This window comes from Gadus chalcogrammus, chromosome 14 (genome assembly GCF_026213295.1).
Source record: "Gadus chalcogrammus isolate NIFS_2021 chromosome 14, NIFS_Gcha_1.0, whole genome shotgun sequence".
NCBI lineage: Eukaryota > Metazoa > Chordata > Actinopteri > Gadiformes > Gadidae > Gadus > Gadus chalcogrammus.
Genome location: NC_079425.1, coordinates 5,640,595 through 5,712,683, shown reverse-complemented (window position 1 = coordinate 5,712,683; position 72,089 = coordinate 5,640,595). Strand labels below are relative to the sequence as shown.

The 72,089-nt window shown below is 45.5% G+C and overlaps 3 protein-coding genes across 3 annotated transcripts; 2 read left to right on the top strand and 1 right to left on the bottom strand.

The window, feature by feature from the left end:
- The first annotated feature begins 15,815 nt into the window (after positions 1–15,815).
- On the top strand, positions 15,816–36,084 carry LOC130403802 (transmembrane channel-like protein 3). Its single transcript, XM_056608292.1, has 23 exons — positions 15,816–15,931; positions 17,062–17,208; positions 20,856–20,931; positions 22,258–22,339; positions 22,770–22,876; positions 24,074–24,172; positions 25,356–25,498; positions 25,955–26,102; positions 26,529–26,572; positions 27,113–27,260; positions 28,485–28,594; positions 28,869–28,947; positions 29,206–29,517; positions 30,190–30,318; positions 30,775–30,842; positions 31,437–31,565; positions 32,531–32,641; positions 32,805–32,930; positions 33,399–33,477; positions 33,570–33,612; positions 33,995–34,265; positions 34,779–35,373; positions 35,431–36,084. The coding sequence occupies exons 1-23, from the start codon at positions 15,816–15,818 to the stop codon at positions 35,845–35,847; spliced, it is 3,579 nt and encodes a 1,192-aa protein (XP_056464267.1). The 3' UTR covers positions 35,848–36,084.
- A 783-nt stretch (positions 36,085–36,867) lies between these two features.
- Positions 36,868–43,642, top strand: stard5 (StAR-related lipid transfer (START) domain containing 5). Its single transcript, XM_056608302.1, has 7 exons — positions 36,868–36,951; positions 37,280–37,375; positions 38,287–38,336; positions 38,574–38,706; positions 38,958–39,075; positions 40,352–40,445; positions 40,936–43,642. Exons 2-7 carry the CDS (start codon positions 37,286–37,288, stop codon positions 41,084–41,086), a joined length of 636 nt encoding a protein of 211 aa, XP_056464277.1. The 5' UTR covers positions 36,868–36,951; positions 37,280–37,285; the 3' UTR covers positions 41,087–43,642.
- A 78-nt stretch (positions 43,643–43,720) lies between these two features.
- il16 (interleukin 16) lies at positions 43,721–67,844 on the bottom strand. The gene is given in 27 exon segments (XM_056608304.1): positions 43,721–44,193; positions 44,451–44,570; positions 44,903–45,155; positions 45,270–45,371; positions 46,041–46,206; positions 46,828–46,997; positions 47,518–48,737; positions 49,056–49,170; positions 50,362–50,514; positions 51,006–51,158; positions 51,461–51,684; positions 51,996–52,083; positions 52,450–52,582; positions 52,848–52,965; positions 53,613–53,871; positions 54,460–54,533; positions 54,831–54,945; positions 55,483–55,596; positions 55,846–55,994; positions 56,593–56,701; positions 57,103–57,154; positions 57,157–57,251; positions 58,792–58,918; positions 59,400–59,539; positions 62,302–62,608; positions 62,925–63,186; positions 67,673–67,844. Coding segments are annotated over 27 exon segments (5,034 nt in total). The 5' UTR covers positions 67,725–67,844; the 3' UTR covers positions 43,721–44,029.
- Between the last annotated feature and the right edge of the window lie 4,245 nt (positions 67,845–72,089).

Below are 72,089 nucleotides of genomic sequence, written 5' to 3'. Positions count from 1 at the left end.
GCCGTCAAACGCGTGCAATACATAACGTACACGGTGAGCACAACCAAATCTTTGTGTGCTCCACTTCCTCCAGGCCTGACGGTATGTTTAAACACACACACGGGCGCACACACAATGTTTATGCACCCCAGCCCTCTGCATGTTGGCAAATAATCAGGAATGGCACCCGCATCCGCTGGCTTTGAACAGAGTGCCTGGCGCTTGCGGGGCCATCGAGCCTCACCATTTGAAAATCTGAAGCACCACTCCTGCTCCTCAACACGGGGAACCGGACACGAAGAGCTGAGGTCGGCCCCGAGCCAATCAGAGGCTGCCATATAGACTGAGTGTATGTTTTATTAGCACCAGGAGGGCAAATGAGTGCATTCAGTACCGTATGTACGTACAGTAATATTGAAAACAGCCCATCGTAACAACGGTAGAAGTGTACAAATCCGGCTGATGGATTCAACCAGCTATATCCAGTCCAGTTGGTTCAGTCCTCACATGTCCAGCGCTGTGTGTTTATTTGTTTTAAGAGCTACTGGTTTCTTGTCAACTTAAAATAATGGAATTTTAAATAGTGTGTTCCTAGCAAACCACCAGGCTTTCCTCCTGTGATAAATGACCAGTTTATCTGTGAACGGTGTAATCTTGTGCAACTTCTTTCCGATATCAATTCCAGACGTTTCAGGGGTCATTGTCTTCATCAGTAGCAGTAAGCAAGAAAACTGTGAGTAACTCACACTCAATAACTCACACACACACACACACACACACACACACACACACACACACACACACACACACACACACACACACACACACACGCGCACACATCCTCGCTCTCTCTGCTGGGTGGGTGGCCAATAGGGTGTGGTGTGTGTGTGTCCTCTTTCTCTGGTTGCCAAGGCTAATTCAAAAACATAAAAAAACATAAATAATGAGGTGAAACACATCAGAAAAAGAGCTGCAGTGCGATCCCTATGTAACCGACAGTGTGGAAGTCATTTACAGTACAATAATCCATGTATTGTTGTTTTTCTTTAATGCTCTCGCTGTCAACAACATCAACTGCATACTATCAAACCCCGTATCCAACCACCCACCAAACCTCCTATTTAAAGAGAAGACAAAAGCAATCAGTAAACTGGACAGAATGCTTTCCTACAGCATTTTCTTTGGCTTTTACCTTTTTTGGACTTGGTTCAATAATCGGAAACTCTTGCAGACTCCTAATTGCTTCAGTATTTGTTGTGGACCGTTTTAATTCTTGCTTGCGAGTTACTTTGGACCGCAGTGTCTGCTGAATGAAATCATCTGGATGTACCATAACCAGTCCTTGGCTCTCTGCATACTAGATCCTCTGTGTTCTCCATCGCAATACACAAAGCAATCCTAAAGCCACGTCGACTGCTAAATGAACAAACCTCGACAGCGCAAGCAGGACCTCTGCTGCGATGCATTAACACAATGTCTCGATGCTTTTGTACTTTGAAGATGTGAGGACGGGTAGAAAAAGGGTGTTTATTCCGGAAAGAGAAAAGCAATTCACCCTTTTGACATTATTCCTATAGTCAAACCGGCTCAATGATTTATATGTATATGAGAGACCTCTGTTTCCGTTGCATGCTGCACCTCTTCTTTGAATTCTCCTGCATGGAGCCGGCAAGAAGCAAATGCTAATACTGGTTGACGACATGGACGGATCTGCTGTTATGGAATCAGGGCTGCCTCAAAAGCCTGCACATGATTTGCTGGGCAAGTCTATTCCTGTGTGGGTGATGGGCATTCAGAATATCACAACCTTGACGGATTCTTAGCCAACCAGTGTGCAGTCATCATCTTTATGAATCGTGGATGATGTGTGTTCATGTACTTGACGCACACAAACAAATATGTAAACCCTATACACACACAAACAAATAAAAACACAACAAATGCATCCATGCATGGTATGTGGATGTGAGTCGTTTGTGCATGCTTGTTGTTTTTTGTTTTGGGGAGGATTTCACAGCGGGCAGGAATTTTTTTCAAATGTCCTTCATTGATAATGAATAGGAATGGCCTACTAGCCATAGTAGTCATTTTTCAACACTCGCTGCAGGCCCAGCAAGGCACCTGCAGCAGCCGTACAACAGATGACACATCAACAGAGTGCCACAGCCACAGCAGGGTGCCGCGGCGGCTATGGCCCCTAGCAATCAAGAAAGGGAGTGCTACGTCCACGTGACAGCCCGTGGTGCAGAAGTTCTGGAGCTTCACTTCGATTCATCCCTCAAGAACGTCAACAAACAGCGACAGAGCACCGTTATTACACTCAAAGTACAACCACTTTGGAGCGCAGAGGAATACATAGGCTTGTGATTTAAATCTGTCGTTAACAACTTCAAGGGCAACTCTTAACACTCGGGGACTTTGACGCATCGCTCTTTTTAAATTCATTCAGTCAGAAGGTAAAAAGTACTCTGGCTTGACAGTGCTTCTTTCCGATAGCAAAAGTGTGCGTGTAGATTACATAAAAAGCACAGTTAAAAAGTTAAGGCGCACACAAAATCTGTCCATTTTACACTGAAAGTTCAGCACATTAATCACACTCCCCTGTGGTTTAACCATTTCTGAATGAAGGAGGTTATTATAATTTTACTTTTTTTGCCCCATTTTTGTTTACACACTTTGAAAATATACTTAAAACCTGAGTCCCTAATTAGATGGTTTGTTGTTAGCTGCAGGGCTAAGATGGCTGCTCTGTGTCCACAGCCGTGTGGGAATTGCCAGCAAGCGCAAGTCGGCTCAACAGCTCAAAAAAATCATTTTACTGGAGCACACCCATCAACGGTCTGGTGGTGGCTCATTAATACATTAACAGTATGGTTCAACAGCAGCTAAAACTTGAGGGAACTAGCTGTTGCCATCAACGTCAAACCCTCAGTAGCTAATTCAAGTACAATAATTAGAAATTCTACTGCTTTGTTCTAGGCCGAGTAAAACAATGATAGATTGCCTCAAATATTCTAAACATTCCTATAAATAGAAAGGTCCAGATGTTTTTTCTTAAACAAAGTCACATAAAACTACCCCTTTGACATTGTTTAGCCTGTGTATGACGATTTGAACAAACAACATGACTGAGAACGTGCCAACTGTATACACTTCAGCTAGAATGTGCATTCCTGAAGATTTATTTTCTGTGTAGCCACTAAGCCTGGGTTAATCATCAAGAAGTGTGTATTTAAGGCTGAAAAATGATGGCAAATGAAGTGAAAAAGTAAAAGCAAAGAGTACAGGCCTCAAATTGCTTCAGGTCCCCGGTGAGCGTTCCAGGCACGATGGGGCATTAGATTGATTTTGTTGAAGAATTTCAGGTCATTCCTTTAACTCCCGGTCAGCATTACAGCTGTCACTAACAAGCAGCTGCTGTACATCATTGCACCACAGAGACCGATGACAGATTGTTTTTCCATAACTCCCGACTCCGAGGGTTTTAGCTAGCATCAGCGTAGCGTAGCGTTTTTGCAGGGGAGTGCAGCGGGCAGAAATAATGACGCCTAATGATGGAGGCTCCGTGGACCTCCAGATGTAAGTCCCAGAGAGCAAGGCGATGGAGTAGCTCTTTCCCTCTGTGGAGTATGCTGTATGCTAGTCTGGTGCCATGCAGCTGTTCTACCTTAATGGTCCCGAACCACTCATCACCACCACTACCACCAACACCTGCACCGCCCGGCACCTTCACCTCCCACCAGCTTCACCTCCACCTCCCCACCACCACCACCACCACCACCACCACCACCACCACCACCACCACCACCACCACCACCACCACCACCACCACCACCACAACAACCACCTCCACCTCCACCACCACCACCACCACAATCACAACCCCCTTCACCTCCACCCCCTTCACCTCCAACTCCACACCAACACCACCACCACAACAACCACCTCCACCTCCACCACCACCACCACCACCACAATCACAACCCCCTTCACCTCCACCCCCTTCACCTCCAACTCCACACCACCACCACCACCACCAGCACCACCTCCTTCATCTCCATCACCTCCACCCCCACCACCAGCTTCATCTCCGCCACCTCCACAACCTCCGCCACCGCCCCACAACCACCAACACCACCACAACCCCCTTCACCTTCACCACCACCATCACCACCATCACCACCACCTTCACTCATTTCACCTCCACCAACTTCTCCCCCACCAACTTCCCCACCACCACAATCCTTTCCACCAACACCACCACCATCATTATGTTCTTCATGCAAAGGAAAGGGCAGAAGTGGCAGAGGATGGGGAGTGTGGCTGTGTGGAAACCGGAAGGTTGCCGGTTCAATCCCTGACTCCCCTTTAATGTGTGGAGGGTTGCTGGTTCAATCCCTGACTCCCCTTTAATGTGTGGAGGGTTGCCGGTTCAATCTCTGACTCCCCTTTAATGTGTGGAGGGTTGCTGGTTCAAATCCCTGACTCCCCTTTAATGTGTGGAGGGTTGCCGGTTCAATCCCTGACTCCCCCTTAATGTGTGGAGGTTTGCTGGTTCAATCCCTGACTCCCCCTTAATGTGTGGAGGTTTGCTGGTTCAATCCCTGACACGGACGTAGGAGTATCAATGTGCACATGAATGGGTGAATGTGAAGCAATATTTGTAAGTGCTTTGAGTGGCCACTTGGCTGAATAATGCAATATAAATGCATTGCATTTACTGATAACTATGCTGTGATAAAAAGAAAATGGCGCCTTCCTTTTGAAATATGATGCTTATTTCAAAAGGAGGCAACAATGGTACACTTATCCATGAAGTTTTGTTATTCACTTCTACATTGAAATGCATTTTATTTTATACAGTGCATAACATTCTCCAAAATGACCCTCCCACACTAGGATTTTAACTGATTTCATTAGAACTCAAGGTGAGCAAACAATTTAAGTTTTATCTATTTTCAGCACCTCTGTGTTTTTGTGTGTGCGTGTGTGTGTTTGTGTCTGTGCGCGAACATGCACTGAAGCAGCCCCCAGAACCCCCCCCCCCCCCCCTCCCCATCTAAATCATATCCAGATGGAACATTAAAAAAAAAACAGAAATAGAAAAAGAGGGAGGGATCTGGGCATTAGCCTGAGGTAGCAGCCTTGTAAATGGATGTTTCCTGTTTGGGTTAAATTGGCTGAGGAAGGTCCTGTTTAGAGAGAGAGAGAGAGAGAGAGAGAGAGAGAGAGAGAGAGAGAGAGAGAGAGAGAGAGAGAGAGAGAGAGAGAGAGAGAGAGAGAGAGAGGAGAGAGAGAGAGAGAGAGAGAGAGAGAGAGGAGAGAGAGAGAGAGAGAGAGAGAGAGAGAGAGAGAGAGGAGAGAGAGAGAGAGAGAGAGAGAGGAGAGAGAGAGAGAGAGAGAGAGAGAGAGAGAGAGAGAGAGAGAGAGAGAGAGAGAGAGAGAGAGAGAGAGAACTTTATTATGGCAACTGTCGACAGTGCGTAACCACTCCAAAACACCACAGCCTGGCCACTGCCTCCCATAGCGGTAGCAGCGTTGTGTGTGTGTGCTCTCATCAGTGCCATAGGATGAGCTGTATCCACGTCAAACACACTTGCATGTTTATTAAGGCCCCTGGCTCCGTGAATGATTAGAGGAGCGCAGAGTGCGTTTTTGTGGGCAAGTGGGCACTGCAACAAAGGCACAGGGAATATTATTAGCTTCAGTAGGCAACTCCAAACGATACCCCTGACAAGGAGCGTAACTAGCAGCAATCCGACTCCAGTTCGTTTCACATAAGAGGGGGGTTGCGCTCGGTCGACTACCTACAAAGTTCTGCGTTATGTAATCTTTTGGTTGGTGGTGTCTCTATGACTCACTGTCTGCTATCATTAGATCCAGGCCGGTGTGCTATTGACTTGGCAAAATGCCCTATCCTGAAAGCGCTTTCTGATGATGAATGTCTTTCATCACATGACGTAAGCCATGAATTAAATTACGATGTTTTTTCAAATACCAACATTATTCCTCGAACGTGTAGCTCTACAATTCAACTGTGTCTCATCATTGTTCTGTGTATCATTTGTTATCAACAATTTTTAAGGGTCGAATCATCTGCCCAACCACAACAAACAAACATTATGATTTCCATTATTCAGCCCTAAGAGCTGGCAGCCATTGTTGACCTATCATTTGATTCATGTAGAAAGGAGATTGTAGTCTTGCAGACACAAAGAAATGTCATTCATTACGAAGCCATTTGAAAGATTCCATTAAACCACTGTCCATTCTTAAATCTATTCTCCGTTCAAATCTGTGGTCTCTGGCAAGACACCGTCTGCACAAAGTGTGCTTTTCTTGAAGGAAACGATATTACGTGTGCATAGTGAATTTAAATCGGTACAATGTGTTTCCAAAAGGGAGAAATCATTTTAAATGTGAAGCCCTCCAGGATAACGGCGGCAGCTTGTTCCAAAGCAATCCATTCCACGCATCCACTTCAGATATACAGAGACCTTTCGGACGAAACTTAAATATAAAATGTAATGCTTTATCTCAAGCTTTCTCTTATCTTAAAGCTCGAGTTGTATTGATCCCCTCTGGGGTGTTTGAAAGTACTGGGTTCGATCCAGATGTCCATAGTCTACCTGTAGTTATAATTTGGGTCATTTTTATTATTACTTGATGTGCCCATGCAAACACACACATGGCTGCTCATGAATACGTGTGTGTGTGTGTGTGTGTGTGTGTGTGTGTGTGTGTGTGTGTGTGTGTGTGTGTGTGTGTGTGTGTGTGTGTGTGTGTGTGTGTGTGTGTGTGTGTGTGTGTGTGTGTGTGTGTGTGTGTGTGTGTGTGTGTGTGCGTGCGTCTTGGGGCATTGTTCATCGCTCATATGCTCTCGTTAAACTTTCAGACGAGAGATGAGAAACACAACATGTGCATCAATATGCATAAATGTTGAATGAATTTCTCTCACATACTCAGTCATCCCATCCTCTTTCTCCTTTCTCTCTCTCTCTCTCTCTCTCTCTCTCTCTCTCTCTCTCTCTCTCTCTTTCTCTCTCTCTCTCTCTCTCCCTCTCCCTCTCCCTCCTCTCTCTCTCCCTCACTCAGTTAGTCTGCTGTCAGGCTGAGTTGGGAAATTGACCTGAATAAAAAAATATATATTCCAAAGGGAGATCTTAACAATGCCTCATCGATATGTCGATGGGTTTTCTGGTAATGTGTCGGGTTGTGTCTGTGGCGTGTGATTATGTTTATTTTAGTAGCCGATGTCAAACAGCCGTCCGCAAACTACACCAGAGATACCATAGCTACCATAACTCAGCACTATATTGGGATAACACAGCTGTCAGTGGCCATCCCTAGTTCATCCAAAATGTAGAACATATTGATTTAATAACCTTTTAAAATAGTCCATGCGTGTCATTCTTTCTCGAAGCACGAGACCTAGATTCTCGAGAAGATTTATCTTTCTGGTGATTAAATGTAATTGCATAGAAGAATCAACAGAAAGAAATACATATTTTTCTCCAGCTTGCAAGCATCTCTTTCCCTGCAAACAGACCTGAGGCGTTTCTGCCGTACATGAAGAAGCAGGACCGGTATATTGTTTGTTTGTTCAGCAGAACTCATCACCACGATGTACCATTTCAATATCAGATTCTATATCGGATTAGATGACGTAAAGCACTGCTACAAGTGTTTACTGCCTCCTCCGCCTCACTGTAACTTAAAACCAATCTTTAAGGAAATGGAATGATAGTCACTATCGTTTTAAAGGACAGCTTCGGCGGCACAAAACAAACAGGACGTCTCTGTGACTAGCTGTAAAGTGTTTCTTGACATTAATAAGTCTAAGGCGCCTATTTTCCTGTCTTCGGAAGAACAAAAAAGGCTATTTTTTGTTTATGTTTTGATGGCCGATGTCGGCAAACGCTGCGGGCATGGTCCTGTTGATCAATAGTGCATTAGTCCATAATTCATGCGCAAACATGCATTCCTCCCGAACAAGGTCATATCCATCTTTGATTAAACCAGTTGAACCAACAACGCTGTCTCTTCGTTGACCCACAAGGTCAAACGTACCATCTGGTCGTATCTCCCAAGTCAATTAGTTTGCCGCTTCTTCCTCCCTTATTAGAGGCGTTCAGGTGTTGCTTTGCTCACTCCAGGGGATCTGACAGAGAGCAGAAGTAGCTCTGAAAAAGCTTGCGAGAGAGAGAGAGGGCAGAGCTACTAAGTAGCTCTGCCCTCTCTCTCTCGCAAGCTTTTCTCTCCCTCTTTCTCGATGTCTCTAACTTATTCCCCTGTCCCATTGTCTCTGCTATCCTACCCCGTTTGTAGACCTACACCCAACTCCCGCCCAGACACCCGTCTTCCGTCCCCTCCCCGCTGCATAACTGGGTCAGCGCCATCCGTCGCACCTCCCCGGCAAACACTATTAGCGGCGCGCATCTGTGTCGCTAACGAGGGCCAATTAACGGGGGCCGTCTTATCTGTCCGCCCCGCGTTTCCTCCGTAATAGATGTTCGCCCTAACCTGTGCTGAAAGGCTGGGGCCCCGGGGGTGAGCTACGCTGTCTGTGGCCTTAGGTGTGCTGTTTGTGTATGAATGGGGAAGGATGAGCGTGGTGGGAGAGAGAGTGAGTGCTGTAGCAGCGTGGCGCGTGGGCTGCCTAGCTAGCTAGCTCGCCGAGGCACCCAGGCATTGCAGACAGCCCCAGCTGCCAGGGTTGAGGCGAGGTCATCGCAGAGTCTTTCCAAACAAATCCTTGAAGAAAAGTGAGCAAAGAATCTCATGAATGAACGGATGGATGGATTCGACAACGCCCCCCCCCCCCCCCCCCCCTCCCCCCCCCCTCCCTCCCCCCCCACACACACACACACACACACACACACACACACACACACACACACACACACACACACACACACACACACACACACACACACACACACACACACACACACACACACACACACACCTCCGTATGCCCGTACACTGGCTGGTTGCACCTCTGCTGTTGCGTGCATGCATTTTGAGGATAAGCACGGGCTCAGATGTATTTAAATTACCTGCCAAAGAGCAATCACACAGGTAGACACGACATGAATGATAATATGGGTCGAAGGAGGAGGGGTAAGAGCAAAGATAGAGAGAGACACACAGACGGAGAAATGGTAGAGACCCCACCCTAGGAAATCTACAGCATAGGATTGCTGCAGTAAAACATGGAAAACACACACACACACACACACACACACACACACACACACACACACACACACACACACACACACACACACACACACACACACACACACACCAAAATACAGGGATGGAGAGAGCTACAGAGATTGAAAGGGAGAGAGATACAGAGAGAGAAAGAGTGAGAAAGAGAGACACACAGAGACAGAGAGAGAGACAGACACAGCGACAGGCACAGAAACACAGAGAGATAGACATACAGTGAGAGAGACAAAGTGCTTGAGGTCCCACCCCTGTCTGTCTACATTGCATTGCAGCACTGCTGCAGTCAGACAAAGAAGAACAAAGGTTTCATAACGGCACAACGTTACACTGACCCCTAGTGGGCCTAGGCTGATCTGCAGCACATTGCATTCAGTTGAATGCAATGAATGATGCAGTCCTAATGACTCAGTGGAAGGGATTAATGCATTATGAATATAAATACATTCTAGAACTTGTCTGGCTTCCCTGCTGAATGTTATGAATGTTTGAATTAATTTACTCATTGTTTATTTATCACCACCATGTAAGGGGCATGGAAACACTGGAAACATTGTCCTACCACAAGATGATGCAGACAGAATAATTAATTCAAAACTCATCAGGAGCTACACTGTATCAGATTTCAGAGCATGTGAACGCAATGATCAACCATGTAGATCCATGGAGCATCTGCACGAAAAAATGGCTGGCCAATGAAGACAGGCTTAACCTGCCCAAAGCTTGTAATGCTGGAACTGCCACCCTTAAGGGCAACTCCCCTACTGTACCACAGAAGACATAATCCACTGCTAGCTTGCTAGCTGTCAGAGAGAGAGAGAGAGAGAGAGAGAGAGAGAGAGAGAGAGAGAGAGAGAGAGAGAGAGAGAGAGAGAGAGAGAGAGAGAGAGAGAGAGAGAGAGAGAGAGAGAGAGAGAGAGAGAGAGAGAGAGAGAGAGAGAGAGAGAGAGAGAGAGAGAGAGAGAGAGAGAGAGGCAATTTGCCAAAACAGAGTAAAGTGGCCAAAGGATGTTAAAATAGATGCCTTTCTCCCTCCAAATTCACTGATGAACACAAACCAGCTGAAATGGTTTTGGCCCATCTTGTCACAAACCCATGTCACACTATTATGTTTATCCCCCTTTGAATGTTTCTTTTTTCTATAATGTGCCCCTGGGAAATGCCAGAGAGGCAGAGTTCACATCAAGTTCACTGGCTCCCCTCCTCAAAGACGGCTCTTTCATGTCAGAAAGCTGCGGAGGCGACAGCAAAGCCGATGTGTCTGAAGACGCTGCCGCCCGCCCAGTCAGGGCTGGTTACAGGCACGATGTTGTTAGGATATAATTTGGGTGGTTTAACTCTCTTTCTCAAGTGACCACTTTTTTTTATCCAAAAGGCATAATGATGGTGAAGAAATTATGAAATAATACTCATAATATTACTAATGATAATACATCATTATTAAATTAAGAAAAATATGTTTAAAGGGTCTTATTATTGTCATTAAAATAATCATAAGGGGGCTGCTTGTTACATATTGTAATAATCATAACTTAAATAAATATATTTGTTCATTTCCTTTCCAGATCAGGTTAATGTCATAAATACTTTCGCAATGTACACATTAAGAATAAACAAGGTTATATTACTAACTCTGCTGCCATCTAGTGGTCTGGGGTCCTCCTCACACAGAACTGAGCGATAGGACACACACACACACACACACACACACACACACACACACACACACACACACACACACACACACACACACACACACACACACACACACACACACACACACACACACACACACACACACACACACACACACACACACACACACACACACACACACACACACACACACTTATTCCAAAATTTGACTTTTAAGCTGGCTGGCTCAAGCAGGATTTATTAAGGTACATATGTGTTGCTGGAATTAACTAATTTGTCAGGCCTACTCGTGAGAGATCAAGAGACTTACCGGCCCTTTTATACACGCATTATAGTTAATAGAGTTTGAGCCGGTGGAATAGAATCAAGTGTGCATGCAGGCTAACAGTAATAACCCACACAGAATAGGGGACACACAAGCTGAACAAGCAGCTTCTGCACCCATTAAAACAGTTGGCCGTTCCACAGAAGGGCATGATGTCCCATGAAGCCCCAGTTACACGGGTAGAGCTCCAATAGAAAATCCCTCCAGAACAATAGACCCTACACAGGACTTTAAATAGTATCCCCCACTGCTGGTGTTATTTCTGCAGACTGATCAAATCGTTTACAGTCTGGCCATTTGAGTAGACATTCAGCATAGGCCTATTTGGACTTGCAGATTGTCTAATGAACTGCTCCCAGAAGAGTGGGGGGGGGGGGGGGGGGGGGGGCTGTACAGCATTTTAGAGATGGAATGGAATAAGTTGTCATATTTAGAGAGAAGAGCTGATTAAGTGAAAGCTGACGTTTAAAATTGCTTTGAATTTTGTAACGCTATTATGGATTAGACATACTGTTGGTCTCTAGACGTATGCTAGCAATGCAACCATGCATATGCAACATCTTATAGGGCTTATGGTTATGGTCAGAATGCATTTAACAACTCATGCTTTCACAACAAGAAGCAAAGATTCACTGACAATCCTCCATTTGGCCACAAAAATAATAATGATTATTATTAGGCTACTTTGGTATGCTTCTCAATCAACAAATCAATCAATCAATCATCAATCTCCACAACCTATCAAATTACTCACTTTGAAATCACCATTCCACTGCCTTTAACTCAACTAAAAAGTCACTTTGACTTGAAAAGGCTTTTAAATGGTAAATTAATGCTACATGGCAACAATATGCTCGCCTCACTCACTGCGCGTCCACTTCGCCCTCAATCATCAGTTAAGGGTTGGTAGGGCATGTTTGATCTATAATTAGTAATCGGTATCAGGTCTAAATGTGTGTTTCTTAAGATAGAAAGCAAAAAGCACAAAGCATAGTTATTTTAAGTTGTTTGAGGGTGCCGACACGTATTTTCAATGTCATTTAGCAAGAGATCATAACATACGATGTCTTCTTTCCTGATACATTAGTACATTGCCTGTATTGATGCCTATTTGCTGCAAATTGTGAGAGATAGAAAACGTGACCTAACTGAACACATGGTGGCTTTGTTGGAGTTGTTCAGAGAATCAAAATAATTTAATTTGTGGGTAACTGCAGCCACTTCACCACGAGGGGGCGTCCTAAGCTCTATTGTTCCTGCGCATCAGTAATCACAGGTTTGATTACAGCGTAGCCTAAACGGAAGGATTTCAAAGCCTAATATGGAAGTTATTCACGCAAACAAAGCTATATAATCACTACTTTCCTTACAGATCTTATAACATTCAGTCGACAGCGAATCCCCATTTTGTATCATGCATTATCATTATCTTTATTGTCTGTGTTTACAAATGTGCAGCATCTACCAATTTGCCGTCTGGGTTCGTTTATGAATCATGCATCTTCTTTAAGTATCTGACAGATGAACATGAATATTTATGATGTCCCATATTTGTGTCGACTGCATATTTGTTTATGCCTTAAGCTTTAAAATATGGTAACGTGAGACAAAATGTGTTGTCATTATGGTATTGTGTCTCATAAAAAGACATACATTATCACATGAAAAAAAAACACAAAGCACTTGCGAAACACAGTATGAAGATGGAAGGTGCAATTAAATATGGTTCTTTTTGTTAATTGTTATTTTTGGTACTTTTCCCATATACATCTGCATAGAGAATCATTCCCCTGACTAACTGTGTCTAACCTTGTGAAAAGTGACAAATGGTCTACTTTCTATTGATATGTGTTTCCCTCTCCCCCATATCAAGTAACAGGTTGAGTAGCAGGAGCAATATGAAATCACATTTTCACCACTCAAAATTAGGATCTATTTTTATAAGATGGATACCTGCATGATTCATGCTCCCAAAATGCATTTGCGTCATGAATGTGATTTGATAAAAGTGTCGCTGATGGATGCATTAGCTTTCAATCAATTCATCCTCTGCCGATAAAATGTCCCCTTAGGTGCTGTAGAAATTAGATGTGTTGTCCTTTTTTAGACACAAAAAAAGAAAGGATTGCATTACAGAACAACAACACTAGAGGACATACATTCTGGATTGTATTGATTTGACAAACATTATTTTTCTGTATTCAACAAACAAACTTAACCCCAGGTGGGGTTAAGTTTGTTTGTTGAATACAGAAAAATAATGTCCCATCCATGTCCCCAGCCTGCTCCCACCGGCCCTTTAATCAGATGGGTCTGAATTCACCTGAAGTCTCTTGTGGATTAGTGTTAGCCAAATAATTAGATAGTTAAAGGCAGGGAGAAAGGCAGACATCAAGCCCTAATCGTTTATTCATTGACATGACTTTAAAAAACAGTAGTTTTTAATATCAATCGAATAGTATTTGGGACAAACAGTTTGTATAGGCAGATACATAGGTAGCATGATGTTTTCGTTGATGGGAAATTTGTTGTATTTTAACAGGAAGTAAAGAGAATAAAGTTAGCAAATAGAAAATGCATAACGTAAGAGCCCTTCTGCGAGGTAAAATCGTCATCATCACTGCGATGCTCAGAGAGTCTCAGTTTACAGCCCCTGGAAGCCGGTGGACGACAGATCACTCGACGAACAATCAAAGCTCCGCATAATCGAATCACTGTGTATTGATAAGAGGAAGCTGCAGTATCTGACTGATAGCGTCTCCTTCTGGTAATCCAATAGGAGCCTCTCCTATCTACATGGCGATTATCTGTACTGTATTGCTTATAGACACGTGGGACATTATTGGTTCATTGGGGAGCTGCTGAAATGCTGCTATCATGTGAAGAAACACCATTAGTGCATGAGCCAATAATCTGGGGTGCTGGAAGATTTTAGATTCTGGATTGTATTGGAACTGACCGTCATAGGTGTGTGTGCGCAGCAGACTGTGTAATACTATTATTATTTTCATTCTTAATAGTTAGAGGCCATGGATAATATAAGTCATTTTTGGCATTGGATTTAAAAAGGACATATAGTCTAAGAAATGTATTTGTTGAGACTGTTGTCTACTCATCTATTCATGCTTTCATTCATTTGTGTGTAATTATTTTCAGAACTGCTTCTGTCAGTGATGATATGGTAACAAAGAACAGCTCCTCCAATATTCCTTGTAGTTTAAAGACCTCTGTTCTCTGACCATCCTCTGGTCTGCTCCAGCAGACCTTAGTTTACACATCCTGATGTCTGCCGGTCGTTCAGCTGTAATTATTCCTCTGGTATGGTCATGTCCTGCCTAGAGCCAGTCCCCAGAACAGAACATATGGTACATTATCATATTATGGGCTGTACTTCCTCTGCAGTCCAGGAAAGACACGCGTCCCCCTGCCAACGGATGCTTCTTTTTTACGTTTGATGGGATGTATTTTTCATCACACCCTAAGGTTGAACACATAAAAGTGCACAATGCAGGTGTTGTTCAATAAACTTTGTTAAATATGATGCCTTGTCCCGATAAAACCTGGAGGTTATTGTATTTTCTTGATGGAGTTTGGTCGTGCACTATGTGCACCACCACCACGGATCATATTGTCAAATCAGTATGACAATATAATCCGTTGTTGGTGGCGAGGTTTGTAGATATTTGTAGAGTCTGTGGATCCGAAAGTAAATAGAATTCACAATAAAATATCAGAATAAAATTGAAGACGACCTGACCGTTCCTGTTAAAGTCATGATTTAAATATCCAAATTCAGAAAAGATTGTGTGTGTGTGTGTGTGTGTGTGTGTGTGTGTGTGTGTGTGTGTGTGTGTGTGTGTGTGTGTGTGTGTGTGTGTGTGTGTGTGTGTGTGTGCGCGTACGTGTGTGTGAGTATGTGTGTGCGCGTACGTGTGTGTGTGTGTGTGTGTGTGTGTTTGTGCGCGTACAAGTGTGTGTGTGTGTGTGTGTGTGTGTGTGTGTGTGTGTGTGTGTGTGTGTGTGTGTGCGGGTGTGTGTGTGTGTGTGTGTGTGTGTGTGTGTGTGTGTGTGTGTGTGTGTGTGTGTGTGTGTGTGTGTGTGTGTGTGTGTGTGTGTGTGTGTGTGTGTGTGTGTGTGTGTGTGTGGACGCCTGCAGCAGATTGCCAGTCCTCGGGGCTCCCTGGGGCTGTGCCTTTAAGAGGTCGGTCAGGCTGTGATTGGAGTGAAGCCGGCGTGCGTCCCATCCAGGACCGCTGTGATGTGTGGGGATGCACCAATGAGTGGCCAGCAGCAGGTACACACACACACACACACCCTCAAACACACACACCTCACTTTTTCCTGAAGACACACTCACTGTACCCTCTGTCAGACCAGTTAGTTTGCCGGTAGAGGGAGAGGGAAGCTCACACACATACACTAACACACAAACACACACACACAGAGACGCACACTCACACTAGCAACAGGGCAACTAAATGGAACAGTGGATAGAGATGGTGAGACAGTGAACACACACACACAGACGCACACTCACACTAGCAACAGGGCAACTAAATGGAACAGTGGATAGAGATGGTGAGACAGTGAACACACACACAGACTTTGAGGGGATCTCAGGATGAGCGGGGGGTCCCAGCCAGTGGCGACGATCGGTAGGGCCACCGCCAGGAGACACAAGAGTGTGAGGAAGAACTCCAGGAGGATCTACTCCCACTACCAGGACCAACAGCACGGGTGAGTGAGTGAGTGAGTGAATGAATGAATGAGTGAGTGAATGAAAGAGTGAGTGCCTGTGTTTAACTTAAGTAGGGAGGCATAGACTGGTGCTTAAGGTAGGATTTGGGTTCAAATCCCAATGTCGATAGTCTACCTGTGGACATCTTTGGAAAAAATGGCTAAACAATGCACGTTTAAAAAGTGCTAAATTGTTCGGGAGAAAAGTGTTTGCCTAATGTTATTTGGGGCAGTTGGAGGGTTGATGTTTTTTCCTCAGGCTCCTTTTCCAAGGATTTGCAATGCGGATTTGATCAATACCTCCATCGTATCTTTCTTGTCGTGATGTGCCCATGCTTCAACCTATGATGCTCACATTGGTTGTCAGTTGTTTAATGTGTGTGTGAGTAGGTATTGTATCTTTTAAGTTGCTTTAAGTGGTCAAAGTGATAACGTATATCAAAATGGCCACAAAATGGCCACTTTCTTTAAGAATCGCCTACACTCATCCCTCTGTAGGTTTTTGTAACCTGTTTCCAAACTGCTGTTCTCAAGATTACCACAGATAGTTCAAGTTATTCTCCAGTATATGTATTTTTATTTTTGATTCATTTCGATTTAGTATATATCTATTAGACCAAAAAAACGAAAACATTATTTTTTTCAAAACTGGTTTTGAACAAATTAAAACCTCAATGTTTGCATTGCCATTAAACTAACGAAAGGTTAACTAACGAGATGTTGTGATTCATGAGTGAATGTAATTTGAATGTTCAACATTGAGTTACAGAATTTTAAACAATAACTTGAAAAAAATAATCCTAGTCCACCAGAATGTATACCCGTCAAACAGATTACATACATCTGTTCTGTGCCGAAGCCTATAGCCACAGCCTTCGATCACAGGTCGACGAATCAATTGAAAACACCATTACACTGACATTTAATCCACACGTTGATCAGAGAGAAGAGACGCGAACCGGGCAATGCTTAACTAACAATGCGGCATTTAGTTGTAAAATGTACTGCGAAAACACTGTAAGAAATGCAGTGGTTTCCGGTGTGTGTGTGTGTGTGTGTGTGTGTGTGTGTGTGTGTGTGTGTGTGTGTGTGTGCGTGTGCGTGTGTGCGTATCCTTGCCTATCCTGTAGCTCTTCGGACGATGAGGACAAAGAGGATGGGCGCGTGGACAGCAACGACCCGGAGGAGATGTTCCAGAACATCCAGTACCAGAAGGAGATCATCGCCAACATCCGCACCCGGCCCTGGCCAATGAGACGCAAGCTCAAAGTGCTCAAGTACACATCATGATAATACACACGTCTTTCTTCATTCATCAATTTGTTTGTTCTTAATCTTAATGACCTTTTCTCTGATTGGTCTCTTGCCTCAGGCACTTTGTCTCCTCTCCCCCACACCCCCACACGCACGCACGCACGCACGCACGCACGCACGCACGCACGCACGCACGCACGCACGCACGCACGCACGCACGCACGCACGCACGCACGCACGCACGCACGCACGCACGCACGCACGCACGCACGCACGCACGCACGCACGCACGCACGCACGCACACACGCACACACGCACACACGCACACACGCACACACACAAACCATCAAATCCAGAAAGACTGCAATGGTTAATGACCATGCTTTCACTTTGTAGTGTGTCCACCCACAGCCTGACAAACATAAGGAGGATCATAGCATTGTTGAAAGGTCTGCCAGTGTTACTGTATATCATCCTAACTAGACCCCATCCCAGCCATCTTTACTCTCTGACCGAGTAGGGATAGAAGCATTAGTACACACTGGGGTCTATTTAGGCTATGCTATTCTCATGCAACCAGTACTCTACAGCTGTTAAGAGTCCTAATGTGAGCTACAACGCATAATATATAATACAAGGTATTATAATGTTGTTGCGCAACTATGACTGGGTTGGTGTCGGGTTGAGTGGAAACTGGCTGCTTAAAACAAACCAGGGATGAACATTTATCCCCTGTCTCGTTGCTCTAATGATGCGAGCCCTTTAACCCATATCCAGCTGTTAGTGGGTAGTTATCCCATTGCCTCTGTCTCCTGCTGTGTTCCAACATCTGGGAATGCCTTATCTATTAACTGTGAATCAGGTTGGCCTCAATTGATGCGGTGCATGGAAGATTGAATTGTTGAACGCATATGGACGTACTTACCGTAATGTGAATAGCAAATGGCTTGACTACAAATCGGCTTAAATAATGTGTTTCTTCATTAGAAAAGACTGCACCAGACAAAGGGAGAGCACATGGTCAAGAGAGAGAGAGAGAGAGAGAGAGAGAGAGAGAGAGAGAGGGAGAGCAGGAGAGAGAGAGGGAGAGCAGGAGAGAGTTGAAGAAGGGGATGAAGAGAGGGAGAGAGAGAGAGATATAGTTCAATTAAGCAAGTTAGAGAGGAGAAGAGAGAGAGAGAGAGAGAGAGAGAGAGAGAGAGAGAGAGAGAGAGAGAGAGAGAGAGAGAGAGAGAGAGAGAGAGAGAGAGCAGGAGAGAGTTGAAGAAGGGGATGAAGAGAGGGAGAGAGAGAGAGATATAGTTCAATTAAGCAAGTTAGAGAGGAGAAGAGAGAGAGAGAGAGAGAGAGAGAGAGAGAGAGATAAAGACAGTCAAATCAAGCAAGTTAGAGGGGAGAAGAGATGGACGAAGAGAGGAGAGGAGAGAGCGATAAATGGATTGAAAAGAGAACAGAGAGAGAGCCTAACAATGTCTGAGAGAATCAGAGGAAACGAGGGATGAAGAGTCAGAGGGAGGGAGGGCCAGAGAAGGAGGAGGAGAGAGAAGAGGAGGTGCAGGGGGAGGAGTGAGGATGGAGAGCTGATGCAGACCAGGTTTTATGTGGGGGCTTGTTATTGCTGCACGGTTTTATTGCCCTTATCGCGGGCGGGGGCACCGCCCCTTGCTTTTAACACCCCTCGGTAATCTCTGGCTCAGTGCCTGTGATTACTCCCACTGAGACGCCTCGTATATTTCGCAGTTCAGAAGCGGTCATTCATTTATTAAGGCCCATCCCACCAACTTTCTAAAACACACATGCGCTCATGCAAGCATGCACGCATGTACACGCACACACTGATACATATATACACACACTCTGGTACGCATACTGAACACACTGATTCATAAACAAGCACACACCACACATACTTAAGCACTCACAAACAGACATACGCACACACACACACACACACACACACACACACACACACACACACACACACACACACACACACACACACACACACACACACACACACACACACACACACACACACACACACACACACACACACACACACACACAAATACAGAAATGCTCAGATATTCGCACCCTCTATAACACACAGCTACGCACACACACACTCTGATACATACATACACACAAACATACAGACACGCTCAGATATTCACATTGTCTATCCCACACACACCTACACACACACTCACACACACACACGGATACAAACACAGACACGGACACAGGCACACTAAGATAATTACACCGTCCATCACACACATACCTACACACCCTCTCTCTCTCTCTCTCTCTCTCTCTCTCTCTCTCTCTCTCTCTCTCTCTCTGTCTGTCTGTCTGTCTGTCTGTCTGTCTGTCTGTCTGTCTGTCTGTCTGTCTGTCTGTCTGTCTGTCTGTCTGTCTGTCTGTCTGTCTGTCTGTCTGTCTGTCTGTCTGTCTGTCTGTCTGTCTGTCTGTCTGTCTGTCTGTCTGTCTGTCTGTCTGTCTGTCTGTCTGTCTGTCTGTCTGTCTGTCTGTCTGTCTGTCTGTCTGTCTGTCTGTCTGTCTGTCTGTCTGTCTGTCTGTCTGTCTGTCTGTCTGTCTGTCTGTCTGTCTGTCTGTCTGTCTGTCTGTCTGTCTGTCTGTCTGTCTGTCTGTCTGTCTGTCTGTCTGTCTGTCTGTCTGTCTGTCTGTCTGTCTGTCTGTCTGTCTGTCTGTCTGTCTGTCTGTCTGTCTGTCTGTCTGTCTGTCTGTCTGTCTGTCTGTCTGTCTGTCTGTCTGTCTGTCTGTCTGTCTGTCTGTCTGTCTGTCTGTCTGTCTGTCTGTCTGTCTGTCTGTCTGTCTGTCTGTCTGTCTGTCTGTCTGTCTGTCTGTCTGTCTGTCTGTCTGTCTGTCTGTCTGTCTGTCTGTCTGTCTGTCTGTCTGTCTGTCTGTCTGTCTGTCTGTCTGTCTGTCTGTCTGTCTGTCTGTCTGTCTGTCTGTCTGTCTGTCTGTCTGTCTGTCTGTCTGTCTGTCTGTCTGTCTGTCTGTCTGTCTGTCTGTCTGTCTGTCTGTCTGTCTGTCTGTCTGTCTGTCTGTCTGTCTGTCTGTCTGTCTGTCTCTCTCTGTCTCTCTCTGTCTCTCTCTGTCTCTCTCTGTCTCTCTCTCTCTCTCTCTCTCCCTTGTTTAACAAGAGCTAAGATAAGTTGTTATTGAGGATCCGTGTGTGGAACTGATCGTTGGTGTTGTGCTCCATTAAGTTATACAAGGTCTGTAGAGATCTGTAACAGTCCGCTGCTATAAATAAAGGATTCACACCAGGGTCCAATCAAGCTTTTAGCAAAAGAAAACAACCACTGTTTTGCAGAATCAGTAGGGCATGTTGCTGCCCTGTTGCTGCGACTATAAAGAAAGAAAACAACAGCCCATTCCACTCTTTGAAAGTTTGACCATATTCATATAATCTTGGCTATTGTTGGTTCTTAAGTGATACTTTACTTACTCAATGAAATACTAAATAAACAATTAAAACGGGTGTTTACTTCCATAACTGGCAGGTCTATTTGGTACAACACGGTTGTTGGTTATCACTCTTTAACTATTTCCAGACGGTACAATATCCACACCTACCCCTACCCCTGGCCTTCATCAGGCCACACCCTTACCTTTCTTACCCCCTGGTGCATGTGGCAGGCAAGCCCGGGAGATTGTGTTGAAGTACGAGGGCAGACTGACACGGACCAGAGGGTACCAGGCAGCAGGAGCTGATGTAGGTACACAGCTACTAAACATCACACACACACACGCACACACAGACGCACGCACACACACACACATACGCATGCATGCACACACGCAAACACACTTACACACATAATTCAATCTGCATCAAACCTCCTGTTGACAATAAAGGCTGTTATGTTACATTTTTTAACATAATGTCATCTTTTTCAATTATTCAATTTTGATAATATTATTAGTATTATAACGAGCCATACTTTCCTTTCCAACAATCTGATAACAATATAATTTATATTATTTCATATTATCTTTTTAGATTACATTCCTTTATAATTGAAAAAAATTATACTTTAGTTTCCCTAATGTGGTCCATGATGGGTAGTTTCATACTCCTGGTCCAGCTTGTTGTTCTCCTGTAGGAGCTATAGCCTCAGTGAGAAACAGCCTGTTTGTTCACGTCCCGTTTGTTTACGATCTGTTTGTTTACGGCCTGTTTACAGTCTCAAATTAATCTCCATCAGCCTTTCCCTTAGCAGAGCTTTTTGGTACTTTTTCTGCAGTGCGGTACTGACCTGTCTGCTCTGCTGTCTTAATTTTACAAACAAACACACGCGTGTACATCAACACACACACAGAGACACGCACACACACAAACACGCACAGTTGATATTCATATTCTTCACCTTCCTCGTCCTCTTTCTTTTTCTCTTCCTCCTCTCAACTTATCATGCATACGCTCTCTCTGTTCTTCAATTCACATTTCTACACACACACACATGCATGTGCCTGCACAGACGGACACACAGACAGACAGACCGACGCACACACACACACACACACACACACACACACACACACACACACACACACACACACACACACACACACACACACACACACACACACACACACACACACACACACACACACACACACACACACACACACAGAAAGATAGCGGCGTGGTTCAGCAGTGTGGGGAGCAGATTTATCGCCTGTTGTTATGGCCCGCCTTAATTAAAATGTTCCAGAAGCACCGGCTGCGGCAGCTCAAGCACCATTAGCATTAATTGACTTTTTGCAAGCGAGCTGACAATGAATTATTAATTACAAAGATCAAGTCCCGGTTAACTGAAATAAGAAATGATTTGGTTCAGCTGACTTGAACGGATTGTAGAGGACCTTCTCAAAACGTGAAGTGGCCGCGTTGAGTTAATAGGAGTTTAAATTACAATAATGATTGTTTTTGTATAAATAATAATTGTGATTTACAAGCAGGGGAAACTAAATGTGGTTGCTATAATTCCGTTATGTCTCTATCTCTGCTCCATTAATGATGAATCTATCCGGACAGCTGCTGAAGAAACTTTCCAGACTGCTCTACAATATTGTTGTTCTCTTCATTCCCTGGGAGATGAGAATCAAGAAGATAGAAAGTGAGATATAGAGAACAAACACATCTTTATTTATGTTGCCATTTTACATTATCCTAAAGATGATCCCATAATCCCATCAAAGCTGGTACTTAAACATAGTATTTAGCATTGTGTAGCGTCTTTTTCTAGCCAGTTTTGTTGTATACGGGGAAGGGATTAACCGAACAATTGAAAATGCACTTGTTTCTATGAATATCTTTGCTGTACCGACACTGATATAGTGTGTCTCTTTCTTCTGACAAATGTGCTTATTGTAACTTGCTTTGGATTAAAGCGTCTGCTAAATGCCCTGAATGTAAATGTAAATGTAATCATTTACTCTTAAATATCCTGACTATTCTCTAATATAATGCCTAAAGGATATTCTCCACATTCCACACCTAAAGCTATTTTCCCGCCTAAATGTGCTGCTTGATCTCTCATTGGTCAGGTCACTTTGGCTCCGGGGTGGCCTCCTACTTCATCTTCCTGCGCTGGCTGTTTGGCATCAACATCGTCCTCACCATCATGACCGGGGCCTTCATCGTCCTACCAGAGGTCAGTACCAATCAGCATCCATTACTTCAAACATCCCTACTGTGTGTGTGTGTGTGTGTGTGTGTGGGTGCGTGCGTGTGCGTGTGCGTGCAGGCCAGTTTGTGTGTCGACGTCTGCTATGGGGTGTTGAAAGCCACAGACTTAAATTTTAGAGTTGTAAACATAGGTATCGATGTTTGTAGATGTATGTATATATAGATATAAATATAGAAAATTTACCCAAAACCTGTAATTAAATTATGTTACTTAAATGTTAAACTTCATGCCTTCATTAATTGTCCCAATCGTGATATGAAAGCCTGATATGAAAGCTATCGCTGGGTCGTTGAAGACAGAGCAGGCTTTTATGGTTTATCCTACACCTTTAGCCTCCCGTGAGTATCACCTCAAAGGCCAGAGAAGTAGAAGTAGTTAGAGCGGAATAAAAGTAATTTATGTCTGCTGCTGAAACAAGGACCCAATATCTCCCCACATGGGTCAGCTGCTCGCTTGTCACACAATCTTCCAATCCCATTCCCATGTTTTATCGCTCTTTTCAACCAACCACTATATAACAACTCCTTCATTGCTCTCTTCATGCCTCCAGATCAGGTCATTACCTTACAGGTATAGATAAAACTGAAGCAACTAAAACATCATCCCAGCTAAATGATTGGATGTACTTTTATGTTTTTTTTGCATCTCTGTACAGCAGCTAAACAGTTTGAAAGAGAGGGATGTAGAATATGGCTACAGGTGGAAATCCAACCTGTGTCGCTGCAGGGTGTGTAGTCTATGTGAGTAGAGAGGCAGGTAAAGCCACGAGACACCCCATATCTGTTATTATTCAGTTCGGTGATGCCTGCCTATGTGTGTTTGTTTTTTTGTGGGAACTATTATTGGCCTCATTTGTGACCCTTTTAAATTATTTGGTTATGGCTAAAGTCTTCTACGTATCTGTCGCTTGTCCTGTCAAAAGGATTTTCATTGTTCAGAGTGCCACTCTGTTATACTGTGCATATGAAAAATAACACACTGACTTTAAACTTTGTTTAGGACCTATTACCACTAAATAAAACTGTTAAATATACAGAAAGCCCAACTCCAAATAGAGAGAGATAGATAGAGAGATAGGGAGAGAGATTAAGAGAGAGATGTATAGATGGTCATTGAAGTTAATCAACATTTCCTGTTCTGTTTTGTTGGCCCTGGCTGTAGCTGCTGGCAGGGGCCCCGTTTGGAACGACGAGAAGTAAGACCATCCCCAAGGAGCAGTTCTCTTCAGCACAGGATCTGGACACCATCTGGTCTCTTGGGGCAAGTCTCTCTTTGTCTGTCTCCCCCTCCTTCTCAGTCCAACTCTGTCCCTCTGTCGGTCTCTGTCTCTGTCTCTGTCTATGTCTCTCTCTATGTCTCTCCCTGCACCTGTCTCGCACTCTATCTCTCTCTCTCTACCATCTTTCTCTTTCTCTATCTCTCTCTCTGACTCTCTCTTTCTCTCTCTGTCTTGCTCTCTCTATCTCACTCTTTAAATCTCTCTTGCTTTTTCTTTCTCTCTGTCTCGCTCTCTCTTTCTCTCTCTATCTAACTCGTCGACTCTCTCGCTCTCTCTTTCTCTCTGTCTCTCTCTCCATCTATACGTCTCTCTCTCCATCTATACGTCTCTCTCTTAATCTCTCTCCCCATCTCTCTATCTATCTCTCTCTATTTCTTTCTCACTCTTTCTGACTCTCTCCATCTCACTCTTTCTGATTCTCTCTTGCTCTCTCTTTCAATCTGTATCGCTCTCTCTCTTTATCTCTTCTTACTATCTATATCTGTGTCTCTCTCTATCTATCTCTCTGTCTCTCTCTTTTTTCTCTTTCTCTGTCTCTCTCGATCTAACGCTGCCTCCATCTAACTTGGTTTTCTCCTCTCTCTTTATGTTTTTACTGTTATATCAATGCTGCATGGTGCTGAAATGGACACCAGAGGCTGTTATTTAACATTCTACAGGCCTTTAAGCAGGCCGTTTATTTCCCGATCCCCTTCGCTGTTCTCATGACCTCCACAATGAGGCTCATGTCGGGACTAGCACCGGTGTCATGTACACGGTAATCCATATTGTGAGTGGTTTTACTGCCGTTCAGTGGGAATTGTAACGATTTTCTGCTTACGCTCTGCAGCTATATTTTTCTTCATTCCCACCTGGCGACTCAATCACTTTTATGATCACTATTATCATTGTGTGTGTGTGTGTTTGTGTGTGTGTGTGTGTGTGTGTGTGTGTGTGTGTTTGTTTCTGTGTGAGCGTGCGTGTGCGTGTCCGTGTGTGTGTGTATGTGTGTGTGCGTCTGTGTGCGTGTCCATGTGTGTGTGTATGTGTGTGTGCGTGTGTGTGTGTGTGTGTGTGTGTGTGTGTGTGTGTGTGTGTGTGTGTGTGTGTGTGTGTGTGTGTGTGTGTGTGTGTGTGTGTGTGTGTGTGTGTGTGTGTGTGTGTGTGTGTGTGTTGGGACTGCAGGGCTATCTGCAGTACTCGGTGCTGTTCTACGGCTACTACGGCAGAGTGAGGAAGATCGGCAGTGCGGGCTACCGCCTCCCTCTTGCCTACTTCCTGGTCGGCATGGCGGTCTTCGCCTACAGCTTCATCATCCTGTTGAGAAAGTAATCCTCCCAGCATCTTCTCTGCCATCTTTCTATGAGTTTTCACAGTTTGCTATTTTACTTGTCAAACCTTCTAATCCCAACTAGACACAAAGTACTGTATACGGTAGTTGATGCTGTGTAGCAAAATAATTGTAGGGTATCAAATAAGCGGTTAAAAGTAAAATGACAAAACAACTAAACAACAATGCAAAAACTCAGTCATTTAGCAGACGCTTTTGGCTGACAGGGATTTATCCATTTCTTATGTACGCCTGCAGGTGTACCGTGGACCCTCGGTATTGAACCAAGAACCTTTTGGCTCAAACACTTAACCAATAGACACCCCCCCCCCCTACATTCGAGTAACTGTTATCCAAATGAGCATTTTTCATTTCACTGTTTTCAGTAATCAACAGATTACCCTGACACCAGATTAAAGAGTGGGGGGGGGGATGTTTTCAACGCTTCCCCCAGGATGGCAAAGAACTCCCGTCTGAGCCTGGCCAGCGCCTCGGACGAGAACTTCACCTTCTGCTGGCGGGTGTTCTGCGCCTGGGACTACCTGATCGGGAACCCGGAGGCGGCCGAGAGCAAAGGAGCCGCCATCGTCAACAACATCAGGGTTCGGGAAAACAGACGTGTTCCTTTAATGACTCTTCAGGCCCCTTCGGTGTCAAAACACACACACACACCCACAAACACAGACATACACACACAGATTTAAACAGCTGAACACACACACACACTACTGGAGTTGGAGGCATTGTCCGCATGCCAAAGGTCTGAAAAAGCATGTAATTATGCGTCTTAAGACACGTAAATGTACAATTAATAACAAGATATTTGTATGAAGCAACCACATGGGTATGAATGATGTTGATGTACTATCTTTATTTACCAAATACACTCAAGTTAGTAGGCCATATGTAGAACCCGCATCCATTTATGATTGTTTTTTAATTAATCAAACTGAATCCTCTGGGCATGTGATCATATATGTCTCACACAGTTATTGTGACATTTACATGTTGTCCCCACCCCTCTACAGGAAGCCATTGTTGAGGAGCAGGAGAAGAAAAAAGATACAAGCCTGTATGTGGTTTTGGTTTATTTTTCTTGTATATTAAAACATAACAAACAAGTTGTAAGTTGACTACAGATGCGCCCCTGGTTGGCTAAAGGGAAGAGACAAACAATGGAAGACAAACAAAAGTGGATGCTACCTGCATGCTTGTCTGGACAAACTGCCAAACCCAATCACCTTAAGCACCATCAATCTAGGCATGTTGCACGCCCCCTCAGACGCCTTCCCATCCAATCCACTTACTCAACGGTGCAGTGCCGGCGTGTGTCTGTGTTCGTAAATCACCATCAACATGGCACATCTGAGGAAATTACATTGTGTATCAAATCAATACTTTATTGAAAGACCTCACCGTGAAGAAAACGCCTAAAAACGTTGTTTTTAGATGCCTATACTTAAGGGGCAGTAAGGGTTGAGGGCATCTTGCCAAATGATTCCTTCAGGTAGATTTGGCCATCAGGGTTCGGTCGCAGACGCTTTGGTTGGGCAGTCAGGTGCCTATGCCCTGTAACCCCTGCCCACCGTCGCAACCCTTTTCTCCCTCCCAGGGCAGTCCTCATCAGCCTGCGTATCCTGGCCAATATCCTGGTGCTGCTGTCGCTGGCGGGCAGCATCTACATCATCTACTTTGTGGTGGACCGCTCCCAGAAGCTGGAGCAGGAGAAGCCGGAACTCACCCTGTGGGAGAAGAATGAGGTGAGGTCCTGTGGTAGGACCTAGCCTACCCCGTTTATAATGACTCGTGACTTGACAGGCCCAATCCCATTTCTTCCCCTTACCCCTTCCCCTTACCCCTTCAAAACATGGGGGAGGGGTAAGGGGAAGGGGTAAGGGGTAGAAATGGGATTGGGCCTCTATCTCAACCTCGGATGACTTTGGAGTGGACCGTAGCACTGATTTTATTTGGATTCAGATGTCAGATATGAGGACTGGTAGTTATTAGTTATAAAATGCAACATTTGGTTTTATTGGTGGTTATTTGCATGTATATTGGTATGTCAACGCATGACTCAATAAGCACCATAAAAAATGTTGTCAGCTGTGTTATTGTTGTTAGGGGGACTGGACTCTGACTCCATTTTGGGGACTTGGACTCGAGCGCTGAGGTCTCGGGTTGAGATTGAGTGACCGGACGACAACACTGGTGCTTTGCGTCGCCGGTGGTGGGCGGAACCCTGTCTCGCCGCTCATTGGGTTAGTTGTCCTTACAATGGGATTAGGAGACGCTGGATGCCAGCGCTGTCTGACTGGAGCTGAAAGCGGAGCCAGGCAGTTACAGTAAGGCCAGAGGAGACGAGTAATTGGTTGGCTGGGGTTCGCTGCCATCTGTGCGTGGCAGCCGCTCATTTCATTGGCCTCCCGAGAGGAGTTAATGCAGTGGTTCCCAACCCTTTTTGGCCCGTGTCCCAGATTTTAGCTAAGAAAATGTTTGCAACCCCAACTTTAACTTATGTGTATCTGCTTCCACAGAAATAGTGTTTACTGGTCTACAACCCACTAAATGATAACTCGTAGTTCTCTCATGGCTAGGAATGATTAGCCAGTCAGTTTGTATCTAAAAGACGTCTATAAGACCTTTTTTTATTTTCAATAACAAAATATTGTTGAATATTTGCATGAATATGATGTCCTGATACATTCGTTCAACTCTTCTTCTGTTTGGCTAAGCTGTTATAAAAACAGAAAACAGAAGAAAGAAGCAGGTAGAACATATGTTTGTGTGAAATCAGAAGGAAGCTAAACTGCTGACCGTACTTTAGATTATTACTGTACTGACTTGTGCATACAAAGACAAATACCATAAGATGTCGTGGATCTTCATGTAAGCATCAACCATGATGGTAAACATGGGAATGATAGTTTTCCTAGTAAGGCAGTCACTTCTATTCCCCTCTAAATGTGTTACCTTTCTCCTTGTAGGTCAGTGTGGTGGTGTCTCTGATCACCATGATCGCTCCGTCCGCATTTGAGCTGGTCTCTCAGCTGGAGATGTACCACCCAAGAACATCCCTTCGCTTCCAGCTGGCCAGGTGGAACACCAGCACATACTGGGCCGAGTCATACAGACAACCAGTAACCCTTCATACAGGACAACCTAGCTTTAGAGACATGAGGGAGGCTGTTGTTTTTCATGTACTGTGTATGGTTTCAATATATATATTGATATCCATCTCTACCACTCTATCTCGAAGAGAGAGATAGAAAGAGAGAGAGAGTCAGCTATATCTAGTGAAGAGGCTCCATTGAATAAACATAAGGGAAGAGGTTTATGGACGCAAAAGTGAGTTGAGTGTGTGTCCACAGGGTTCTGGTGCTGTACCTGGGCAATCTGTACAGCCTAATCATCGCCCTGCTGGACAAGGTCAACATCATGAGCTCTGCTGTGAGTACGCCCCTCACAACTGGTATTAGCGAGTGAGGAACCACCACCAGTATTATATTACACCGGTTGAGCCATTCACTGATGCAAAGGGACCAATCATCATCCATTACTTCAAACGTCTCTACTGTGCGTGTGCGTGTGCGTGTGTGTGTGTGTGTGTGTGTGTGTGTGTGTGTGTGTGTGTGTGTGTGTGTGTGTGTGTGTGTGTGTGTGTGTGTGTGTGTGTGTTCCTGTGCCTGTGTGTGTGTGTGTGTCCAGATCCAGGTGGTTCCTGGTAACTGGTCTGACCCCAGCTCCTTCCTGGCCACCATCTCCCAGCCAGACGAGGAGAGTCTTTCCACCTTGGTCTCAGAAATGTATCTCTCTGGAATCAAGAACGACAGCATGAGCACGACGACCACGACGACAACCACCATGGCGACCATCGCCACGGCGCTGGACGCGGGCAGCGTCTTCAGCAACGCCAGCGCTGGCAAGAACGTCCTGGTGGCCTTGACCAATCACACGGCTCTGTTTGAGAAGAACTCCCGCTCACAGCAGGACCCCTGTTGGGAGACCTACGTTGGACAGGTGATCTCTCTTTCTGTCTCTCTTTCTCACTCTGTTTATATCACCTATCAGTCTCTGTAAGTCACTCCTATCTGTCTGCCTAGCTGTCCGACACACACCTTCTGTATGTCTGTCTGTCTGTCACTCTCTCTCTCTTTGTCTGTCTCTCTCTTGTCTCTCTTTTTCTCATTTCATCATTTAATCATCATTCACACCCTGGAAATTATAAAAAAAAACGGTAGAATTTATATAGAAGTCATATCGAAGATGGTATAGTGGACGCTAAACTAAAGTTTGATGATGTTTGCATTTCTCTGGTATTACAACCTAAAACATTTACAACAGCTAAGCCTTCATCTGCGTTAAATGTGTTGTGATCAGGCAATAAGAAAGTAATATAGTCAATGAACAGTAGGGGGCAGCATGGCAATTGCTATAACTCAGCTCCTTGGAAATGTAAATAAAAAAACGACACACGCGCCAGCAAGTTTAGAAGTACATGAACAAATGGTTGTGCGTGCGTCTGTGTCTGCGCGCGCGCGTGTGTGTGTGTGTGTGTGTGTGTGTGTGTGTGTGTGTGTGTGTGTGTGTGTGTGTGTGTGTGTGTGTGTGTGTGTGTGTGTGTGTGTGTGTGTGTGTGTGTGTGTGTGTGTGTGTGTGTGTGTGTGTGCGCGCGCGCGCGTCACCACACAGGAGATGCTGAAGCTGTCCATCATCGACATGATCTTCACGGTGGCCAGCATCCTACTGATCGACTTCATCCGTGGTCTGGTCGTGCGTTACCTCAGTGACTGCTGCTGCTGGGACCTGGAGAGCAAGTTTGTGAGTGACCAACAGATTAGATATTAAAACAGTACATTACCCAACAGATCACACATTAAACACTACATCGCCCAACAGAACACACTTTGAACACTACACCACCCAAAAGGTCACACATCAAACCCTCAGTTCACGATGCTGTCAAAATAGGCCAATTGACCGTCTTCCAGTTCAAACAGAGGTTACTTTGGTGAAGAAAATATTATAGAACTTTATTATACAGACAAAAGTTCTTGAAGAGCAATCCTGGCAGGCTGCAGCCCTGATGGTGCCAGGAGCCATCCATAAGATAGAGTCCGAGTAAGACCTCAGACCTCTTTAAGAACCTTGAAGAACTGCCAATTTCTAAATGGAATACATTTCCTTTATCTCAATGGAGCACATGGCTTTAGCGTTGGCCCCCTAGAAGTATGAGGACACTCACAGATAACACCTTTTCTTTTTACTCAACTTCAGCCTGAATACGGAGAATTCAAAATAGCCGAGAATGTCCTGCACCTGATCTACAACCAGGGGATGATCTGGTAAGTCTGATTTTGACGGTTTTCCCTCACGAAATGAATGCAGCCACAATTCTATCTCCGCTAAAGCTGTAGCGCAGGAGCTTCAGCTATTGCCAGCGGTGCAATACCGAACGCCCTGTCTCACTATTAGTAGGAGTAGCCATGCCGAGAGGCAGTGACCCTGGGTAAATTGACTTTAGCCTTGTCTGCAATCTCTCCATTACACTCCTGCACGCTCAGCTAGGTTGTATTTCTCTCTCCCCCCCACCCCCCCCCGACTCATTTCCGAGATGTCGTCTGGTGGGTGATGAGTGTAATGATATGGCGCCCCGAGTGGCTAGCTCTAATGTGGTTTATGAGGAAACACACAAGCGACCCCAAAGAATGTCCTCACGAAATGTCCCCACAAAGTATCCCCGCCAAAGTAGCCAGACTGTGTCCCCGCGTGCCACAGTGTGTGAAATTGTGTGTGGGTTTTTGTTTAGCCTTTTATCCATCTGCATCTGTTTCTCGAATGTGTGGGGGTATGTTTGTGCGTTTGCCTGTCTGTGTTGTCTGCATCTGTGTTTGTCCTGTGTGCGTGGGTGACCATTAACGTGTCTCGCTTTTTTCTAGGATGGGGGCGTTTTTCTCCCCTTGTCTCCCTGCCTTTAACGTGATGAAGCTGATTGGCTTAATGTACCTGAGGAGCTGGGCGGTTCTGACCTGCAATGTTCCCCATCAGCAAGTCTTCCGGGCCTCCAGGTTCACACATGCACGCACGCACGCTTGCACATGCACACGCACACATCATGAAACGAAGCTCTAAAACAAATAAACACACGCAGAGAAAGACAATTTAACGATTCTGAATCAATTTCCTATTTGGTGAACCATTCACAAAGGATGAATATGTTTCTGTATGTGTGTGTGTGTGTGGGGGGGGGGGGGGGTGTGTGGGTGTTTGTGTGTGTGGGTGTTTGTGTGCGTGCGTGATTCTCTTCCCATTTCATTATCCGGTGATTTGCTTAAATTGTAAAATCTCGATATCTATGATTTCATGCAGCTGACTGACGGTAAGGGCTTCCGGGCCCATGGTCCTTTGCCTGGTTCAGATTTATGTAACAAGGCTGTTTCCCCGGGGTCTTATCAGTCTCTCCCAGATGGGGAAGAACATAACAGCATAACAGCATATTACTATTAGTCTCTCTCTCTCTCTCTCTCTCTCTCTCTCTCTCTCTCTCTCTCTCTCTCTCTCGCTCTCGCTCTCTCTCTCTCTCTATTGCTCTCTCTCTCTCTCCCTCCCGCTCTCTTTCTCCCACTCCCTCCCTCCCTCCCTCTCTCTGTCTCTCTATCTCTGTTTTGAGTGAGTGTTGCGTGTATCGCTGTAATGCTCTTCTGCTTGAGGGCAGGGAGCAATGGAGCCATACATTGTACTGACAAGTTAAATCCTAATCATGTTAACGCAGTCCAACATCGACCGATTTATTGTGTAAATCAGAGTAAACACAACCCAAGCAGAATGTAGGGGAAGGGTAGATAAGTTATTTTCTAAAGATTAGCACTATACAAAATTATATTTTTTCTTATTGTAAACATTGGAGACTGGCCTCAATATTATATTGATATTTACATATACACAAACACACATAAAACATATTTAAAACAATACAATTAATTTAATTTTAACCATTTATATTTATGTAACTCTTAATATTTTCTTTTTTTAGATCAAACAACTTCTATCTAGCCATGTTGTTGTTCATGCTGTTCCTGTGCATGCTTCCCACTATCTTTGCCATCGTGAGATACAGACCATCACAGCATTGTGGGCCTTTCAGGTAAGAACCCAATGTGTTGTGTTGTAACCACTCATTAATTATTAATTTTGCACAAAGAGATAGATAATAAATAGTAAATAATATAGGCTAGCCTAGTACTGTGCAGCAGTAGAATGTGTGTAAGTGTTGTGTGTTTGTGTTTACTGTGTCTTGCATGTTACAGTGGCCAGGAGAAGATTTATGACATCATTTCAGACACCATTGCCAGTGACTTCCCGCTGTGGTTCAGCAAAGTGATGAGTTACATCACCAGCCCTGTTGTGGCTCTGCCCGCGCTGCTGCTGCTCTTGTGAGGCCACACCGCCGCACACTCGCATGCAAGCTGGCACACACATACACATGCACACTAAAGAGAAACACACACACACATACACACATACATTCACACACTCTCACATACACACATACACATACACGCACACTCAGACAGACAAACACACACACACATGCACAGTCACACGCATACACAGACACGCAGACACACTTACGCATGCACACACACACACGCACACACACACACACACACACACACACACACACACACACACACACACACACACACACACACACACACACACACACACACACACACACACACATACGCACGCATACACATGCATGTTTGAGCATACATGCACAGATACATAAGTAAATGAAGAGGGACATACAGAAAGAAGGCCACTCGTGTACACTTCAAAGACGAAAGAAACCCCCCCTGTTTATCGTGCATCAGGCTACTGTTGAATGTGTATTCCAGCATGCTGATATACTACCTCCAGGCAATCGCAAGATCCCTCAAGTTCACCAACAACCAGCTGAGGCAGCAGCTCCAGACAGTGAGTGTGTAAAACAGGATTTGAGGCCTGGAAGCATCTTTTACGACAAATCTTTGCTCTACGTGTTTACCTTGTGGTCTCTTGGATTTTAGGAACGGTCAAATGACAAGAAGAAAGTCTTCCAGTTGGCTGCAGGTAGGGCTTACTCATGACTTCATCTCAGAGACAGAGGATGGCTTACATTCACTTTGCTGTTAATAGAGTGAATGGCTTGAATGTACTTGTACCTGAGGAAATAAAGTGCAAGACAGTCCTGTATTATAATAGCATATCATCACATTACGAGGATAGCCACACCTTAAAGTGAATCCTAAAGCATAATTGCATTTAGCAATACATCAACGCTTTTTTCTAATTCAAGCAGAAACATTGTTCACAAACATAGACTTCAGACATTATTTGACACACCTCTGCATCTTGGAACTGCCTTTGTCCATTGGACAATGACTTTTATATTATTAACATTATGTAAGCAAGGTTGTAATAACGACTGACCTTTGACCTATGACATGCTCAGCCAGGCTCCAAGCCCCAGAGGTGGCCGTCGATAAGAAGACAGACCAGCAGGAGAGCGACGTCACGAGCCACGAGTCCTCCATCCACTCATCGCCGCAGCACAACGGCAGCGTCACCAACTTCCAGTCGCCCGTTCGCCGCGGTAACGGCATCAGCACCATCACCCAGTCGGTGTCCAGGGCTGAGCTGAACACAGGAGGCGTGGCTGGATCTTCCAGAAGTCCAGCCGTGCCAATGTTGCACAGGCAGAGACCGGACCATCCACCAACTAGGTAGAATGATTACAGAAGGACTACTGTGGCGTCTTAAGAATACAATCTGAAAATGCTGCTTGAAGGTTCTTTGAATCCTTTGGTTCTGTATTGAGAAAAGGGAAACAGTTAAATAACACGGCGTAATGCAACCTGTTGTTAGATGTCTATTGTGTCTTTTTCCTTCATTGAGGAGCTCACTACTCTGTGATAAAGCAGAACAGTTTTTCCATTCATGTTGACGGAACAAAAAGGAAAAGCCTGGCAGTTTAATTTAGAAAAGAACGATGTAATTTAACCCCATTTAACGGTTCAATGGCATCAAGCACACCAGTGTGGAGTTATTTTAAAAACACATTTTGTAGCCTGAATCTCTCAATATCTAGCTAAGTTACTGCTGACTCCCGAAAAAGTAAAAGTACCAGCATCTGCAGTCCATTTGAAAGCCACCCTTGATTAAGACGCCTTCGCAATCCCCTTTAAGTCATTTAGCACTAAAGCATTCACTGAACTAAACTCTCTTTTTCCCAGCAGGCAGCAGTCTGCCCCGTTCCTCGGCGGCCCCAACGGCTCCTGCCGGGCCAAGTCGTACCGCCACGTGGCCTACAACCCCGCCCCCGGCTTCCCCGACGACGTCCACTACTCGGACCCGCTGTACAGGAAGACGGCGCGGCCGCTGCTCCCAGCCGAGGCGGCGGGCGTCGTCACGGCCCACAGCTACGCCGGCCGGCGGCCGCACGTGGCCACGCGCTACGTCATCCTGAACGAGCACGAGGCGCGCAAGAAGCTGCTGCGCTCGGCCACGCGCGTCCCCCGCCACTACTGCGCCGACGGACCCTCGGACCTGTGCCCCCCCCCACGCAGCGGCAAGCGCTACGCCCCCCGCGCCCCCCTCCAGCCCCAGAGGTCCCTGGCCTCGCAGCCCCACCTGAGCGAGGAGGAGGAGGAGGAGGAGATGGAGGAGGAGGAGGCAGGGGTGGGGCTGGAAGGCAGGAGGAAGGCGCAGAGGAAGGGCTTGCTGGGACAGGACGGCCGGCGCCCGCGGTCCCTGTCGGACCTGTACCAGCCGGCGCGCTTCTACATCGGCGAGCGCGTGGAGAGCCAGGTGTCCATGGGGAAGGACGCCCACGTGGCCCGGGGCAGGCGGGGGGCGGGGCAGGCGGGGGCGAACGCCAGGGCGGAGGAGGAGGAGGAGGGGGAGGAGGACGAGATAGACTGGGAGGGGCTGGAGGCGTACGCCTGCTCGCATGCCGCCGGGAGGAGGGCGGAGCCGGCGGCGGCGCACGTCCGACGCCCCGCCCAGTCTCCCGGGCGCTTCGGGCAGTCCTCCGGCGTGGCCAGGGTGGGGGAGCCCCAGGTCAAGCCCAAGGTCAAGAGCAGGTCCAAGATGGAGCCCTCCCTGACGGAGTCTGACTCCGCCTCCTTGGGCTCCAGCAGCGACCAGCAGAACAGCAGCACCGACCAGTACATCCAGGTCATCCACAACAAGGAGCGCCATCTCAAGTCTGACGCCAGGCAGGGCAAGCTGGCTAAGAAGAAGTCCAAGGCCAGCATCGATCTAAACGTCTCGAGGTCCAATGAATTGGTTTGCTCCAATGTGTGAGGGATAAGGAAAGGGTTAGCAAAAGTCTGTGCAATAGTATGTATATTTGCTTACCAAGAAATTGTGTTACAAAGATGTAATTATCAATTAAGACCGCAAAGTATATATTTGTAACATTTTAACTTCAGTGTCGTTGTGTGTAAGAGAACGCTCCACATATAATATTTGATTATTACATTCAATGTGTTCACGTGAGATGTGTGGTCTTACCTTGCTTATTTTATCTGTACATCATGCTATTAAATGTTAATCAATTTTGGTTTGGACTGATTTGGTGAGGATGGGTCGATAATGCTGATAGAAATTTCAACAAGAAATCGATTTGTCACTAGTACACATTTGTGTAAAGGGAGGGAGGGGAGACTGCGATAAGTCAAGCTGCCTCTAGGTCAGTTTTTTCTTTGATGGGAATATGAATGATAATTGTTGAGGAATACCTTGATTTGCCAACCTTGTAATTGTTTTCATTTGTGGTTCAGACTGATCTCGCCAGATTGTTTTACGCCAGATTTGTATTAAGATAGGGTTTCACCTCTAATGAAGGTTTCATTCGTTATCGGACTGAACTGAAAATTATGATTATGCTTTAACTTGACAGAGTTATTTGAATAAGGTGAGCTGTAGAAAACATGGACTACACATGGCATTGACCACAAGCTGGACAAATGGGAACAACACACAACACACAGCCCAACGATTACAGTCTTTCTGCCTTTGCATGTTGTGAAACAACTGCTCTGAGCACTGTAATCAGCATTTGCTTCTTATTATTGATGCTTAATATTTTCTGTCTGTCTTCAGTACTGCTGAAGGTCAAGTGAAAAGGGTCATGGTTGGCCACTGCATAAAGTATTTATATCTAGTACTTAGGTGTATTTGCATATGTTTTCATGTTGCATGTATTTATATATGTTTGTCTTCATAAACATGTCGTTATGTTTTAGTCCTCCCCTCCTACATATTGACCTAGACTGGGTTTGATGTGTGGGGCATTTGTACTACAAATCCAAGCAGTACCCACAATAACCGAGTGAGGGGCTAGTGAGTCATTTTCTACAGCTCCCCTGCTTTGAGTGACTCGGGTTTGTGGGACTGTAACGTTAGGTGAGTCGCTCATTCAAATCAGTATCTCTTTCTATTACGGTTATCACGTGAATGGGTTATTCCAACTATCTAACCCTGATATTGGTCTTCGCTGGAAACCACCGATGCGATGATTGACTGTGGACGAGTGGAAAGGCTCGGTTCCGCCGCCCAGCTGTGTTAGCCTGCTAGCCTCACCTCTCAGCCTTGAATGGCTTGTTAGCTACCCATGCTAAGTGACACAGAGGAGAGCCGACCCCGGTGTCTTCATCAAGGCCTATAGGATCTATAGATTGTACACGACAGCTGGGCTAGCCACATTTTTTTAAAACGTGTTTGAACACCACAGCCATCCATGGATTTTGTACATAAAGCCAACACCGTGTCTGACTGCCTGCTTGGCTTCAAGAAGGACGAGTCCGGCTGGAAGACCTGCAAGAAGTCGGTAAATGACTGATGATGTTTTTTTTGCATTCACTAGATCTTTTGTTATTCGTGTTATTCGTGTAAGGTCACTTTGACATCCTGATTCCTCGTCTTGGATGAATAAAGCTAGGCGTGTCTTATTTGATCAGGTCTTATGGACGACTGAATGGTGTCCCATGTGTTTAATATTTGATCACTTTATCCTCACTGGTTCAGCGAAACACAGTCATGACAGTGTCCATCGATCTCCATCCCTGATCCGAAAGCTGATCACCAGCCTGTGTGCACATTATAAAATCCCCCCGACAGGAGGGTCGACGTGGATTAAAAGTAAAAAAACATTTATACCCCCGCCCCGATCATGTCATAAATTGTCGCAAACTACGATAAGTAATAACGAAGAATGCGGTGTGAACTTCGGCCTGTGCGTCCAATAAACCACAATGCCGCAAGTCGTCCCAACAAAACCAAATGTCACGTTACACTTATTAAAACCTCCCCATTTGGCCACATCAACCACATCCATCATGAAGGGAGGACAGAATATGGCTGCTGTCTGCCACGTCTCCTCCTGGATTTTATGAATGAATGGTTCATCAGTCACGGGATCTTTTTGCTGTTGCACATACCTTTGGTGCAAAAACGTCAAAGGTGACCCGTTTAGGGAGAGTCTGGGCTGTACAATGTACCATGTGATTCAAAAGGTGACGTTGACCCCTACTCCAGTTTGTAATAAAGCTGCAGGTGAAACGGAGCCAGTCCAATCTCACTGCTGTATGGCGTCTTGTATGTTATGTAGGTTTATCTGTTTGGATGAATCGTTTTGTTACAATGCATGAATAAACCACCTGCACAAGATACGTGACCCCACTATCTGAACTGGCCATTCTGCCTTCAATAGTTAATCAATAATTCATATCTCCTTTATAGAATGATGTCATCGTCTCCTGGCGTCCCTCCACTGAGTTCCCAGGAAATGTGTGAGTTTATACTCTACCCCTAAATGATGAACTGGTAATAATAGCTGGAGGTCGTTTTCCACTGAAGCACACAGTTGCATGATGTTGTTTGTTCTGCTCTTTGACGTCTGTTTGTTCATAATGATGCAATAGCTCGGACAATAAGGGCACGCTAGTCGGCATACACCGCAGCGTGTACATTCCTTTTTATATCTGTCCTACTTCTCTGACGCCGTGTCCTGTGTTGTGTGACTGCAGCTATAAGGGGGAGGGGGTGATCAATGGCAGCAAGGAGAAGGTGTGGGAGTGCCTTGAGCCAGTGCCGGGTGGACTCAGGGTGAAATGGGACAACAACGTCAAGAAGTTTGAGCTTCTGGAACAAGTGACAGAGGTGCGTGGAAACCATCAGGTTAAACGGGTTACGGGTACTGCATTATGCTTTGTTAGGTTCATTTTTCTGTTCACACTTTCTTTGTTGTTTGACCCAAACCAGTGCTTACATTCTGAAGACCCTCGTAATAATGTGATAAGCTTTCGTCCAAAGTGACGGAATTCAGACTCTTGTCATCAGGTAGTTTTTGGACAGGTTTGTCAAGGAGGCTGGCTAAGTTTGGACTCTCTGTATCCCCCCTCCCTCCTCAGATCATCTCGGTCTGCAGAACGGTGACCCCGTCGGCAGCCATGGGCATCATCGCTCCACGAGACTTCGTGGACGTTGTGCAGATAAAGCAATATGAAGACGGCACCATCTCTTCGAACGGTAAGCCTAGCCTCTCCTCTTGCATTATTCGCAGTGTACTGTGATGTGAGTAAGGCCTCTGTCTGAGCACGAGCAGCGCATGCTTCTGTCCCAGTTGTAGTATGGCTATGTGATGTTATTGTACCTGCATAACCTAAATGGCTCCCTTTCGCAGAACGGCCTCTTTGCCAAGGGGCTAAAGACCGTTCCTTCTTTAAAGCCTGTTTAACTTTAAGTGTGGACTCTGACTCAAGCGCACTATATGCGCCCAATCCCAGTTACCGGACTCACAGACTTTGATGAGCGTTCTCACGTAATTACCAAGGCTTTAGGGCTGTCCCAATTACGAATTCCAAAGGGCGTGAGGGTTTGAGTCCACACTTACCTAGCCCTTTCTGTGAGTCTGCATCAGTGCAGACTTCACCTAAGGGAATTACCCACAGTTCAAAGCGTTGTGACATTTACCGCGGAGACCATAGGGTATTCCAGAATTTAGGAAGGTAAACAACAAGACTGTCAATGCGCGACCAGATGGGAATTTCTGCCTTTTTTTAAGTAAGCCGGATCATTTGGATCAGCTCACCAACAAGAGCCGGCTCTTTTGGCTCCCAAACGGCTCTTCATATAACTAATTATACCTTTTATAATTCAGCCAAATGTAGCCCGTCCTGACTTATGATTAGTATGTGTAGGCCAAAAATCACCTAATTCAATACATCCTTTATACTGAAGTATTCAAAAATATAAATTATATTTTCTAATTCATTAAATTGTTGTAGCCGATTGTTTTCATTGCTTTTACAAAAAAAAAAAGAAGAGAATTCTCAAACCGGCAAGTGTCAGCAGCATCTTTGTCATTAAACGTTGCCAAACGTGTGCTCGCGTTAAGTGCTGTCCCAATCCCATCTATACCTATCTGAGCCCATCCATGTGGCCTCACGCACTCACTCACTTAGCACCTGAGATTAAGTCTGTGAGTCCTTAGTCCTTAGTCCTCAGGGCTCGCTTTGGGATCGGGCCATTGTGTCAAAGGTCTAAGGTTCAAGGTTAGCTACTGACCACTGCTACTGACGGGAAAAACGCTTTAGATGTTTAAGAATCCTCTTTTCCTGAAATGATGTTATGACCATTTCACATTAAAAACGTCCAAATGTTTGGGTTTGATGTTTCTAACAATAATGTATCACTGAACCATATTTATGGTCCTCACTGTTCTTATTTGAGGCCTGGGACTCTTGATCCTGTCTAATGTCTGAACGTGCACCTCTTTTCCTCTGCCCCCCCCCCCCCCCGACAGCCACCAACGTGGTCCACCCCGGCTGCCCCCCCCAGTCAGGCTTTGTGAGGGGCTTCAACCACACCTGTGGCTGTATCTGTGTCCCTATCTCAGGGTGAGTACAGGGCCCCGGCGACCGCATGCTGGGTCCTGCTGGCCCTCTTGCTATGTCGAAATGGAAAGATAAATGTTCATGAGAATAATGAGGGTAAGAATAAACACAATCATATCGGGTCTTATGCAATCACTAGCCAACAGTGCCTGGCTTGTTGCAAGAACAATATTGTCCAGGGTGACCCTGGTGTGTTCTGTGCGTTTGACAATTTGACGTTGGTCAAATTATTTTGTTTTTATATCTATCGGTTTGCTCTCCACTAAATCAACCCCAGAACATTTTTTTTAATGGACATAAAAGAAACCTCAAGTGGCCGTCCAGTTTGCCCACAGTGGGGCAGCATTGAGCCACAGCCCCGGAAGAGCCTAAGCATTGTGTCGCCAGCTGTTTTCTTCTGACTTCTCATGTCCACGTCGCTCCCCTCCCCTCCCCTCTCCTCCCCTCCCCTCCCCTCCCCCTCTCCTCCCCTCTCCTCTCCTTGGTTCTCCAGAGAGCCCAACAAGACGCAGGTGTTCAGCTTCTTCCAGACGGACCTGGGCGGTCTACTCCCACGCTCCGTGGTGGACTCCTTCTTCCCCTCCAGCATGGTCGAGTTCTACAGCAACCTGGCCAAGGCTGTGAAGTCCCTTAAGGACCACTGAGAGCGGCCCCCTGCCTCCCAGGCCCAGCTAACAGGTCACGCCTACTGTTGAATCCAGTAGATTATCATTTAGCTCCCGTTTGTTTTTATAATCCCTGCCGTGTGTCTAAATCCGTATATGCAGTGTTCTCTTGTTGCTCTCACCCTGGCATTCCACTTCTACTTTCCCCTTCCTGTTCACTGCATAGTTGTTACACAGTAAAAACATGCATGTTGCATGTGACCTTGATACTAAACCCTGGGACCCTGGAATCAGTTTCCATGGCAGGGCAGTGAGGTATACCTCGTTTTTCTGTTGTTTTTGCCTTGCACTTGAAGACGTTTGATGGTTCTTTTGTTGGTTATACTGTACCCCAGGACATCGGCCCCCCTCCTTCCAGTATACAGTACTTTAATATCAAAGCACAGATTGAGGCACCTCTATTACTTGTGGTTTGCATCTATTGACACTAAAACGACAATGACTCATGGATAGGTTGATCCATCCAAAAAAGGTGCAAGCTTTTGTTTTTAAAACAGGAATACCAAACTACACTACATTGCTATACTGAGTGTTGTACATTCCCTTTACTACTCGATGTCCATGGGCTATTTTTGTGTCTTTGCTGCACACACATTGAGCTGAGCTTTTATCAAAGGTGAGAGGTTACTGAGATATTCTTTACTTCTGTCTCAAAGCCACCGTGTAGACTACCCTCGTGTTTGAATCCTTTAAAAAAAAAAAAAAAACACAAACGTGTATTTTGCGTTAAATCTTATTTAAACTCGCACACAAAGCCAATTTCTTCTAAATTATCTTAGAAGCACTTTATAATTCCAAAATGTAACAAATGTTTTGCTCCCAAAAAAATAAATGTCAGGCCCAGTTAGCGTTCAGGTTCAAGGGTTCAAGGGTTCAAGAGAGTTCAGGTCAAGTGCTTAACAAAATGACAAAATCAGAGGCCTTGCGATTTAAGATAGTCAGTATGTCAGACAGGGGGTATGGCGGTACGAGTTGAGGTAAGGTAAAGATCAGTGTTCTGTTTGACTGGTGGCCTACCAGCAATAAGATGCTGGTGGTCCGACTTGCATGCATCATTTTCCATTTACAAATATGATAAGCCATATAAGGTAACATCTTTTTTTAACAATTATTGTATCATTATTTTCAAACTAAAAGTCCCTTTTATTAACTTTGATCCCATAAGGATATTCTTAATGATAATGACAACCTTTAGAAGTGCATTCTACTGTTTGTGTTTTGTGTGCTTGGCTCCCTGTTGATTATTTTACCAATTCCAATTAATTTATTCATCCCGGGAGAAATTATTTTGGTTGCGATTTCTCCATTCCAGGTAATAGAAAATGGGATACATGTAATATTTTCACTTGTGTCTCTGAGATGTGTACATGCTTGAATATGTTATTGACTTGAAATGGTAAATACAGGTGGCTGCTAAACTAAAAGAAACACAACAAGAATATGAGGTATAATAATGCAGTATACAAATGCGAATATGAATAATCATGACCTGGGGAGTGAATTTTAACTTGTGGACTGAAAGATTTTTAATCCATATAAAATAAGTGGTGGGATTGTTCCAGAAAATAGAAAATAATGTTGTTAAATGGAGAGCGAAGGCCCAAAGCACTGCCATTAATCAACCATGCAGATGGCATTCCCATGGTTACAGGTAAACAACCTGGTCTGACCAATTTCAGACAATTAGTCTGTGTTTCTTATAATTTTGTAGTTTGCTGTATGTGATCTTGGGTACGTTTTTGACAAAGTGATGAAGTCAAGAGTGTTTTTGGCCATTTATGCAAGATCAAAAATGTTACTGTTATATCAATTCCATTTTGTGATGTTTTCATCCAATTGAAAACAACTGCTGCTAAAGAGAGTGGCCCATGTTAAGTTTTACATGTATATTCAGCACATACAATAGACTGTTTACCTAGTACTACACTGTACCAAAATAATTTGTTCTTCTGTTTTTGTAAAGCACCAGCATTGTCATTAAATTACCAATCAGAATACATTTGAGTTTCGACAATTCTCATTAAAACAATATTCAGACCATCAAAATGTACTTTTTCCCATATTTGGAATGAAGAGTTAAAACTGTTGCCCTTTAAAGTTTGAAATATGGTTTCTTTATCTTTTCTATATAAGTATTTTATCATAACGAGGCTTTATCTTATTTACATCAATACATTGAAAATACATTTAAACCGACATTTTGCAACCTTGTGTCTGCAGCCACAACTATTGTTAAAACGAATTGGGTTAAAAATTTGTGTAATTAAATAATATTAATAACAGTATCCACCCATGACTGAATTGACCAAGGTATTTTTCGGCCTTTGAAGAAAAAGTAGAAATGTTTTTGTTTGTTTTTTTGCAGAAACGATGGTTGCAGTGAAAAAGGTAAAAAGTGCAGGCTTAAGTGTAGCTGATTGATAATGCATGCACACAAGGAGGCCACAACTGGAAAGTGCTTAACAGTCTTCTCATTTGTCAATGGCAACCAGTGACACTGACTGACATCCTGACATTTTCAAACTTAAACTCTGATAAAAAATAAAATATGTCTTTCTTCTAGTTCATACAATACTACCGTACATATGATTTGATATTAATACATTTGGTTGAAAAAAAAAAATTCTTGATGTTTTGAGCTTTATGCAATTGCAAACTCACTGAAATAGAAACTAGCGCTAACAAGGTACCCGAAAGCGTCGCTGGTGTGGCAGAAGAAAAGCTGAACCATCTAAATCAACCAGCAGTGCAGCTCACTCCTCCGCTGCCCTGTCTGGAGTACCGTGTGACCCCGATGGCTTCGATCTTTGGTTTGTTATCGAGGCAAGAAGTCATGGGAAAACAAGTGCAACATTTGTCCCCCCTGCTCCCATGTTCCATTTGAAGCTCGCTCGATGTGCAGTAAAAGGATCTTGTCGCTGGTCATTCGGCGTCGGCCCTCCGTCTGATCACAGCTGTGATGGGTTCTTGAGGCAGGGCCTTGATGATGTTCCAGGCCTCGAAGCGCGTCATGTCCTGGAGATTCGTTCCTTGGACCTCCAGAAGCTCGTCTCCACACTGCAGGCCGCTCTCCTCAGCTACACCGCCTGAAGGATGCGTGTAAAACATGGCTCAGGGCATGGCATTGGACATCATTAAATTATACGGCATGCATCCATTTCACTATCGCATGAAAATACTACAACACATTCGATTTGAATCTAGACTATGTTATTTAAGATTGTGGCCTCGCTTAGCCCCAACGTATTTATTTGTTGGAGGTGGTCATGTGAGTCGGCTGTTCCACCTAATCATCTGATTAAATTGCATCGCCGACACAGATTAAGGTTTTTAACAGGCTTACCCGCATAGATCCGGTTAATGAGCAGCGGCCTGTCTCCGTTGAGGGAGCCTTTCCCTCCTTCCAGGGTGAAGCCCACCCCGCCGGCAGACTTGTCTATGGTGACGTGCACTGGAGGACCTACTGTGTCAACACACCACAATGTGTCCTGTTAGACGGCATCTCTCTTTGGACAAACAGCAGGTGATGCAATTGTTTTTAATGTAAAAGTTGAACCATATTAGTAATGGAAAACATTTCCGAGATTTTCTTTTTTAGGATAACAAATATATTGCTTTCATCTCTTAACTGAATTGGTGTGGTAACCCGATTCCAGAAATTAATATTACGTTTTCCAGTAGAGTATATCCAATCAGTGGGGGGGGGGCAAAATAGGAATTACAGGGCATGATTAAATTTGATAGTGATTATTTGTATTTCGCATTTTCATTCTTCGTTTTTATGAAGAAACTCACAGGAGCCGAGGTCTTGCTCCCCCTTGCAGCTGCCCTGCCATGCCTCCGTGCCCTCCCTGTCCACCGCGTCGGCCTCCCCCCTCCTCCGGACCACCACCACGGCCACCCTCATGGTGCGGGCGAGGCGCACGGCGGCAGTGACCTCGGCGTGGGCGGCGTTGTGGAGGGACTGCCCGTTCACGGACAGCACCTCGTCCCCCTTCACGATGGTGCCCTCCTGGGCAGCCAGGCCGTCGGGGAACACCTTGTGGACCTGGGCCGAGGGGGGAACCCACGGGGTGGGGGGGGAGGGAGGGTTAAGATACTGTACGGTTGACTTTGTGTACTACTGAGTCAACAACATGGAGGCAGTTCTGAGTTCCCTCACTGTAGCGGCCTTGTTCTCGTGGTCGGAGCCCCCAGCCACGCTGAAGCCCAGCCCGGCCCCCTCTTCCTTGTGCAGGACCACCACGTGGATTTCCTCCAGGGTCTGTGAGGAGGAAGCACAGGTGAGTACCGGCGATGATGCCTCTCAAAGGGTACGTGGTCGGGAGGTGTTTGACTCTGGTTCCGGTCAAACTGGTATTTGTTTGTCTTTTTGGAGACGTAGGTTTTCTGAAGGTTGGTGTTTGGGGCGCATCCACAAGGCCCACTTTCAATGAGTCACTCTATCCTACAATGATCTCTATTCACAGAGGCAGTCCCAGTGCGCTGGCCTGAAGACACATGTTGGCCTTTCTGGTTATTGGCTCAGTTTAGAGGCCTGGATATGCTTGGATTACCCTTGCCTTTGAGCCACGTTTAGTTTGCATGATTCTGGTCAAGAGGCACAACTTTTGCATCTAACTTCAAATGTTTGACTCCAGTTCTTTTACAAATTACATAAATATGTGTTCTTCTATTGAGAGGTTGAGGAGATTTTTTTTTTTATTATTTCATAAAATTGACTGTATTTCATTGGAAAGGCTAAGTCCAACATAAGGAAATGAAAAACAAAAAATTGTAGAATTGATCATTTTGAGCTTCTATAAGTGCTATTATCAGTGTCACCGTCCTAGATTGGGCAAATGCAATATGTGAACAAAGTGGTTGTCATTTCAAGACATGTTATATTTACAAATATCGTGAAGGGAAAGTGTTGGTAATTTGACAACTGTACCTTCAGCATCTCCACACTGAGAGATTTGACTTCCTGGATCATGCTGTTTATCTTGTCTGAGGGGATGGCTGAAATGACTGAGCGAGCACTAGCAGACATCTCTGTGGCATCCTCAGCCGTTCCCCCCTCCCCTACATTAATGGTACACTCCCTCAGCTTGGCCAAGCTGTGAAAAACAAACAACACAGACCAACATCATGTTCAGATGATATTCGAAGTTGACACGACGCACGTCATACCCACACGTAAAGGTATTGAGTGTTTGTGTTTTTGTGTAGATAATTGAGTATAATCCACTTCTCCTGCAGAGAAATTATAGTACTGATCTCAACAGGAAGTTTAAAAAAAAACTTGCAAACTTGGCCACTTCCGTACAAATCGGAACCAGATGCAAGTCTGCTTTTTGAGAGCTCCCATTCATACTGTTATTCTTGTTGCGTAACTGCTTGGAAAGATTTGTGTTTGTACCACAGTAAGGCTTTCTAATGAATTACCTGCATAAGATACAATAATTATAAAATATAATAAGATATATAGAACAAAAACATAGTGTGCTAACTCTGCCTAATTTAGTTATGAATACTTTCCAGGCAACACCAGTAACTTTCAAAGTAACTCGCATACACCTCCACCTTTGCCATCACAACCGTCAAGATTAGTCCTTTGCGATTCAGGACAGGACAGACGGAACAGAACGGTCGACACTAAATGTCCCTCTTGGTCATCCTTCCTTAAATGACACTTTTTAGGGTAATCCCCACCCTGAGGGATCAAGCTGTAATATTACCTGACTGAGAAGCCCTTGTCATCCCTCTCTAGTTCTTCAGTCGCAGGTGAATCTGTTTCCAGACAGTCCCAGTCACTGTCAGAGATAGAAGGATCTGAGGACAGCCGATGTTTTCTCAGGCCAGCGTCACATGCTGATGTTGACATAGAATACATCAACGCTTGGCACATCTGGAGGATAGAATAAAATATGAAAGAATGGATACATGCAAAAGGAATATCAAACTGATTTGAACGGTTACAGCGATATTGATCCTCAGTGCTGACTGTACAAAAAGTGACACTCTTTTTGCTTGTCCCAATTTTTATTTTTTAATATATCGAAATATATATATTTTTGCACTTCAAGCAATACTGGTAGGATGCAAATTAGTTGTGGCAGCACTGAGAATCATTTGACTAAGTATGTTTTAAAGGGGAACTACAAGCTAGACCAGATTTGTGAGTTGCTTTGAGTTTTCTCATCCAAGAGAATACTGCTTCAGACGTGTCTAAAAAAAATTGCGGCCCCAAGATCTAAACCAATGAGGGTTCAATAAAAGAATGGAGAAAAGTTGGACCATTGATGTTAGTTATTTTTTAAAGCAAGTGTATGAAGCATTTCTCTCTTAAATTAGAAATAAGCCAAGCTTGACGTTTCCCATTAAACATGGGGAACTTCATGATTATCCTAACCAGGACACAATGATACCTGATCACTGAAAGCCATGATTCTCTCCATGCCTTCTGGCTCAGTGTCCATCAGAGGGGTATTCTCCATGGTCAGCAAGGCATCCAGGGGTTGGCTTTCTGTTTCCAAGGTTGGCTCAGTGGTTGGGAAGTGTTCCCTCTTCTCTTCCCCATTCTGGCTGTCTTCTTCCGGAGTGTTGTAGGTACCTGGGCTCGGTTTCATCCGAGAGACTCGAATGGGCTTGATCAATCCACTTTGTTGTACTTCTCCCAGGATCACCTCTGGCTGCTTTCTGAGTGATGTTGTACTCATCTCACCTTCATCAAGAACAACAGGGGAATCTCCACCTGTCCCTTCAGCTGGATTAGCATCACTCTCCTCACTCTCCTGGACAGGTGCTGCAGAGGTGTCGATGGGGGCAAGGGAGACTATTGGTAAACGCTCCACAGTTTGGGGATTGGTCACCCCAGGAGAGGGGCCGGTGGCTGAATAATTGGGACTGCAGGGTGGGGAAGAGATGACCACATGGTCATCTGGTCTTCCTTCTGAAGAAGGGCTATTGATTGTACATGGCATATTGATTTCAATGTGCTCATGTATATGTTCTTCTTTGGCACGACGGTCACTCCTGGGAGTTTTCACCATGAGGGGTAAGGAGGCGGATGGCGCCAGAGGCCTTCTGTTGGCCATATTCTCTCTGGGCCCAGGACTGGAGAAGGTCTCGAATGAGTTGATCTTCTCTTTGAAGGACAGGTTAGCCGTCGAAGTGGTGGATCTCTGACTCTGTGCAAAGGGTCTGGTGAGTCCAAACGTTTGCTTCTGTTCCGTCGATCTAGGTAGCTCCCTCTGGTAATGCTTGCTCTGGATACTCCTCAGGCTCTGACGTATCCAGGTTGGCTTAGGGGCCACCGGGGGGGCCTTCTTCGCCTCCGTTGGGTCCTCAGGTTTTGGTTGCATGGTCAGGTTGGAAGCAGACTCTGACAGAGACTCAGTGGCCAAACCGTTGAGGTCCTCCTTGGCGACCGGGCCGTTTGTGTCGTGTCGGAGCGAGTCGTGGTCACCGGGGTCCATCGCGACTCTGCTGCCTGCGGGGTGCCGGAGTGGTCGGTCGTCGGGGGAGCTTTCAGAAAGACGAACCCAGGGGTCGCTCGACAGCTTGTCTTGTAGGTGTTGCTCTACGCGATACTGCCTTCGTAGAGCTGCTCTCTTGTGGCGGGAGCAGGATTGGGCTAAGCAATAACCTGCAGACACCAAAGCACAACAGTAGTTGAGGAGAAAATGGAGAGGAGTTGGCACGTGTCATGCGGATGAACTGTGGAACTATTGGATCGATATTAAACAATACAATATAGCACGGGGAAGCGATTACTGTGTGCTGACGCTTTAACTCATGCTGTAATGCAGCAATAATTTTAACTTCTCTTTCTAGTTTGGCTTTCTCGTTTGCTTTTAATTTTAGGTAACATACGTCTATCAATCAGATGTTCCTCAAAATACCACCATAATCAATTAGAAAGCAACGCCTTACACAACTTAACCAATCGTAATACTACTCTTACCTCTGTTTGGACTGCACGGAGAGTTCTGCAGCTGGTCGGGCGAGAGGGTTGTGGATTCTTGGAGCTTGAGAGCTTTTCGACTTCCCTCTGAGAGTTCGGTTTCTTGTTCTCCTTCCTGGTGCACGTACAGGAAGTGTTAGTGAGTTTATCGTTTGTCTCAGCGGCCGCAGAGAGCTGTGGTAATGTAACATCCTTCCGCTGCATCTCGCATCCATATGCATCAACACAAGCAGCATGCAGTCAGTGTAATTCAATCACTAAAAGCTGTTGGCCATTACCTTAGAATAACAAGGCCGATGCACTGGGAAACAGGGAAAGCACTTTGGAGGTGCTCAGGCACACACATGCACATAAATGAATGCATAAGGCGGCCCATGTACGGAAGTTCATATATGCACAAGAATACAATTATCCATAATGGAAAATGGAAAACATTACGGGAAATGCATTCAAAGCAATTAAAACTGACACAACATTAATCATGCATTATTAAACTCAAATGTAGCATTCATAGTAAGGCACAAATGCTGCATGGTTACTAGTGTGTGAGGTGTGAATTATAAAAAAGGGCATGATCTAGAAAATATCGCAGCCTTTGCTATGCATAGCGTTTTGATACTTACTATGTCCATACATGTAGGACATAGTGAAACAAGTCAGATTGAAAAAGTGTGAATTTTACCAAGAAGGAACTAAAGGTTCAGAAGACCACAGCAACCTTTCACACACAACATCAAGCTTGGAGCAGGTGTTCACAGAATAGAGATAGTGGATGTTACATACACTTCTAAAGATCAAGCGAAGGATCTTTCTCAAGGCCTTGTATACACTGCTGAAGAACTGAAGACAATGGGAGGACAGTTTCGGAGGGTTAGACGCTGAATGTCAGCACTAAAGAGGAATTAGTCACACAGCAGTTAAAGAGGTTGCAGATGCATCTCTGTTCTGTCTACGAGCGTGGCAGTTGACAGTTATAGTTCGGAGAAAGGGAACTCCAGAGAGAGAACAAGAGAGAGAATGATAGTGACAGAATAACATGCAGACTAGGGGAGAACGCCCCATCCTGGATGGTGTTGCTCAACACTCACAGCTACCGTTTATTATGTCAGCACCCAGAACAGATCTCAGTATGTTATAAGCCGCGCCCAAAACAAATAAATAATAAAGGCTTACTAAATGCACTATCATGTTAGCAACTATTAATAATTCATACAAAATGTATCTTTGAAAATATTTTTGGGCGAAAAACACAACATGTATGTTCTACGATAGTAAGGCTTGTGCAGGAGTGTGTTTTATTGAGCACCTGGCATCTGTTGGCGGGCGAGAGAGCCGGCCCCTTCTCTTTGGCCGGGGACCCCCTGCTGGAGCCGCTGGAGTCCCCGGCGTAGCCCTCCTCGCTGGTCACATCCGGGGCCCGGCAGTACCGCCTGGGGAGGGCGTGCTGTCTGCTCTTGGACTGAACACACATGGACAGATCAAGCCCCACCCCCCAACGCTGTTAACATGCTAGTCTTTCTGCTGCTAATCCTGACACTGTTTTCTGAAATCATCATCGCCAGATTTCATGATGGATCCCATAACTATGAAGTCATTTTTTTATCAGATGCATTAATAGTAGATTCGAACACTAAGGAGAAGGTAGGGGGAACGGCATCTCTTGCAAAGATGCTTATAGGATAGGCTGCAGACATTAGGGATCAAACCCAGTACCTTTTTTGCTGAGAGTTTAAACTCAGGCTCTTGCTAGTGCTAGAGCCTAGCCACTTGCTAGTGCTAGAGCCTAGCCACTACAACCATCCTGCCCAACCTCTTACTAGAGCATCATGCTCTGCATGCTGGTTATAATCCAGTGCCCCCTCTCAAGAAATCCTCAGATGACTCGCTAGACCATGGATAGGCTCAGCATGCTGGTTGTAATCCAGAGCCAACACGGTCAGGTCCGGTTACCTTGCTGGCCCTGAATGACAGACTGAAGGCCTGCTGTCCGGGGTGGGTGGCAGCAGCAGCAGCAGCAGCAGCAGGGTTGTAGGGCACGTTGTAGTCCTCATCACAGTACAAAGGCACCGAGAGCCTGTTCTCAGCCCAGGGCTCCGACGCAGACTTCAGGAGACGAGATGAGGGAATACATTGATACATTTGAATACTCTTAAGAGGGACTACGTTCAACAGGAAGGTAAACATGAACATACACAGACACTCATTTCATGTTCAGCTTATTCCTACACTTTTATGTTTTATTAATGAGTTAACAGACTTTATAATCACTTGTAATCATCATTTGTATTTAATATTTACAGTGTGACTTATATTCGTTTTTGGCTTCACTTTACAGATCTGTGTAACTTTGAGTATCTTGCAAATCACCCTTATGTGCCATTATCGTTATTCAAGTCCTTAGCTACCGTTGGCGTGTCGAGGCTGTGCAATCGGGTGGGCGGGTTGTGGTAGGCGTTCGTCAGGTTCTGAAGGGTGATGTTGACCCCCCGGTGGTTGTTGTTGTTGGGGTGATGGAGGTGGTGGAGGTGGTGGAGGAGGTGGTGGTTGTTGGTGCTGTCGCTGCAGGATCGGGTCATGGTCTTCTGTGCCTTGTGGCGGATGTGGGGGCAGGACTCCAGCCTTCGTACACCTGTGGGAGGACGGGGAGGGGAGACTCAAGAGAGGCAGAGGAAGGGAAGACGCAATCTTGAAAGTGGAGCCTGGCATTCAAGATGTCTCCTCTTTTTCCTGTTGTTTTATCTTTATCTTTATAGAATTGAAGACAAACTCAGATGTTGTGGTCTATCTTGTCATTTGAATCGTCTATCTAAATTTAACTGAGCACCTATTATCCAGATGTGCCATTGTATGGATCTCGTCAAATCCAGGGTAACAGAGGGGAATCAGTGGTGTTTGACTGTCGCTCTGCCACGGCAGAAGAGATGAACCCTTGTTGTGTACCATCAACACTCCACTGGCTCTTGTCCCTCCTCAGCTTGGTGTTCACCACCGCTTGGGCGATGGCGTTGTTCAGCTGCAACTCTGACACCTGAGGGACACCATACAAAGTTAGTCAACTATTCAGGCTATTCATTGCTGTTCCATCTTCCCAAATACATGAATACTTAATTCAATTTTATTTATACATTTATAAATTTTTATTTTATTATTTTATATTCTGAAAAAATAATAATAGATTTCTTAGATTATATGTAATTTTTTTTTGGATTTATATATATTTTTTAGTATTGGCCACACTTCAATGTATTTTACACTTAGGGTATTAAAACTGGCCCATAATGGCTGAGTCAGGACATCACTGAACCTAAAATCAATGGCTTTACTTGATTCTACACGCTCATCATCCTCACAAACACGTGTGAACAAAATCCACATAAGAATCCAGACACTATACCTTGGGGTCTGGGTGCCTGCTGATGATGATCTGGACCGGGCCGGGGGGGCACTGGCTCAGGACCGAGTACACATCGTTCAGGGCCATGCTGTACACCACTGTGTCATTGATCTCCATGATCTCATCCCCACACCTAGGGGGGGGGGGTGGAGCGAGGAAGGGGTGGATGGGACATGGAGGGGAGGATGGTGGTAGAGGTGGTGGAGGTGTTGTGGGGGTGCCGGTGATAATAAAGGTGGTGGTGATGGATGAGGATATTGGTGATGATGGTGGTAGTGTTAATTGAGGAGGGGGGAGTAGGGATGCAAAAGTTTAGCTTTTTTTATACACGTATGTTGATGCATAAATATGTAAATACATATGTTGCACCATGAATGTATAGCGAGTCATCCGTTCACCTGAGCCTGCCGTCCATGTGAGCCACGGAGCCAGGGGAGAGGGTGTGAATGTAGATCCCAGAACAGCCTTCTCCAGAGGGGACGCAACACAGCCCGATGCCCAGACCCACACCGGCCTCTGGGTCAGACGCACACACACACACACACACACACACAGACACAGACACAGACACAGACACAGACACACACGCACACACACACGTGTTTGCTATAGCCCAACGAGAGGGATGGGGTTAGGTTAATTAAGGTCATAAAACAGGAAGCCACAAACAGCAAGAGTTTTTAGTTCAACACAAGGTTCCTCTTGCTATCAGACACCCACACACACACACACACACACACACACACACACACACACACACACACACACACACACACACACACACACACACACACACACACACACACAGGGACATTGCAGTACTGAGAGCAGATTCCCACGGTGCACGCAAGCGAGCGTCCAAGCCAAGGTTTGTGAAGCGGATAACACCTGCTGTGTTATCCTTTCTGCCAGCTGCCGAAAGCATCTCTCCTCAAATATTCACACCGTAACTAACAGATCCCTCCGGGCTAACTGCTTGACCACACACACCGGTCCGTCTACCAAACACCTCCTAAAGGTGGCCGAGCCTGGAATGTTACTATTTAATTTAATTTTCTACCTATTGAGACAAACTCAGTTTAGATTCCTCTATATGTCTTGCACATATTTTGGAATTAACAATAAAGTTGATTTTGAACTTTGAAATTTGACGCTCCGCCAACCTTTCTGCAGGACCATCTCCATCACCACGCGGTCCCGGGGCTTGGCCTGCGGGCCCTCCGCCGCCACCGGCACGGCGGCGCCCATCAGGTAGCTGTAGCTGTGGGCCAGGTCGGCGCTGACCCGGGTCATCCCCGTGGTGGAGCTGCTGAGGGAGCGAGAGCGGCACAGCTGGGCCACCTGGCCGCCGCCGCCGCCGCACAGAGCCCCCACACGCAGGCTGGTCCGCACCGCCAGCGTCAACAGACCCTTCTTGATTTGCTGAGGAGAGAGGGAGGGAGGGAGAGAGGGGGAGAGAGGGGGAGAGAGAGAGAGAGAGAGAGAGAGAGAGAGAGAGAGAGAGAGAGAGAGAGAGAGAGAGAGAGAGAGAGAGAGAGAGAGAGAGAGAGATCATATTAATATAAAGTATTCCATATTAATCCCAGAGGTAGTGCTGCAGCAGTTGTAAAGTAGTTATATACAGAAGCATATAAAAATCTACACACACACACACACACACACACACACACACACACACACACACACACACACACACAGCCCTAGCCCTAACCCTAACCCTAAACCTTTAATGTCTGCCACTTTGGCCGAGGTGTTGCGGAGGTATAAAACAGGTTTGAAATTGATTGTCTTTTCATATGAAATTGGCTCGAAACAAGTCCGCTAAAACGTAAAGGTTGTCGTCCTCCAATCGTAACATTTTTGCGGCGAAAACTGTTTCCTCTGCATATTTTCTCAACAATCACTGGCTTCGCTTATCTTGTGGCTTTTGCCACAACCGTGATCCAACCATAATAATAAACACTAATAGTTAGATATATAAACTGATTGCTTTGTGAGCCAAGACTTTACTTTGAACCTCTGTAGCGCCTCGTCGTGCGTCAGTCCCTGCAGTGGCTCCCCGTTCAGCTCCAGGATCTCATCGCCTGCACACACACACACACACACACACACACACACACACACACACACACACACACACGCACAAACCGTAGTACTGATTAAATAGTATGTTGATAAAGCATGATGAGAATAATTTCCAAGTTTGAAGATTTAATGTTCAGAGGAGGTGTGAGTGGGTTGCAACGGTTTTAATTTTATATCTCTCATTATCCATCCCTATCAAGGACCTAGGCGACAATAGCACATTATCTATTGACTCCCCAAGCATGTGTTTTACCGAGAGGACATAAAGGTTAGGGTTGCATTCCCTGGTCCCTCACCCTCCTGCAGTCTCCCATCGGCTGCTGCGGCTCCTCCAGGGAAGATGGTCTTCACGTAGATCCCCATCGGTCCATACATGCTGTCCTGTCCTCCCACTATGCTGAAGCCGAGGCCCTTGTCAACGACAACAACGAGGGAACAATCAGTGGGACAGGATGTGCTCTTCATAATGGCTAACAAAGCACAAAAGTGAAGCCAGAGGGAAAGCACCCACCACAAGCTTTGCAATAGCAATATCCGATTGGCTCCAATTGGTACCAGATGATGTCACTGGAACCAATTTGAGCCAATCGGATCAGCAAACATTTGTTGTTTACACAGAGGTCAATATCAATGAGATTAAAATAATGAAAATAGGGAATTATTTATTATTTACATTTTCACTATTCGGTTCACTATTCAGTCCTTTAGCCGATGCTTGTCTCCAAACTAATTCCAGATCCATCTTATTAGCAAACACGTCGGGGCTGGGGGCATGGGCTCAAGAACTATGGGGTCAGAGTGCCCCCGGCCCCCCTAGTATCCACACCCCTCGCTAAGGCTTCTTCCTCTCAAAGATGCCTACGGATTAGGATGTGGACATCAGGGATGGATGGAACCCAGTGGCAGCCTAACCACAACACTGTCCTACTGCTGTCCCACTCCCCTCACCTTGCCCTGGCCCTTCATCAGAACCACGTTGCAGATGAAGAATGCCTGGACGTTGCTGCACGAGTGCTGGACCAACAGGGCTGAACTGAGGGACCGAGTGGCCCTGTGCACGGGCTGGAGAGGACACACACACACACACGCAAGCAGCCAGGTACATGCACACACACACACACATAAATATGTTTAATATTGTGTTATTTAATTTTCACCTCACTTTTTCTAATTTTACTAGACGTTTTCGTCATTCATTTTCATGAATCTTTTTTTAACTTTGCAGAGTAAAGAGCATTGACTTGGTAAAATATGTTGTTGTTGTCATGGATCGGCAACTGATTCCCTGATTCCTCACGGTGCTAAGGGTACCTGCATGTTGGCGTGGGGGACGTCCAGCTGCTGAGACAAAGACTTCCTGTTGCCGTAGAAACCACCGTTTGGGTTCGGGTGGTCGCCGTAGAGATCCGGCGCCCTCATGATGATGGCATCCAGGTCCCCGATCCAATAAGGATGAACGCCTGGACGTGAGTACCACAAAGCGACTCAGTCACTCCTTAAATGAGGCAGCTTCGGTGGCATGGAGCGCAGGCTACTAGGTTGATAGAAACCGCTGTGGTTGCACCAACGGCGATGACGTCACCGGTTTAAAGTGGTTGTGGTGGTATGGCCATGAAATATAGGTTCTACCTTTAAGTGTATCTTTGAAGGTGTGTTCTAATGCGCATCGTTTAAGTTGCATGCATTAAAAGCGATGATAACAATGGCAATGTATACATACACACATAGAGTGCTGCATTATAGATATTGGGGTTCTTACTGGTAATGTGATATAGGTATAATACACGGTTGGCTCCTACATTATAATGAGGTCATCGCCCTCCATAAAGAGAGTAACAGACAGGATAGGGGGATAGAAACAGAACAGTCCAGGGTTCACATTCATAAATGCCCTTCTGCTTCCGAGAACCAGAAGGAAATTCAATAACAAAAAAAACCTTGTCTATTAGTCTGTGAGAGAGTGCGCGTGTGTGTGTTATGCCCACGCGCCTGTGTGCGTGTGTATGTTGATGCATGTGGTAATGTATGTGTGCAGACGGCTGTCTGCTTGATACCCACTTGTAGAGCTGGCACGTGTCCGGTTGCAGTCTGTCGCGTCCACAGCTTTCGGCTCCCCTGTCTCCTCCGTCTCCCATACTTTCTCCTCGTTCACCTCTGGGATGGCCAACTGCACACACGCACACGCACACGCACACAACACACACACACACACCACACACACACACCACACACACCACACACACACGTTTCAATTAATACAGGCAGACACAACTACCTGCATGTGCACACAGCCACAATCGTCTCATCAGCTACCCAAATTCATTTTGGTTTGAAGGCAGAAGCTTGTTCCTGCCAGTAATTCAGTGCAGGCCCATCTCTGTGTCTCTTCAACGTGCAAAACGTAGTCACCTATGGCTGACCCTTGAGCTTAATCTGAGCTAGATCTTAATACCATCTTCCTGCATACACCGGAAGACAGCGTGGTCTCAAAGACCGAGGGAACAGCAATGGCTGAGCAGAGGATATGAGAGGCGGCGGGGGAGGCGATAGCAGAGATGGAAACACTACCTTTAGGTGGTGGCTGCTGGACGACACAAAGTCGCTGTCGGTGTAGCTGGATCGGCCCGGGAGGAGTCGGACGGGGAGACAGACGCCGGGTACGGAGGTCCGTTGGTCAGACAGGAGACGCGGAGGGACTCTGGCACCGCCGGAGCTTCCTGTGTCCAGCACATGCAATGAGACGTTAATGGGTTAGAGGTTTAAGGTTTGACCTCCCTCCCTGTTCCTGATAATCTCCTAAAGAGACACAGGCGTCCGTCTTCGGTGGGAGCATCATGCATAATCATTAGGCGGGCGACTGCCGCGTCTTTGCTGCTGTGCTGCTGGGTATTTTATGATGGACTAGTTGAGGAGGTTTGCATATGTGTTCATTTTTTTGCCAATTCAACTAATTAAATCACGGATGCAGAACCATAACAGCAAAGACTTGACTAGAGAGCCAAAGTGCACAGTACAGTCTCGTACAGCCATCTACTGCAGAAGTATATTTTGGCAGTTAGCTGATGCCCCCCACCTCATCTCCTCTGTCATCCTATTAGTAGCTCCAAAGCTGCATCCCATGGAGTTTCACAGTCCATGAGATGCAGGACTGTGATACTTTTTATCCAGTTATGCACTATAGGAAACTAGATCTTTGAGAGTGGTTTGATGAAGCCTGATTTAATGCATTGCTCATTCCAGGAATATGTTTGAAATATTTGTTTTTGCCGTATATATTCACAAAATAAATGTGGGAATTGCAGCAATTATAGTTGAAAAGAGAATCAGCTGTTCACAGAGACATCACCTGATCCTGTTTAAATCTGGGTGTGACCCTGTCTCTTTTCCTCTCTCCGTCTCTCTCTCTCTATGTTTTCTTTCATCTCTATCTCTTTTTATCTCTGTTTCTCAGTCTGTTTCCCTTTTTCTCAGTCTCTCTTATCACTTCTATGTTTCTCTCCTCACTTCTCTATTTCTCTCCGTCTCTCTGTTTCTCCTCTGTCTCTCTAAGCACTTCTGTTTCTCACGTTTCATTTGTCTCTTTTTCACTCTCTCTGCCAGCCAGGTTTGCCTATTGTTCTCTCTAACTCCATATCTTATGAGATGTTGTATCACAACACATTAAATCCCAAAGAGATACCTGGCATTATAACAATATCACACTATGAAAATAGAGTAAAAATAGCAATGTGTGATGATGCCACAAAATGTAGGACTTAATTTTATGGCGTATATCGTGTTGCACGAGTTCCAGCCCAGGCAGCTAACATCACATGTATACCCCAACTAGCCCATGGCCTTTGGTCCATTCTGCATGGTTATAGCCTTTGGTAACAGTGGGATGGCTCGGAATTTGGTGACAGCATGTGAGGAATTCCTGAATGCCCACCAGGCATAACCCTCACTGCCTAGAGGGTTTGAGATTTGTTATTCATAACTCAGCTTGTGTATTAATATTATGGGTTGTCATAGTTGGCCTTGTTACATGAATGCTTCTTTGTGCCATTGTTGGGTTAGCGATGTTGTTGGTGGTTGAGTGTTTCGTCACCAGTGTCTCATGACGGGTCAGGATCGAAGAGCACACTTATATCACGATTAAAAATTGAACATGCATGGTAACGCAAAAAGCAGCGTCCTCAATTACAAAACAAGCAACGCAATGACCAATGGTGAAACGCAAAACCCCAGTATTGTGTACGTTCAGCATGTGCTTGGTACCTCTGTTTGACCGCTGAGGTTGACGGCGGCAGACCGGCCGCGCCCCTCCCCCCCCGGCCTTGTGTGGCCGTTCAGACACTGTCCGTTAAAAGGTGCCAGCTTGTCTGGCCTCTGGGTGTAGCAGCCTCTGTAGGGGGGAGAACACATCCAGTAGAACCACTCCGTTATATCATGAAGGATCAGCTCGGTATCACTAGAACTAGAACCAGTACCGAGCCCTGAGATGGAAAGTGACACTCCCTTTAGTTGAAGGGAGAGAGAGTTGAGGGAGGGCTGGTTTGTCTGTTTGATAGTTTTTGTTTTTGTTTACTCCACTTCATGCATCAGAGATTATTGAAAGGGCTTCTACTCTGGGTGGACTGAGCAGTACGATAATAGCAATAGAAAACACACCGGTCGTATAAAATTAATGGAAAATGAGCGGCAGCAGCGGCACAACCATAATAAACACTCAAAGTTGGAAACGCAGAGTGCCATAAAAAATGATGTAAAGGGAAATTAATAAAATAGTGGCAATGGTTCATTAGTGCAGTTCCCCGTGTTGGACGAAATGCGGAGCTTCCTGTGGTGGTTAGCGCTGGGTCAGGGGTGTAGGTGTGTTTTAGTACCTGTATAACTCCACTGTGTTGTGGCCTCGCTCCACACAGGCCTCTTTGTCCTGCGTCAGGCTGCTGCTATCAGACATATGGGGGCCCCGGCCCTCGTCTGTGGGCCCCGTGGCCACACACATCCTCCATATACTGCTCTCCTGGAGCACAGGGGTAACACACGCACACACACACACACACACATGCACACACAAACACATAAATGCCCATAGACAAGAATTGCACACACACAAACATACGCGCGCACACACAGACACACACACCCACGCACACAGACCCACATACACACACACACAAACACACACAGACCCACGCACAAACACACACACACACACACACACACACACACACACTTACAAACACATTTGTATTATAACATCAATACTCTTTCCTGATTAATGCATTGTAGACACATACAACGCACAAACAAAATTACAGGCATCCACACCAAAAAATACACGCAAAGACACACAAACCCCCCAGAAAGGCCACAAAGGACTGACACGGCACACGTACAGCTCCCACACGCACGGGGAGCATAAAGGGACCTCTATGCCCGCCAACCAGTCGGCTTTAAGACCAAATCAACCTCTGGGGGCTCACAGGTTGACAAGGAGAGGAAGAGCGAGAATGAAGCAGCAACCTTTTATAGGTCTGACCCATCCTGCACCGCATCGCATGGAGGCCGTCTTTATGGGCCCGCCACGCGCACACACTTAGACCGGCCCCCGGGGGGGTTCAGCACACTCTCCCCCGAACGATGAGCTCCATAATGGGCTTTGTATGTTCTTTAGAGGGCACGCGGAGATATACGTCCTCCTGGGTAATGAGGCCATAGAAAACACTGGGGTAGTTACTCCGGCCAGTGCGTCTGGACTGAAACACATGGTGACCGGGGTGTTGCTCTAGTATTCATTAGAAATAGGAAGTCAATTTTTTTATAAACTATCATCAATCTGATACGGGAAAATAGCAGGAGAGATGAACTGATAACACTCTGCATTCAGGGTCTATTAATTGACCATTCATTTGTATTAGTTAATGCGGTAATAAGCATTATTATATAAATATGCCATTCGTTAAGATGTGAGGGATAGTGGGTTTGAGTTGGTTTCAGGGTTAACAGGTCAGGATTAACCCTTATCCTAACCCTATCATATTGTTAGAACATTAGACCAGTTAACTGTAAATGAGTTAGTTCATGCTTATTACTACATTTACTAATGTCAATGTACCCTTACTGTACCTTGTACCCTTACTGTAAAGTGTAACCAATTAACTGATGCATACATTTTCCGTATACATAATCGCACATAATTATATGGAATTGTTATGTAATTCTGCTAGTTGCAATACATTGTTTGTTGACCTAGAAATGCCTCTATATTTCAAAAGGGAACATTATCAATTTCCTTTGCTTTTACAAGAACATGCTGGTTTATCGCTGTGTCTGAGTTAAATAAAATGATTTGTCATCGCACATGAAAAGGCCCAGATGGAAAAGCGTAGACAGAATTGAATTCTGCACTGTTTTCACATGATCATAGAGGAGAGATTGTGCACGGAGGCTCAGACTCACTTAGTGTGTAATTCACTCACCCTGTGACGTAAATCCCTGGCATCACTGTGCTAAGATGACAGAGGAGGGAGTAGTGATTTGTGGTTTGGGTGTTTGACTCCTGGCCGAAAGGTTTTGGGTTCGAAGCCCAATGTCCACAGTCTATGAGCAAGGTTCCAATCCCATACCTGCTCATTAAAGACACTCATCTAGTAAAACGGTCGGTCTCAGCTGCTTCGGCTTAAATTGTCTCGTAAATGAAAAAACACGGAATGGACAGAGTTCAATGTCAATTCTATGGTGCATTGTAGCTATTACAGTGGGCGCTATAAGCAAACCTAATCAGTTAGACAGGTATAATTCCTTATCTTAACTTTACGCTTACCTAATGTTATCTTTTCGTTTAGGGAGTTTTACGAATACATCAATGATATCTACCCAAAAGTTGTTCGACAAGGGGTTATTTTTAAACCGGGCAGTTTAATAGGTTAGCGGTTTTATTAGCCGTCAGTGGAATGTCCTGTGTGAGTGCCGTGTGAGTTGTGATGTGGTAATGATGTGAACAAGAGGCGCCTTTGTTCCTAAAGGGTAATCAGACAGTGCAGCCAGCTGCGGCTCGCGCTCTTCCAACACACAGGGTCATGTGCACCACTGCGTTCTGCCACACCATAATACCCCACCATAATACCACACCATAATACCCGGATGGCTGTGAATGATGTGCTAAGTAACTCTGTATGCAGTAACTGTATGATGCTAATGAATGATAAATGGCGCTATGCAAAGAAGCTCTTTGTCATTCTATTGGATGCACTGTTGAACACAAACACACAGCGAATACACGCACTGCATTCATTTGACAGTAAACAAAAGCATGTTTGACTAGAATAGAGTGTTGATATAAAACGCTTTAAAACACAAATCGATATCTCCAGCTAGTGAGTTAGTTACCCTCTGAAAACCCTCAGGGCCTCCTCAGCAAAGTCAGCCGTCCTCAACATGCCAACTGGCTTGCTGCCTGGTTATCTGCACTGATTCATGTCTGGGGTCACCCTCAGTGAAGTAAGGCAGTAAGGCAATTCCTTCCTCCTTTGAGTCGGATGAATCAGATGCTTTTCCTGGCCCTAGGCTTCATAACCAAGGCCCCCCCCCAAGTGTCAATACTGGAAATGCAACTAGACTGTGACATTCTTTGTAGCGTGTTCTAAGAAGAGTCTGATCACACGCAGCGCGTAGCTATCAATAGACGAGCACAACGTACGTTCACAGGAGCAGCAAATGAACTAAGGGGAGGCGGTGAATATTTGATAGCGTTGGCAGACGGAAAAAATAATCTCTTCTTACTTTGATGCTGAATGTCCTCCGGAGGCTCCGCTTGTGCTCCTTGAGGTCCTCAGAGTGGGGGTACGGATGGTTGGGGCTCTCCGTGCCTCGCTGGGTCCCCGGTGAGGACGGCTGGCCCTTCACTGTCAGCGGCCCCTGAGCCAGGTCCATCGCCCAGCTCGGACCCCCCATCTGCCCCGGGATGACGGGATCACCCCCGGGGCCCCAAGGCCCCGCGGGGCCCGGGACCCCGTCCCCGGCACCCCAGGTCCTCTCCTCCGGCTCGGGAAAGTCGTCGCTGGTCTTGGAGTGGCACAGGATCAAAGACCTGCGCCGCCACAGAGGAGAGGGATGTCAATGTTAAGAGCACCACAACAAACGACGTTCCTACAGGAAGTAAGAAGCACCAGAAGGAACGATAAGAAGCCGAAAAAAAGAACGATAAGAAGAAGAAGAAACAAACAAAAGCCATGGTTCAGCCTCCTCCAGACATTCCTGCCAGAGGATTCCATGAAGCTTCCTTGCTGTTTCCCAACAACAACAACAACAACAACAACAACAACAACCACAACAAGAGAACATGAGCGCATAACTTGTTACCCCAGGTTGCACCTCTTGACACCACCACCACCACCGTGACCCACCTGGAGAGCATGGCCAGTCGGTTGGACCTGTGGTTGTGGCCGCTGGGGCTGCTGCAGCCGTTCCCAGCATGCCCGGCTCCCTGCCCCGTCGCTCCGTCCTGTGAGCCGCGGTGAGCTCCGCCGCCCTGGCCGCCCCGCTCTGCTGCGTCTGCCTCTGCTGCTGCGTCTGCCTCTGCTGCTGCTGCTGCTGCCTCTGCTGCTGGGAGTGCGTCTGGGGCATTGCTGTGGGCGCGAGCTGCTGACCGTGCGTGTGTCCCATGTGCTTTGGGAAGAAAAAAGAATGAAACACACCCTGCTTCTCCTCCTCCTCCTCCTCCTCCTCCTCCTCCTCTACCTCCTCCTCCTATCTGAGCCCGGCTGGAAGAAGTGAAATGGAGAGGAGGGACACTCTGAAAGCCAATTAGAAAATTCAGTTAGAGGAGAAAGCATCTGAGCATCTGAGCGTCTGGGATGCTGTGTGTGTGTGTGTGTGTGTGTGTGTGTGTGTGTGTGTGTGTGTGTGTTGTGTGTGTGTGTGTGTGTGGGTGTGTGTGTGTGTGTTTTGTGTGTGGTGTGTGTGTGTGTGTTGTGTGTGTGTGTGTGTGTGTGTGTGTGTGTGTGTGTGTGTGTGTGTGTGTGTGTGCGCGCGCGTGCGTGTATGTATTTGTGTGTGTGTGTGTGTGTATTTGTGTATGTGTGTGTGCGCATGTGTGCATGTAATTTAGTGTGTGTGGGTGCATGCGATAAGTGACTCAATGCGATAAGAGTGCTTTTCTTTCCGGGATTCGAAAAAAAAAAAAGTAATGTTTTCTCTGTTCTACTCCTGACCAGAACATAAGCAGACGGTTGTTGCACGCAATCCCTCAACGTCTCTCTCTCACACACACACACACACACACACACACACACACACACACACACACACACACATACTCACACATACCAGAAACGCTCAATACACACACATAATACTGGACACACTTAACTCACACACAACACACACACACACACACACACGCAAATACACAAACACATTACACAGGCGCAGTACACACCGGTGTTTACACGGTTCTTCTCAAGGCAGTGTTCCTCTATATCGGACCTATCTGACTGTTTGAAGCGCAGGGTAAACGTTGTGGTGATAGCCGTTGCCTTTGACTTTCATTAATGTTGATTGATGAGTCTTTGTTTCACACAGCCTCTCATTTACACGCCCACAGAGAGCACTACAGAACTGGCCCGCCCAATGCATTATATATGGCACAGCAGCTGTACACTAAGTACCTCACACCATGTGGGAGTGACCTCCATCCTCAAATCCTCATTGTTTTTCTACCTGCTATACTGGCTCTTGTCAACTATTTCTGATCTTTCTCTCTCTCTCTCTCTCTCTCTCTCTCGCTCTCGCTGTCGCTCTCTCTCTTATCTCTCCCTCTCTCTCTCTCTCTCTCTCTCTCTCTCCTCTCTCCTCCTCTCTTCTCTCTCTCCTCTCTCTCTCCTCTCCTCTCTCTCTCTCTCTCTCTCTCTTCTCTCTCTCTCTCTCTCTCTCTCTCTCTCTCTCTCTCTCTTTATCGCTCTTACCTGATGTCGAGATACTAAAAATACCATACTTGTGTAGCTTATGACATCTAAGATTCAAATATTTGGTTGATCTATTTTCGTTTCGGATCACAACAAAATTAATAATTTAGTTTTTCTCTGCTGGCCCTCAGACAAAGCAGACAAATGCATTACATCACTTTAAGCTACACATTTCATCAATTATTAAAAATCAATAGCTTAATCGAGAAGATAATTCCATTGGTGCAGCCCTACTATAGAGTGCTCTCTGCACCAATGAAAAACATTGTAATGGACTTTAAATATAAACATCCTTCTGTTTATGTACTTCCTTTCTCAACTGATGTGGTCGTACAAGAAATAAACATTTGTTTTTTCCCAAAATGAATCCAAAAAAGTTGAACTAGTTTTGTTTGTGTGTGTGTGTGTGTGTGTGTGTGTGTGTGTGTGTGGTGTGTTTGTGGTGTGTGTGGTGTGTGTGTGTGTGTGTGTGTGTGTGTGTGTGTGTGTGTGTTCATGCTTGTGTTTATTGTGTCATTCATTCACGCACACACACAAACACACACTCAAACACAAACACACAACGCACAGATACATTGTTTGAATATTTACAGTATTCCTTGTTTTGTTGCAGTGAATTGATTGGGCATGAAAGACGCATTACATTGAACATTGTTTTTTGGAGATAATTATAATGTAATAACAATAAAATGAACAGGGTATTCCCTCATGTCACTGAAACTGACATGAGGCAGCTAGTGTAAGTTGATAGATAATTAATTGCTCTGGGGCTGTATCATTTTGCTATGGTAAGAAGAAAGTGAATCTTTAATTAATTCTACTTCTCTTGACATCAGCACCTAATGAGATTCCTTGTAATTACGAGATGAGGTGAGCATCATGAATTAACGTATTCGTTTTCTCATTATTACAAGATAAATTCAGTATCACGTATATTAACATGATCGTTTTCTGTTGTGGCAGTAATGAGCTTCGGCAAATGTGCGTTATGGACACATTCATTACATAAATACCCGCATAAATAATTCTAAACCAAAATAATTGCCCATGAGAATCACTCCTTTGTTTTTCAAAATCCACCCATATGGAAGTTTGAAGAAGGAACTTCCAAGTTTCCAACAGAAGGGAACAATGGCTGGCTGTCCTCCACTGTGAATCAGTAGCTCTAAAGAGAACCTGCACGTGTGTTAGCAATTATGCCTGGTGAGCTTGTTTGTTGTGTTGGCCAGCAAGTAGAAAACAAACACAGAAACTCTAGCCTTGCAGCGCAGGCCCCATTGGCCCTGTTGCCTTTCTGAGTCCCAGTCTCTCCCTGTGTCTCCATAGCAGCGCTTCACGAAAGCCTCTGGTCTTGAAGGGTCTTAAAAGCTCTACTTTTCAGGGAGAAAAGTATTCATTGACACCGTCGAGTGCATGACAATATAGAGTGACTGGGATTTTCCCCCCAAATGTACTCGCTCCTGTTGATGTCATGGCACACAGTGGTAACTCTGTTTTGTATGAAGACTTTGGATGAATGGCTAGAGAGGAAAGTGGAGGCGGAGTAGTGTGTGTGTGTGTGTGTGTATGGGTATTTATGGGATTGAAGTATTTGTGTGTATCTGTGCTGCACTCCTCATGCATTTTTCCGTTAGTGTGTCTATTTTGTGTTGTGCCTGTGTGCGTTTAAATGCAAAGTGGCTGCTCTCACGTGTGTGTGTGTGTGTGTGTGTGTGTGTGTGTGTGTGTGTGTGTGTGTGTGTGTGTGTGTGTGTGTGTGTGTGTGTGTGTGTGTGCATCCCCACTGTTTTTGTTGTTTGTTGTTGATTATGTTTTCTACCTGAAAGAGGCTACCTCGGGTTGAGGGGAGGTCCTGTCAGTCACAGGACTGACAACCTGGGAAGTCCCGTTCAGATGGATTGAACGACGGAAGGATAGGTGCGGGCGTTTGTGTGTGTGTGTGACGTGCGTGCGTGCATGTGTGTGTGTGTGTTCCTGGTCAATGCTCCTCAGCGAGTGTGTGAGACAACAACGCTTGCGCTGTTCGACCGGTTGTGTTGTTGACACACACAGTCTCTCCCATTTTACCGTGTGACACAGTCAGGCTACAGTTAAGGCACGTTACATGTAGACTTACAGCAGCATATGTATATACAGATATACATAGACATGAACATTCAAATATATACATATATATATAGATATATATATACATATATATAGATTGGTGCCCCTTGTGGCATTATGAAGTCAATGTGATTGACAATAATTACTCGTTGCTATGAAAATGTTTACGTCGATGTTGTCGTCCATGCACAAAATATTCCGCGCACTGTGTGGAGCGACGGCTCTGCTAGCGCGGTGGCTATCTGCGGTGGCCCGTGATGTGGAGTATTCTGGGACGGGACGGTCGTCCAGTGAGCCCGAGGCCGAGGGAGAAGAAGCCAGGCCGGGAGCTATTTGTGGTTTTAAGGTTGGGTCTTGGGACTGGACACACACGCCAGGTTGTTCAACTCTGTGGTTTCATACAAAAGCCCTGTGAGTCCTCATCTGTTTACTAAAACTGTGTGTAAAAGGATATGTGTGTGTGCGTGTGTGGTGTGTGTGTGTGTGTGTGGGTGTGTGTGTGTGTGTGTGTGTGTTGTGTGTGTGTGTGTGTGTGTGTGTGTGTGTGTTGTGTGTGTGTGTGTTTGTGTTGTTGTTGTGTGTGTTTTTGTGTGTGTGTGTGTTCCTCTGTGTGTGCATGTGTTTCTGTTATGTGTGTGTGTGTTCCTCTGTGTGTGTGCATGTGTTCCTGTGTATGTGTGTGTGTGTGTGTGTGTGTGTGTGGTGTGTGTATGTGTGTGTGTGCATGCGTGCGTTCGTGCGTGCGTGTGTTCATAGGAGCGAGGGTTTGCCTGTGAGAGTAAGAGTGAGTATAAGAGTCAGAGGGAAAGTAGACATCAAGCGTTACACACTTTTCACACAGGAACACCCTGTTTTGCAACCGTTCACCCCATTAAGACAAACAAAAATGCACAAATTAGTGTTTACAGAACTGTGAATACCACCATGTTACCATTGTCTGGAAACAGCCGTCACGGACAAGGTGCCAGTATATGGTAGAATAGTTATTGTTGCACCAATCAGGTCAGGCAAGCCAGACATGAGGGAAGTCTGTCCCTACTCACAGTGCCAAGGAGAGGAGACGGTCCGGGGGCCCCACTCACCGTAGTTGATCAGGTAGTCCTCGTCTTCAACCCTTCGTCTATAAATCTGCATTCATCCAGTCCAGGTGTGGACAATCCAGATTTCGATTTTCAAGTTCACCGTGCCGGGGAGTAGAGTCAAGCGTCCCTCGGTCAGAGCACCTCCACCAAATGCTGGGGTCAGACCTGCTAACACTGGGGAGACCAGGCAAGCCCCTGGCTGGTTAGGAGTACAGGCTGCCCCTTCTCCTTCTCCCTGCCGCCTCTCCCTCTCTCTCGCTCTCTCCTCTTCTCTCTCCGCTCTCTCTCTCTCTCTCCTCTCTCTCTTCTCTCTCTCTCTCTCTCTCTCTCTCTCCTCCTCCGCTCTCTCTCTCTCCTCTCTTCCGTCTCTCCTCTCCATCCCCTCTCTCCCTCTCTCCTCCCGTCCCTCCCCCGCCTCGCTTCTTCTCGCTCTCTCTCTCTCTCGCTCTCGCTCTCTCTCTCTCCATCCTCTCTCTCTCATCCTCTCTCTCTCTCTCTCTTCCTCTCTCTCCCTCCGCTCTCCTCTCTCTCTCTCTCTCTCTCTCTCTCTCTCTCTACTCTCTCGTCTCTCCTCCTCATCCTCCACTCTCTCTCTCTCTCCCTCTCTCTCTCTCTCTCTTTCTGCCCATCCCTCAGTTTCCCACTGCTTACAGCACACAGGAGTTGTGTTGTCAGACACTCCCCCCTTACCTCCCCCCTTACCTCCCCCGGTCCCACCTCCCCCCTTGGCCTTCCTGTGAGGCGAATCCATGCAGGAAATCACGGCATTTGGCTTGGCCTGACCCCACACCTAACTCTGCCCTTCACAATGTTCCAGTTCAGCTCTGTGTGTATGTGTTTGTGTGTTTGTGTGTCTGTTTCTGTGTGTGTGTGTGTGTCAAGTGTTGCTCCTTTTCTCTTAAGTGGTTTTTGCCACTTCTTCCATGCCGCCTTTGTAAGTAAAAATTATTTTCAATGATTTGACTGGATAAATAAAGGTCAAATAAAGTTAACATTTTTGACTTGATGGAGACTGAAAAGTGAATACAAATTGCACTGGTCTACTTCTACTGTTACTACTACTAAACCTAACACTATGCCTACTGCTACTAATGCTACTACCAATCCGACTCATTATAATGTACAAAATATAACGCCTACATAAAAAAATCATCATCAACACACATTCTTGCTCTAATGTGTGCCAAGTGCCAATGAAATCGTTTTTTGTTTTCACCTCAATAAGGTTATCTTATATTACGTTAACCTCTGGTTAAGATGTGTTTGAATGTTAACGAATATAAAATAACATAAAACAGTTAACACAAGTAATGGAGTATACAATGGGTCAGTGGCTAGGCCTACTGGAAGACTGAAAAGCAATATACAATGGAAATGTCTCCTTTCAGACTGTGATGAGGGTGGGAGGGAAATTAAGCTCAAATCTGCACAGTTCATGGTAGGCAGGGGAGGACTGCACCGTCCGACCTCTCTGTCCACTAAATCAGCAGCATAGGCTGGATGCGACGTTGTCAACAGAGTGCGAGGGAAGGAGATCAGCCCGAGCACCTTAGTTGACGCCAGAAATCTGATGTTGAACCCGGCTTGAGCCAAATTCCGACACCTTCCACGGTCATCAAGAGAGACAGAGAAGATGAATAGGTGAACACAGGTCATGGAACAGGACATGGACTACAGGGCTATGAATGGGCCAAGAATGAGAGAAGGCAGCCAAAGAGATCTGATGCAAACCGGCTTCATGGGAATAGAATCAGACCAAAGAAGATGCATCTATGATCATTTCACATTGTTTCTCTTTGGATTTGTTACAGTAGCATTGACTGTTTCGTCACTGTTGATATACACTTGATAGATACTTGTTCTGTTTATAATTCAATTTATGCCTTCTGGGAAACAAATCAAAGCAGAATAAATCTGAATGATAATCTGTAGAATATGCCTTTTTCTCCTCTCTTTATTGCCCCCTGCAGGTTAAATGATTAGTTGTTGCCAAAGCAGAAAAAAGAATTGTATCCACTACAACTACATAATAACAAGTTACTTTCAGAACAGCAGATCTATATTGCGCTTATCTTAAAGCAAGCATTATGTGTGAATATTTTCATTACAAACAAACGTAATCAGAAAAACTGGTTATCGACAAAACATAGACAGCAATAACATTTATTATTATTAAGTGTTATTCTTTATGTGGATAGTTTAACATACATCTATTGATGCACTTAGACACATCATCAGTGATGGAACCTGGGGTCATTGGGTGTTTCTGGTCTCGCAACATCATACACCCTCAACCAGGACCCCGGGATTGATCAGGTCCCAACTTGGTCTAAGTAGCATGTACCCACGGATCGCCCCTCTTGATCCAAGCCTCTAGAGGCCTTCTCAGCTGCCTCTGTGGTGGTCTTGATGGCCTTTCTCTGACGTGCACCTGTGACTCCAAGCATGCTGTAGCTTTGCAGAGAGATCGCGCTGCAAAGCCTCTACAGCCCACCTCTATTGGCACACACCGGGCACGCCACCCCCCCCCTGCGGCACTCCTCCACTAATTGGCATACTTGGCACGCTTCCTCTCATTGGCCTCTTCCATGCGCTCCTCCCAGGGAACTGTCAGCTCCAGTAGGACCACCTGTTTGGTTGAATCTGAGAGCAGAACTATGTCTGGTCTCATCTGCCAGTCCGGTGCGGTTCCAAGGAGTCCCGCTGCCCCCCTTGGCTTGGGCTTAGGCTTCTCCCCTGCTCGAATGAAAGCAATCGCCTGCGTTGCTGGTCGGAGAGGCTTGTTCTGGGTGATGCTGGTGAAGATGGTTTCTGCTATCGCCTTCAGCACCTGGTCGTGGCGCCAAGTGTAGCGTCCTTCTCCCAGGGCTTTTGAGAAACAGCTGAGGATGTGCTCTAGCGTTCCCCTTCTGAAGCACAAAGGACATGATGGTGCGTCAACCTTGCCCCAGCAGAAGAGGTTGGATGGGCTGGGTAAGACGTCATAGACGGACGCAATCAGGAACTTGATCCGGTAAGGCTCAGCTTGCCAAAGCTCAGACCAGGGGATCTTGCGGTCGGCTGCCTGTTCCCATCTCGTCCATGCGCCTTGCTGTAGCATCCCCACCATCTGGCTAGCACGCAGTTCCTCCACGCCAGTTCTCACTTCCTCTTGGATGTGTAATGTTTTACTGCCATACTATTGATGAAGAGAGGTCGGTAGTGGTTTCGGGGCTAGGTATGACTCGAAGGGGGCTGAGGGTTCAACACGTGGTTTATTCAGAGATACAAGGTAAACGGACGAGCACTCTTCAGGTCGTTCAAGAAGTATCTGCCGGACCCAGGTACTTTTTCAGTCTATATTGGTACATAAGCCAGCCCTATAGTGTCTGATTTAACTCAGAAACATACAACTTGATATTGTTTACCACTATGTGTAGGGACAGAAACTAGTCAGAATTGGTGATCGCACTGCAAATGTGTGGTCCAATGAGGTAATAGAATACATTGATTTACATCACTACCTCTTACCATGAATACATAAAAACATATGGTTTTACTTAACTGTAGTGGACATCTTATTTAAGCATTGTTAAATACTAAAATAAGCTATCACTATCTTTTGTGGGGTGATCTCAGTTGAACAACTGTGGTCTGCTGTGGCCTATGGCAGAGAATGTCTGAAGGGAAATTGACCCCCCTCCTCTGGGGAGGACAAAAACATCCTCCATCAAGACTGGATACCAGAAGCTTCTCTCTCTCTCTCTCTCTCTCTCTCTCTCTCTGATTTTGGAAGTACCCTCCCTACAGAAGGATATAACATAGTCTCAAGACATATGGCAATAACCCCAAAATCAATCCAGCAAATAGAATAAAAAGACAACAATTCCTGAGAATGTAGTTGAGTTTATGTGATGATTCAAAAGACTTCAAGCAGTAATCAGTGTCTCATTTAAAGGTGCAGTGGCTAGGATTGAGTGCCATCTAGTGGTGAGGTTGCAGATTTAAAGCAACTTGCAATTCCCCCCCCCCCCCCATAATACACTGATTAAAACATACTTATGAATATTATATTTCTTTTCTAGTTCCTCTAGATGCCATGGCATTCTACACACATAATAGGTGTTGCTTCTTATTTGTAAAGTATAGCCTACAAGTATATACAATATCCCGGATATCTGTTTTAATATTTATTTATAACAAACTGGTATTGGCATGATTTAGATGAATGCATTTGAGATGCTTTGTGCAGGAGACCAGAAATGATGACATCACACCCAGTGAATGTTCCCAGAAGTGAAAGGGTTCACTGCTGGTTCACATTAGCACACACACATACACACATACACACACACGCACACACACACACACACACACACACACACACACACACCCACACACACACACACACACACACACACACACACACACACACAAC

Coding starts and splice junctions, on each gene's coding strand:
- LOC130403802 (XM_056608292.1), top strand. CDS start 15,816: ATGAGCGGGGGGTCCCAGCCAGTGGCGACGATCGGTAGGGCCACCGCC. Junction 20,932..22,257: donor ACCAGGCAGCAGGAGCTGAT/GTAGGTACACAG, acceptor CTATCCGGACAG/CTGCTGAAGAAACTTTCCAG. Junction 28,595..28,868: donor CTTCGCTTCCAGCTGGCCAG/GTGGAACACCAG, acceptor GTGTGTCCACAG/GGTTCTGGTGCTGTACCTGG.
- stard5 (XM_056608302.1), top strand. CDS start 37,286: ATGGATTTTGTACATAAAGCCAACACCGTGTCTGACTGCCTGCTTGGC. Junction 37,376..38,286: donor GGAAGACCTGCAAGAAGTCG/GTAAATGACTGA, acceptor TCTCCTTTATAG/AATGATGTCATCGTCTCCTG. Junction 40,446..40,935: donor ATCTGTGTCCCTATCTCAGG/GTGAGTACAGGG, acceptor TTGGTTCTCCAG/AGAGCCCAACAAGACGCAGG.